Below are 71779 nucleotides of genomic sequence, written 5' to 3'. Positions count from 1 at the left end.
TTCGGCTCAATCAGGATCTCAGAGTCCTGAGACCAAGCTCTGCAGGGAGTCTGCTTGAGATTCTCTCTCTCCCTCTCCCTCTTCCTTTGCCCCTCCCCCCTCAAATAAATAAACGAATAAATCTTTTTTTTTTAAAAAGAGTACAGTATGGGAAGGGAGGAAATAGAGTGGCTTTATGGTAGATAATCCTAACAAACATTCTCTCGACCAGGTCAGCATCAACGGTGATGAGTCCTATTGATAGCCTGTACCTACCCTGGACATAATGTGATAAAAGGGGCATTTATCTGTGATCTTCCTCCCAAAACCCTGTTAAAAATAAAATCCAACTGGGTAAATTTGCAGACCTGATTGGCTTTATTAAGCAGTTCATGAATTGAGCCGCATCCTATCTATCAAATTAAAGATACTCAAATGAGTTGTACAAAAAAATGGGAGGTTTTTTTATAGGAAGGAAGGTGGGGCAAGGCAGTTATTAGCAAAAGAGAAGAAAGGATTGTTTCAGGCAAGATCACCTTCCCCTTAGGGGGAAGCCCAAGGAGTCTTATCATGCAGATTACCTCATTTTCTTCTGGGAGGTGGATAGCGAGGGCCCCTGTGACAGATGACACATTGGTGCTGACTGGGAAAATCCTGACTGACCAGTTAGGACTACATTTCTGGGGGAGGTTGAAACTACAGTTAGGTTAGATACTAAGCCCTGGTTTGGTGACTTGGCCTAGCATCAGTGACTTCATCGTGGGACTATGGTTTTCTTCTTAACAACCCATAACCTCAGTCTCATCACGAGAAATACACCAGACAAGTCACAACTGAGGTACAGTCTACAAAATACCTGACTGGTACTCCTCCCAACTGTCAAGATCATAAGTAACAAGGGAAGTCTCAGAAACTGTCATACCCCAGAGGAGCCCCAGGAGACATAACAACTAAATGTAATGTAGTATGTGTCCTGAATGGGATCCTGGAACGGAAAAAGGACATTAGGTAAACACTAAGAAAATCTGAATGAAGTGTAGTCCTTCATAAGAGTAAGGCATCAATATTGGTTTATTAATTATGACAAAAGTACCATACTAACATAAAATTTTAGTAATATGGGAAGCTAGGCGTGGGATATATGAGAACTCTGTAGTATCTTTGCAATGCTTCTTTAAAACACAAAGTATTCTCAAAGTTTTGTTTTGTTTTGTTTTGTTTGAAGAAACCTGACGCCCAATCCCACTCCCCAGAGATTCTGATTTAACTGGTCAGCTTTGTAGCCCGGGCATTGGTAGTTTTAAAAGCTCTCCAGGTGATTCTAAGGTACAGCCAGGTTTGAGAACCACTGGATGAAGGCCAGGAGCTACATGATTATCAACAATGTCTCTTCCCCTGAATTTAATCTATAAATCATATTTCTTCAACAGATAGTGTTTCCCTGCTTATAGGATAAACAGGTGGGACCAGACAAAATATCTTTCCATTTTCTCCTAGATTAAACAGTGCAGTTCAAAAGAGCTCTCTGTGATAACGAAAATGTTGTATACCTACTCCCTCCAGTGCGGTAGCTCCGAGCTACCCAGCACTTGAACTGCGGCTAGTATAGCTAAAGAAGTGAAATTTTAATTCAATTAAATTTAATCAATTCAAATTTAAGGGGCAACACGTGACTAGTGACTACTGTGTTGGACAGCACTGCTCTATAAAAACACAATCAAGTTCCTAAGCAAAGATTTCTGAATGTTCTTTTCTGGCTTTGGACTCCTTTGTTCTCTCTCCAGCTCCTTTCTTCCTACAAGTCAGAGTCTCTTCTTTGCTAGGAGGCGTTTTTACTTTAAAACAGCAGTGCAGGTGCTCCCGCCCCGCCCCCCCCCCACATTGGCAGCAGAAGGGCTTGGCGTGCTCCCTGGCCTCCCCCACCTGCCATGCCTGCTGCCTACTGCCGGAAGCAGAGCATTTCCTCCAAGCCCTGACCCCCCTTTCTGGAGTATGTTGGTTCAGTCCAACTCTAATTTTTCAACAGCCCTCTCTGGAGTTCATTCCAAACTCCTAAAGAAGAAAGGAAAACAGGGTCGCCTGGCAGAGGGCTGCAGATGTTCTGCTATTTGTCTGCGTTTAAAAAATAGCTTCTCCCCAACCCTCGACCATATCCACGAATTTCTGCTATCAGCACAGCTAATGACTACATTAAGCATTTGGAAGGTCTGCATTATTGTATTGCTGACAGCTCGGTTGCAGAATACAATGACGCTATAGATTGCCGAGGCTGGCTGAGTAGTCGGAAGAAATAAGCATTCTGGGGGGGCTGATCATAGACAACTCCCCGACTGCCAGCTCCCTACGCCGACTCCTGAAAGCAAAGACCAAAACCAAGGTTTTTGACATACGGCTGCCGAGCTGGGGCCGTGCCCCTTTGTCACACATGATGCCGCAAGTTCAGCTGTCTTTGCTTTTTAATAGGCGTAGGGTTTGTGTGGCTTTAATGATGTAAAGAGGTGGGGAGAGGACGAAGTTTCTTAAAAGTAACAGCTTCAGCAGTCAGACGCTGTCCCAAGCTTATTTCCCAGATCAGGAAGAAATCTAGGTTATCATAAGCAATTAGCAGAGGACAAAGAATTGAAATGAGCATGAGAAGTAGCGATTCTAACTTGTGACGGGCTTGTCCGCAAGACCTCTGGTAGTCAATTTTGCCACATCCACAGGACTTCGTTCGGAGGCTGTGGTTTCAGGATTTGTCTTGTTAACAGCTTCACTGACATATAATTTAAATACCATACAATTCATCCATTTTCAATGTACGAGTCAATGATGTCGGGGAAATGTATATTGGTGCACCCATCAGCACTCGAGGTTTAGAACATTTCTCCCACCACGAGGGGATCTCTTGTGCCCATTCAGTCACTACATGTTATCTCCAACCTTCCCCAGACCTTAGGCAACCACTGATTTGCTCTCTGTCTCTATGGGTTTGCTTGTTCTGGACATTCCATGTAAATGGAATCAGCAATATATAGTATTGGGGGCTTGGATTCTTTTACTCGGCGTAATGTTTTCAAGGTTCATTCATGGCATAGCCTGTATCTGCCCTTCATTCCTTTTTATGGAGGAATAATATCCAATTGTATGGCTAGACCACATTTTGTTTATCCATTCATCAGCTGATGGACAGTTAGGTTGTTTCATCTACTGTGATTAATGCTGCTATAAATGCTTGTGTACGGGTTTTCATTTGGACAAATATTTTCAATTCTTCTGGGTATATCCTTGGAGTGGACTTGCTGGATCATATGGTAACTCTACATTTAACTTTTTGAGGAACTGCCAAACCATTTTCCAAAGAGACTGTGCCATTTTATGTCTCCGCCAGCAATGTGTGAGAGGTCCAGTTTCTCCACATCCTCACCAGCATGTTATTTCCTATTCCTTTTTTTTTTTTTTAGGATTTTTATATATTTGAGAGAGAGAGAGAGAGAGAAAGGGAGCACAAGCAGGGGGAGAGGCAGAGGGAGAGGGAGAAGCAGGCTCCCCACTGAGCAGGGAGTCCTATGTGGGGCTCGATCCCAGGACCCTGAGATCAGGACCTTAGCTGAGGGCAGACGCTTAACTGACGGAGCCACCCACGTGCCCCTATTACCCATTTCTAAAACTTAGAGCCATTCTAATAGGTGTGAAGTGGCCTCTCATTATGTTTGGATTTACATTTCTTTAATGGCAAGTGAGGTCGAAGAGCTTTTCATGAGCTTACTAGCCATTCATAAACGTTCTGTGTTGAAATTTTTAATGGAATCAGTTGGGTTATCTTTTTATTATTGAAACGTAAGACTTTTATTTATATTGTGGATCCAACTTCCTTATCAGGCCTATTTGCAAATGCTGTCTCCAATTCTGTAGGTTATCTTTTCACTTTCTTTTTTTTTTTTTAAAGATTTTATTTATTTGACAGAGAGAGAGAACAAACAGGGGGAGCAGGCAGGGAATTTCAGCTTCCCAGGTATCTACTGTGTGGTCTAGAAGGGGGCCAACGGCCCTGGGCAGGCACATATCTCTGATTCAACTGTCTCCTCCTCAAAGTGAGGCCCTCTAAAGCACAGGAATCAGAGTGGGGCTCTTCTCGCATGGGTCTAAGTGTGGTACTAAGCCTGCTAAATCCTTAGGGGGAGAAAGAGGAGAACAAATGGCCAGTGGCCCCAAGGACTTGCCCACAGGAAGCCTTGCTCCTCCGTGGACTCCTCCCCAACACTGAAGACAGAAACGGGCACCAGGGCAGGATGACCAAAGTAATTCATTTCCATCAAGGCGGGGCGGCGGGGGGGGGGGGCAACCTCAGAGGGAATGACTCGGTGTTGGGCCTTGCAAACCTGGGCTACTATTTACCTCCACTTTCCTGTCTTCTCTTCCCAGATCAGATTTCAACCTACGTTCCCACAATCTCATCTGTACACCTAAGGTTTAACAGGGCTGTCTATGGGTCTCCAAGTCCCAGTGGCTGGGACAGGGGGAAGCCTATTTTGGGGTAAGGACCTCCTGGCTCCAGGCTCTCCTCACGGGTTGCATCCAAAAGCAATGTTCCTTTATTTTAGAACTGTAAGTTTGTACCTTTTGACTCTCTTCACCCATTTCAAAACATACAAACTTCCAGTTATAAAATAAGTAAGTCCTAGGGATGTAATGTACAGTATGGTGACTATAGTTAATAAAACTGTATTGCATATTTGAAAGTTGCTAGGTGAGTAAAACTTAAAAGTCTTCATCACAACAACAAAAAAAAGAAAAGAATTTTTTGGTAATTTTGTGTGGTGATGGATGGTAACTAGACTTACTGTGGAGATCATTTTGCAATATATACAAATATTGATCATTATGCTGTATGCCTGAAAGTAATAGAATGTTATATGTCAATTATACCTCCATTAAAAAAATGTCTCTGTAACATTGTCAAATATCCCCTGGGCGACAACATTGCCCCTGGTTGAAAACCACTATGCTAGATGGAATATTATACAACCTTGACGATAGGTTTACAAATTATATGTAATAGAAAATGCCTATGTAACAATATTAAAAAAGCAGAATAAAAATATATATTCACAGCAAGGCCACAATTACGTAATAAAACAGTATGTGGGTAAAAGTTGTAAATGTAATAAAACAGTGAATGAAAAAAAGGCAATGTGCCTTTAAATGGTTATAAACACCAAGACCATTGCTCAGTAGTCATTCCTCTAGTTGTGTGGATGGCCTGAAGTCCCTCCCAGAATAGACAGACAGCCCCAGCACATTCCCACCTTCACAATGAGCTGCCTGGTTTGAGCGGAGCCAGCAACTCTGTTTATTCATGCATGAGCAAGCTGCTGATAGCAAAGCAGTGCAATGCAGGGAGACATTCAGCTCTGGACTGGCCATGAATTGGTGCGCTTCTGTGTCGCAATTCCCTTGGTGCAGGTGGGACATATGATACTCATTCACTCAGCACCAAGGGCTAGCCAGGGACTCAGGACCAACTCAGCAGCAGCAATCTGTCATCTGTCACACACCTTCTTGTATTGCCTTTCTCAGCTTGGCTGGAGTCTCTGAGACATGCACAAGTAACCATTTCAAAGACTGCCCTAGACACTCGGACTCTGTTGCGGTAGAAGCTTACAGAAGACAGATGCCTCCAAGAGAGGGATGGCAAACAAGTTTGGGGGCATGCTGATACCCGGCAACACGAACTGGAAAGATTTTGAAGAGGGAGAGGAATTAGAGTTGACCCAGGCAGAGTGATGTGGATGGGTGCTTTCAGGAACAAAGAAACATATAGCTGCCAGGACCTTAATGAGACAGAGACAGAGGATGATACCTGACAGCGTGAAAATAAAGAGGGAGAGAAGGTGGTGGGCTACAGCATCCCAGAGAATGGCTGTCTAGGTCCCATTCAGAGCACCGATTTCTCTTCTTTATGGATTTCGGGAAATTCTGGTACTATCACTCCATACAACAATTATGATCAAGCTCTGAACGTCTTAATTCTTCCTCTCCTTGGGGTTCTGTTCACCACCCATCTTCCCTTCCATTGCCCATGTCCAAAAAAGGTGATAGCGTATGGTGTAGAAAGTTCATTTCAGTAACTTTGGGGTTTTTAAATTACTTGTGCATTTAACAAACACTTCCTGAGACTGTACCATGTGCTAAACCCCATGCTGGATGTTGGGACTATCATGACGGATGGAACAAACATGGTCGCTGATCTCATGAGATTTTACATTCTATCAAGGGAGAAAGGTAGGCAGAAGTAAACACAGAAGCATCATAGAAATGTCATCAAATAATGACAAATGACTATGAAGACAAAGTAGCAACTGGAGGGAGGGTGGTCAGAGAAAGCATCTCTTGAGATAACCTTTGAGCTGAGAACTTAATGATGAGAAGGAGGAAGCCCTGCAAAGACCTGGAGGAAAAGCAGTGCAGGCAGAGGAAACAACTGCTAAAAATGCCCCGAAGCAGGAACAAGCTTAGGCTGTCTGAGGAACAGCAAGGAGGAGACGGAGGAAAAGAAAGAGTGACATTGGGGAGGCAGGTGGTAACGGGTCATCTAGGGCCTGGCAGTCCATGGTAATATGTTAGGATTTTACTGCAAGTAAAATTATAATTCTTGGGAGGGGTTTAAGCATCCATCCCTCCATCTCTTGGTAATAGCACCCCAATTTCCTTGTTGGAAACGCCTTCTTTCCCCATTGGAAACAGTCCAGTGGGACTGTCGGTCTAGATGTACCAGAACCTTGGCACAAGACTCTAAATCAATAGAGTATACTCTTGCCAAAGATTTTTTCCTACTGATTTTTTATTTTATTTTATATTTAAATTCAATTAACATATAGTGTATTATTAGTTTCAGAGGTAGAGTTTAGTGATCCATCAGTTGCATATAACACCCAGTGCTCACTCCATCACGTGCCCTCCTTAATGCCCATCACCCAGTTACCCCATCCCCCCCCACCTCCCCTCCAGCAACCATATAGGAAACAAACTGAGGGTTCCTGTTGATTTTTTAACAGCTTTCTTGAGATGTAATTCACAGACCATAAAATTCACCTTTTTAAAGTGGACAATTCAATGGTTTTTAACATATTCAGATCCAGGCGACCATCACCCCAGTTGGTTTTAAAACATTTTCATCGCCTCAAAAAGAAACCCTGTACCCTTTAGCTGTCACCGCCTCCACCCTCTTTCATCCCTCCCCGACTCCAGTTCTAAGCAACACTAATCTACTTTCTGCCTGTGAAGGATTCCCTTTTCTGGACATATAATATGAATGAATTCATATAGTATGTGGTCCTTTTGTCCGGCTTCCTTCACTTAGCATCGTGTCTTCAAGGGTCATCCATGTTGTCACATGGAGGAGTACATCACTGCTTTTAATGGCTGAATAATATTCCATTGTATGGACGGATCACATTTTGTTTATTTGTTCTTCAATTGATGGATGTTTGGGTTGTTTTTACTTTTTGACTATTATGACTAATGCCGCTATGGACACTTGTGTACAAGTCTTTGGGTGGCCATATGTTTTCCATTCTCTCAGATACAGAGGACTGGATTTGCTGGGTCATATAGCCACCGTATATGTAACATTTTGAGGAAAAGCCAAACTAGTTTTCACCTTGGCTGCACCAGCTTACATTACATAGAGCAATGCTTGAGGGTTCCAACTTCTCTATATCCTTACCAGCAGTTGTTATTTTCCATTTAAAAAAAAAAAAAAGTTACAGCCATCCTAGTGGGTGTCTAATTGTGTTTAGAAATGTCTAGAAATGGTACCTAACTGCGGTTTTGATTTTCATTTCCCTGATGCTTAGTGATCTTGAGCATCTTTTCATGAGTTCACTGTCCTTTTTGTATGTTTTTGGAGAAATAGCTATTCAAATCCTTTACCCATTTCTTTTTTTAAAGATTTTATTTATTTATTTGACAGAGAGAGAGAACAACACAGGGGGAGCAGGAGAGGGAGAGGGAGAAGCAGGCTCTCCGCCGAGCAGGGAGCCCAAGGCAGGGCTCGATCCCAGGACCCTGGGATCACGACCTGAGCCGAAGGCAGATGCTTAACCGACTGAGCCACCCAGGCGTCCCTGTTTAGCCATTTCTTAATTGACGTATCTTTTCTTTTTGAGTTTAAAAAGTCATTTGTATATTCTGAATACTAGATCCTTATCAGACATATGACTTGCAAATATTTTCTCCAAAGATTTTAATTACAATTAACCAGAGATTTTAATCATGATGACATCTAATTTATCTATTTTTTTTTCCTTTGGTTGCTTGTGCTTTTGGTGTCATATAAAAGAAACCATTGCCTAGTCCAAGGTCATGAAAATCTACCTCTATGTTTTCTTCTAAGAGTTAAATAGTTTTAGCTCTTATATTTAGGTCTTTGGTTTATTTTTTACATATAGTATGAGGGAGGGGTTGAATTTCCTTCATTGAATGTGGATATCCACTTATTGGGATATGTTGTTGTTTGGTGGTTTGGTGACTTTGCTGAACGAACTCCGTAAAGTTTTTATTCTTTGTTGTGTGTAGCCACTAAAGTATCTCTTCTTTTAGCTTAAGGGTCAGCTAATGATTGGACAAAGGTTTCCTTAACCTGACAGGACACTGCTCCATCCCAAATTTTCTTAGCAAGAAAGGGACCTCATTTGTATTGGGTTTGTGGCATCTAAACACCATTTTAGTCCTTGGGAGTGCTGTCAATAACTTTTATTAGGATGCATTTAGGGTTCTTCTGAGGGCATTTATTGTTTCCTGCATACTGTGGGGGAAATCAAACACTGCTATGAAGTAGGTGGCCTAAAGGTAGTTTTGTCTACCTTTTATTAGGGGGTGACCCTTTTACCCAACACCCCTCACACCTCTCCCCATTCAGGTTCTGGCAATCTAAACATGGATGTTGTCTCTCTCTCTCTCTCTCACACACACACACACACACACACACACACACACACACACACACACACCCCAAGCTCTTTTTCCTTCTCGTCTATGGGTTAAATGTTAAGAATGGAAGCTTGTCTTCAATGTTCAGTCCTCAACCACACTTTATCAATAATGTCTGGCCAACGGTGGACCTGTCACTGTAGCCCCCAACTGTCCAGAACCTCTCCTTCTCCCTTCTCACAACCTGTCTCTTCCCTTCTTTCCCTAGTTCTTCATGATCAGAGAACCTGCGTGTGTGCGTGTGCGCACACACACACACACACACACACACACACACACACACACCCCTCCTGGAATAAGGGGCTTCTCAAAAGTTGTTGATTTCATTTTAATCAATACCATCTCTGTTCCAGGATGGTGTCATATCTTGTAGGATGGTGACATGCCATTGTAGGGTCTTTCCAGCCCTGGCCTTAGTGCCTTGGACTTAGGCTACTATTCACTCTTTGCTAAAGGCCGAAATTTCTTGGCCTTTTTCACTCTCTTCACCTTTCTTGGACTTGCTGTACTAGAATGAGAGGATTTTTTTCTCGAACTTGTATGAAGCAGTCTTTTCATTCCCCTCTGCATCTTCTTCACCTGGAAGGGCAAACAGGGTGATTCCAGAAGGGCAACAGGTTGGAAGAAGATGGGGGACTGAATGGAAAGGAAGGATTCATGAGGAGGGGCAAAGGCTAATGAGGGGTTTTATGCCAGGGAAGGAAAGGGTGGGAGTCTTGGGGGAGGGGAATCAATGGGAAAGAAGAGAAGGAACCTGAGTGAGGTGGTCTCACCTTGCCACTATCTACGGATCTGGGTCGACACTGGCTCGTCCTCTTCTTTCTTTTTGTGCTTGGGGTGGTTTTGTGCTTAGGGTTGGTTGTTCCATAACTGCGCCAGCTTTCTCTGGCTTCCTGGTAACTTTAGCCATGTTGAAGCCTCCGGGTGGTCTTCTCCAGAGCTCCTGACCAGACTGTAAAATACCCCTTACCAGTACAATGAGGAGCCACACCCTTTGGCTTTGTTTGTTCAGCTAGGGGATATGGGCAGGTGGGTGGTAGCTTAGACATCACAAAGCACCACTCTTGGCTCCTCCCTGGGGGGTGGGGGTGCTGGGTAAACCAACATGCTCTGATTGGAGAGAGTGGGCATTTTCTCAACAACCCCTTCAAGAGTTTCCTGAACTGACCCGCCAACGTTTCTCATCATCTGCACACTTGGCAGGCAGAAGGTGTTTCCTCCAAGTGCTGCCCTACAGCCACTCTCATTCCTTGTTTCATTCTCTTCTCTCCCATCTTTCCGCATTGCCTAATATTTTGGATGTCTTACCTAAAATGCTTCCAAGATAATGTGACTGTATTTTTCTATGGAGGTGCTCATCACCCCACTTCTTTTCAACAGTTTTCTCTTATGCACCTTGAAGGCCATTCACTTCTTGGCTACCACCAGGAAACTGTCCTACCCCACCCATCTTTTTTTCCCACTGTCTTTGTAGATCTCCTCAGTCTTCTAGTCTACAGTATGAAATTACTGCCTTTATCAGCAGTCAAAACAGTGTGGTCCTGGCATTAGGATAGACCCACAGATCAATGCAACAGAAGTGAGAACCCAGAAATAAGCCCGTATAGCTAAAGACACCTTTGTTTTTGAGAAAAGTGCCAAGAACATTCAATGGGAAATAATAGTTATTTCAACAAATGGTGCTTTGACAACTGGATGTCCACCGGCGTCTGCTTGAGGTTCTCTCTCTCTCCCTCTCTCTCTGCCCCTCTCCCTTATGTGTTTTCTCTCTCTCTCTCTCTCTCTCTCTCTCTCTCTGTCTCTCTCAAAAAAAAAAAGAAAGTGAAGAGACAGAAGTGGATGCATAGAACAGGAGAAAAATTTTGTACATCATAAATCCATAAGGGAAATTTATCCAGAATATATAAAAGAACTCTTTCAACTCAACAATAAAAAGACAACCCAATTTAAAGTGGTCAAAAGACCTGAAAGACACTTGTCCAAAGAAGATATACAAAGGGTCAATAAGCATATAAAAAGATATTCAACCTTATTAGCCATCAGAGAAATGCAAATCAAAACCAAAATGAGAGATCACTTCACACCCACTAGGATAGAAATAATTAAAAAGTAAGATAATAACATGTATTGGTGAGGTTGTAGAAAACTGGAACCCTCATGCCCTGCCTGTGGGAACGTAAAATGGTGCAGCGGTTGGAAAAACAGTCTGGCAGTCCCCAAAAAGCTAAACATAGAGTTACCACCTGACCCTGGAATTCTGCTCCTAGGCATATGTCCATGAGAAATGAGAACTACAATGTCCACACAAAAACTTGTACACAAATGTTCTTTAAATCTAAACAGAACATTTTATATTTACCATAGAGAACTCACTGACCTTAACCCCCTTGAGAATATCTCCATGGCAACTGTAACTCTCATATTCTGCTGGAGGGAGTGTAAACTGTTAGAACTACTTTGGACAACTGGTTGACCGTCAGAATACCTAACAACAGAATATTACTCAGCCTCACAAAGGAAGGAAATTCTGAACCATTCTACAACATGGAACCCTGAGGACATTACACTAAGTGAAATAAGCCAGGCACAAAAAGATAAATACTGTGGGATTCCACGTCTGGGAGGTACTTAGAGTTGTCAAAATCGTAGCGACAGAAAGTAGAATGGTGGTTACCGGGGGATGTGGGGAGGGTAGAAGGGGGACTTGCTATTCGATAGGCGTAGGATTTCAATTGTGCAAGATGAAAACATTCTAGAAATCTGCTATACAACAATATGATATTGTTAATACAACTGAACTATACACTTAAAAATGATTGATGGCCAATTTAATGTTCTGTGTTTTTTAACCACAATTTTAAAAAATTAAAAAAAAAATAAAACACTAGCGAAATTTAAAAAAGAAAGAAAGAAAGAAAAGAAAAAGGGTGTTTGTTTACTGTTGGGCCACCGCAGCCAAAACTGCTGGCTGCTGGGAAAGTGTGTGGTACTAACCCAGAGCTGAAGCCCACCATCTCCTCTGTTTATTTGCTCTGGCATCAGGGTCCAGCTTCTCACCTCAAGTCTAACACAGTGGTCCTCCACCTTGGCTGCATTTGGAATCACCTAAGATTAAAAGTTTCTGATGTCTGAGCCCCACCCTAGAGATTCTGACCAACTCTGTCTGGGGCAGGGCCTAATAATTTAAAGAACAAAGCCAAGTGATTCTAAAATATAGCCAGGACCACTTACATCGAGATGTGAGTTGGTGTGCAGGTCTCCTTGGGGACTTCAGATAGAGTTTCCAGGCCCAGTGCACTTTAAGGGGCTGAAATGGAGTAGCTGGTGGGGATGGAGAGGAGATGGAATCAGCTGAGCTTGGGGATGGCTGGAGTGGTTGCAGGGCGCCACGGGTAACTTCCAGGTTCCTGGCTGGAACAACAGGAAGGGTGGCAGTGTGACTGCATCAGGTGGGGAGCCTGGAGGGCAGGGGCTTTGCAGGGAAAGACCCCGGGGTCAGTTTAGGAGACCCGTGGAGCCTGAGATGCCGGTCAGGGCTCCGTGGAGAGTTGGTGAGTAGGGAATCCGATCTTGCAGACTGGAGCTTGGGGACAGGTCCTTGGCAGAGGTCAATTTGCGTATCACTGAAAGCCATAGGGACTGATGCAATCACCCTGGAGAGGAAGTGTAGCGGGAACGGGGAGTTTCAGAACCAGACTTGTGAGGACCCCAGTACTGGCTTGGGAAACTGAAAAGGGAAGTGATTTCAAAACGGTAAAAAGTAATAATGGGTAATGTTTATTAGCAACTCATCTGTGCTGAGCACTGTTCCCCGAGCCCTGTTCTAAAGGCTTTACTCTTTTAACTTGACACACAACAACCTTATGGTCAGTGGAAATGAAGCCTCTAACTACATTTTGATTTGGGGGCAGCTGAGAGCTTTCAAGCCCCATCCCTCCTCTTTTCCTTTCTGCCCCATGTCTGCACCAGTCAGGTGCTCTGTCCTTGGGCACCACTGGGAATTTCCAACCATGAACGGCCCCATGTCCATGCACGAACCCCCACCCCATCTCCACCCCTCACGACAACAAGCACCCAATGCTGTTGTTCCCCACAAAAGGGAACATAAGCTCTTCTCCTTGGGGAATCCTTGTGCAGGTTATCGTGTGACTAATCAACTGTACTACTTTCCCGCGGCTGCTCTAACAAAGTACCAGAAACTCAGTGGTGTAAACAACAGAAATGTCTGTTCTCACAGTTCTGGAGTCTGGAGTCCGGAGTCAGTTTCACTTGTCTGAAATTGTCTGAAATTAAGGTGTCAGCAGGACCACACTGCCTCCGAAGCCTCCAGAGAGCACTCTGTTCTTAGCCCCTTTCCGTCTCTGGCAGTTGCTGGCATTCCTTGGCTCGTGGCCACATCTCTCCAATCCTCAAAAACAGCGCCTTCAAATCTCTCTCTGGTCCATCTTCATATCACCTTCTCTCTGTGTCCCTCTTATGAGGATACACGTGACTGCAATGAGAGCCCACCCAGATAATCCAGGAAAGTGTCTTCATCTCAAGATCTTTCACTTCCTCCCATCGCTAAAGACCTTTTCTTCCAATAAGGCAACACAGGTTCCAGGGATCATGGAGGACCCAATGTCTCAAGGAGCTGTTTTTTCACCCTACCACAACACATGTGAGTGCCTATGTGTCTTTTGTCCCAATGTCCAAAAATTCTTGCGTGAGTGAGGACTCCCCAGTATCCAGCAAGGGGTAGCTGGCACCCGAAAAACCAGAAATATTATTCCCAACTCACAGATGAGGGGACTGAGAGAACGCTACAGGCTGGGAAAGTGGGGCAAGATATGTTTGGTTATGTTTTCTTTCCATGGAAGCCCTCCCTCATTTACCTGAAAAATCTCACAGGTCCTTAACAGAAAACAGGCAATTAGTGAAAAGGCCATCCGCAGGGCAATGAACTGGCCAGGACGTGCTGGAGGAGAAGGAAAAAAAAGTTGAGACCCAAAGGAGCCCACGGATTCCTAGGTATAGAATGAGCTGATTGTACTGTTGAAAAGAGCGAATACCCTGAATGCACACCCTTTGGAGCTAGCCAGTGGCTCCAAAAGCTGTAGTGGATTTTCAGCTCTATTTATATGGAATGAAAGCTACAGTTGTGTTACACTATCCAACGTTTGGTAAGCAGCAGATATTCAATTTACATTAGTAGTGGCCTTGACTGTAGTTACTCTGACCTACTCTTTTCCATAATGATCAGGCTTACTTTGACGTTTTGTTCTCCCCAGTTCTTTATCGGGTCCTCCTCCGGTTTCCCCTGACGGTTTATCTAGCACATATGATTAGCTGCATCTTTCAACGTTCCTCAGTGAGGTCGGATTCCGTTCAGTTTTCCCACCAAAGTGAGGAGATCCGGGTTCAAGTTCCAGTTCTACCACTAACCGGCGGTGTGCCGGACACAGGGCAAATCCCTTCTATGTGGGTTTCGGATTTCACATCTGAAAAGCAAGGGAGGTGTATGGCCCTGTTCAAAAGCACACAGTTCTTTATGGTGGCTGGAGCACCCTGGACCATCCCCAGACAGAACTGAGCTAAAAGGAAACTCTTAAACCACAGCATCGCTGCCCCCCACCGGAAGCTGGGGACTCTGCAACGGCTCAAGCTGGCCCTGAATCTACTACGTGGCGTTAGGCAAAGAAAGGCAATCATTCTTCTCTGGAATGACTGTAACAGATTTCATTCTTGGCAATTACTGTAGGTGGGAATGAGAAAATTCTTTCATGATGAACAAAAGCTTTTGTGTCTTTTCCAAGCAGTGGAAAACTGCCTAGACGGATACACCAAACCACCCTGATGGAAGACTTTGGAATGTCTAATTTGAAAACCAGGCACGTGGCAATACAGTGAAGGCCTCTGCCTGCTTTCTCCTCCATCTCTTTTCCTCTCCCTCGCTGGCGCCGCTGCGCCAAATGTAAACAATCTCTCCTCTGGAAACTCTAAAATTTCACCACAATCATTCTGCATTGGTTTTAAGCAAGTACCAAATTAATTAGCAAAATAGCACAGCCAAATAAGCAGCTTAATGTGCTCCCGGGGTAGACAGCCTTTAAAGAGTCTCTTTATTCCATACTGGCTAAGCCATCTCCCTCTAGCATAGGACGCTGGGGAAAGCATGGGCTTTGAGCCTGATAAAGTCAGGCTGGAATCCCAGTGCTCGGATTTCCGAACTGTATGACTTGGGGCAAGTTGTTTGTTAACCTTTCTGGGCCTCCACTTCCTCACCTATAAAATTAGCCTCGTAATAGCTGCTCACTACAGTAAGTGGTTTACACGGATTATATCCCTGGAGCCTCACAGTGGCTTCTGAGGTTGGTGTCATCTGCTTTTGTTGTGAGGATCATGCGAGATCACTCAGGTAGGCACCCGGTGGGTTGCTAAGGAAAATGGTGGCCAGTGACTACCATGTGCAGCTTTGGGCTAGGTACTGTGGAGGTACTCGCCAAACCTACATTGAGCACGTGCCACGTATTTCTTTTAAAAAGTGGAGCAGGAATGCTCAAAGAAGGTACATGACTCAGTTTCTCCTTCTTGACTGGTTCTCTTCTGTTTGGAAGGATTTAAGGTAGGTGGAATTAAATTCCCATTCCAGCCAGATGAGCCTCCAGGAGTCATAGGTTTCTCTCCTGTATTTCCTGTTGTCTCCTATAGTCTCCTGAGCTCAAGGCTATAAACTGGGACATAATCTTCTGGGGTGAGGGAGAAGTGTCACCAGCCCTGCTAACAAGGCTGGATGTAGACCACACCAAAGGCAGAAAAGATTTAGAACATTCAATCGGTCTCTGCAAGAGAGGGCAGGGGCTTATACTCCCCTCCTGCAAATCCTTCACAGAATGGCCACCCCCCAAGTTGGCCTTGATCCACTGACTACCCCTCCCATTTCCTCTTCTGTCACACATGCTCCTTGCAGAGCTTGCCAAACTCCCACTCTTTGATCTTCTTGGCATTCATCAGGTTATTCCCTAGGTCTGGCAGAAGACTTATATGCCCATTGAAATTCAACACATCTTACAAGTTCGAACGGCCCCTCTGGGGACGGTATCAGGACTGAAAGTTGAGGTGCCTTTCTATGGCATGTAGTGAAAATAGCAGCTCTTTAAAATGATGAGAGCTGATTAGAGCAGTTTAATCCCTATTAAAGCCATCACAAATGTAAGGTTAATTTTTTAAACAAAAATGAGAGTGATATTTATGTAGTATGCACAAGCCAATTATGAACATAAATCAATTAATAAAAAGTTAGTACTACACACCAGATGTCAGCTTATTACCAGATGCCAATATTTATAACCATATCTATCTATATCACAAACATACCCTGCTGCACATTTTAACATGTAAACACTTTTGAATTATACGATTACATGTGATTTATAGATTTATATATGACAAAACACAATTAGCCAAGGGAAAAACCATAAAGATGGTCGAGGCACTCAATAGCCTAAACAATAAAGGAATACCAAAAACTAGAATATGGTACCTAAGCAGCAATGATTTAAAGTCAGAAATGTAGTATGTAAAGACCTCACACTCAGGTTTGAGGTTACCATGACTGAAAGGAAACTGGTTCTAAACTGTAAACAATAAAATAAAATAAAATAAAATAAAATAAAAGTTTTATCCACTTAATTTGACTGAGCCACTCTAGTGGGTTAAATAATGCCCCACCCCCCGCATTCATGTCCACCTGGAACCTGTCTGTGATCTTATTTGGAAGTAGCGTTTTTGCAGTTGTAATCAGTTAAGGATCTCAAGATGGAATCATTCTGGATTTAGGATAAGTCCCCAAACCAATGGCTGGTGTCCTTATGAGAAGAGGAGAGGACACGGACAGATACACAGGAGAAGCCCATGTGAAGACGGGGGCAGAGCTTGGAGGGATGCAGCTGCAAGTCAAGAAATACCAAGGACTGATGACAAGCACGAGAAGCCAGGAGAGAGGCAGGGAACAGATTCTCCCTCAGAGCCGCCAGAAGGAACCAACCGTACCTATGCCTTCATTTCAGACTTCTAGTCTTCTGAACTGCAAAAGGATACATCTCTGTTGTTTCAAGCCCCCAGGTTGGGATTACTTGATACAGCAGCCTCAGGAAACTAATACAGCCACCTTCACTCTGATATCCAAACCTGAAAAAGCACCAAAACTGAGAGCTAAAAGCCCTATCGAATTTGTGAATATAGAAGCATAAATTCAAAATAAAATATTAGCAAAGCAATTCCTGAAGAATAATACATACTAGTTTACTATGACTGGGCAGGGTTTTTTTGTAGGCATACATAGGTGTTTGATTATTGGAAAAACCTACGAATAGTATTCACATCAGAATAAAAGCTATACGACCATCTTGATAGGTGTCGGGAAGGCAACTTCTAAAATCCACATACATGAGTGCCTAATAACTTTTCTTTTTTTCTTTTAAAGATTTCATTTTTTTAAGTAATCTCCTCACTCAACGTTGGGCTCAAACTCATGACCCCGACATCAAGAGTCGGCACTCCCCACCAACTGAGCCAGCCAGGTACCCCCTAGTAAGTGTTCTTAATAAAGTATGATTATAAAGATATTTCCTTAGCAAGCAATACAATATACATCTGAATGCATATCTGTGTGTATCTGTATATACACACATATACTTCCTAGCTCTAGCCATTGGAAGGACCTCGAAGCAATGGCCCCAGTAGCAGTGAGCACACCTAGTGCCCAGATCTTGATTTCTAAGTACTCTTATCTTTGGAGGAATGGACTGGGGCAGCAAATGTACAAGATGAGCCTAGAGTACCTTGTAGTAGCAGAAAGTAGGAAATGCTCAAAGGATAAAAGGATGGAGACATGCCAATGGGACTCAGGAGGCAACCTGAGAGAGCACTTAATGGCCAAAGTGCAACAAAATTAAGTCGTACCAGAGTATAACCCAAAGTATAAAATAAATATCCATGAGCCCGCACTGAGATAAATACACGATTGAATAAATAAATGAGAGGGAAAGGAAAGCTCTTTCAATTCATAACTAGGAGGGATGATGGACATAGAAAATTACCATTTGGCAAACACCACAGTAATAATTACTTCAAGAAGAATCATCAGCAGATGCTAAAATTAGTGGGTAAAAAGTATGATGAGAAACAGGATATTTACATAGTCTCAAAATATATTACCATAAGATATTTATAATTACTGAGGGAAAAATAGTAACTCCACAATGAAGAAACCTGGCAAACAATGATGGTCAACATTACCATCATTGGTATTGGGATATAACATCAGGCTCCTCTTGACATGGTGGCCTAAGAAGGGCGCAGCACCACTTCTGTGGTGCTCTTGCCAAAAATGCAAAATCTGAATTTCACCAAGGAAACCTCAGGCAACAAAACTGAGTAATGTTCTACAAAATAATTGGTCAGTTCTCTTCACAATTTTCAGAATCAGTAAAAGTAAAACCTAAGAACTGTCCCAATTCATAAAAGACGAAGGAGACACGACAACTACATGCCATGTGTGCTCCAGATTGGATGCTGGAGCAAAATAAAATAAAATAAAATATGTTAGTGGAACAATTAATAAAATTGTTTTTATCAATTTGGTTTTTATCAATCTGTAGACCTTGGTTTAATAATATTGCATCATTTTAATTTTCTGGTTTTGATACTTGTACTATGATTATATAAGATGTTAACATTTAAGGATGCTGGGTGAAGGCTATATGAGAATTCTGTGGACTATTTTGCAAATGTGTGCAAATCTGGAATCATTTCAAAATCGAGTTAAATTAAGAAATAAATTTAAAGAAACAAAAACTTTTTTAATCATAGTGTATCTCATGCAGTGGAATTTTATGCAAATATTAAACTTAGGTTTCTCTTAAAGTAACAGGGTATCAATGAGGAAACACTCACACTATTTTAAATGGAGATATATATGAAAATGTTCTGTTTTGTATGATCCCAATTTTGTATAATTATCCATAGCTATATGCATAGCAGAGCAAGAAAAATAAAGGAAATATGTCATCACATTCTCCTCCTACTTAGGAATGCAAGAGATGAACTCTAAGAACTACTAGGGTAAATCAGTTAGGTGGTTGTACATTAAATGTACAGGAGTTATGGTATTCTGTATGCCAGCAATAACAAGTTAGAAAATACAATGTTAAAAGAAAATCCCATTCACAATAAAACCTTTAGAATACTGGGAAGAAGCTTCCACTTTAGTAAAAAGCTTGTGAAATCCAAGTAAGTAAGGAGAGCTGGTAGAATTGGTTAAATATGAGGGGGAAAAAGAGTGAATCAGTATCTTGCACTATATGTTATTGAGGGTAGCAGAATATACCACCCCCAAATATGCCGCTTTGGCATAAGGATTATTTTGAGCTAATTATTTTAAGACACTGCAGGCACAGAAGGGGCTCTGAAAACAGAGTAGAAGTGACCCTTTTGTAAAGGAAATTTACATTAGAAAGATGGCCTGTACCAAGAAGAGAGCTATTACCAGAGATCCCTTTTTCATCTTAGAGACTTATCTGCAGGAGACAGGGCAAATTTGGTTTACTAAACATCTTCTCTTCTCACCTTCCTGTGAGTTGCCTCTGCCCCACCCCTTTGAAGCCGCAGGCCCCTACCCCCTTCCATAGCTCAGGCTGGTTTATTAATCTCAATAGTCTGGCCACCTCTTGGGTCTCATATCTTTGCGGGGCTCCCATATGCACACACATGTAATTAAAATTGTTTATTTTCTTCTGTGAATCTGTCTTTTTTAATATAAGGGGTTCTCAGCCAAGAAACTAGAAGGGTAAAGGGAAAATTGTTTTTCTTCCTCTACATCATTATAAATACCCTGTAACTATGAATTAAACAGTTAAATGTGAAATGTTTAACCACCGGGGTAAAATAAGTTGGGCATCATTAAGGTGAATACTTAATCTTAGGGGAAGGAATAATTCTTTAAGCATGAGTAGGTAGAAGCTGTAAAGAAAAAGACTCCTAGTTTTGACTACACAATCATTTTAAATTTATGTATTTCAACATGGCCATAAACAAGAATAAAATAGAAATGACAAATTTGAGGGGGGAATGTAATATGTGACAGACAAGGGTCAATAACCTTAATATGTAAAGAGCTCTTACAAACAAGCAGGAAAAAAAGGACCCCAACAGAAGGAAAAAAATTGGCAAGAGACATGGGCAGAAAAACTACAAATGGCAAAAGAAAGAGTGGGAGAGAGAGACAGCAGGAGAAAGAGAAGGAGAGGGAGAGGGAGGGGGGAGGAAAGAACAGAGGGAAGGAAAGGAGAGAAAGAACGTATGACTCCACTAGTAAACAAAGAAACGTAAGCAAAATATATTTTCTTCTATGAAATTGGCAAAAAGTAAAAAGACTTACGTGAGCTTGGTGAGGATGCAGAGATAAGTACACTCCCATAATGTAGGGTGAATGATGATATAAATGAGTGCAACTTTTCTGAAGTGCACTTTGGCCATATAACAAGAGCCTTAAAAGAAATTCATTCACCTTGATCTAGAACATCCAAGTATTCAGTGGATATATCAGAACTGTTCCCAGGAAAGTATGCATAATACACAGCGGTATTTATAGGAGCAAAATGTTGAAAACAGTATAAATAGGCAACACTAAGCACATGGTAAAGAAATCTTTGTCCACTTATCTTTAAGAAAAAATACCACACAGCCATCAAAAATTATCTGACAAAAACATGAGAATTATAAGAAAAATACTTATGAAATACCATATATTGTTAAGTAAGATACAATACAGGGTGAAGTGAGAAAAAGCATGCTACAAAATAGTACTAAAATATAATCTCATTTTAAATATATATGTATGTTTAAAATATATAAACACCTCCACCATTTGGCTTATTTCAAATGTAACAAGAAAGTCTGTTTTGAATATATTGGGAAATTCTAAAAGCAAAAAATTGTAAAACATAGTTGAAATTGAAATGCTGTGATATTTTAATAGAAGAAAGTTCAATTATATGATTTGAAATCATATATGCGTATATATATAATTCATTTCTTCAATAAATATTTATCAGTCACCGATTATGTGGCAAGCACTCTAGTAAGCTCTGGGGACACAACTGTGAACAAGAACACAAACCTGTGCTCCTGGCATTTACATTCTGGTGCAGCAGTTGTATTCAACATAAATACATATACAAATAAATATATACCTATGGATTTCAATAAGCGTCTTGAAGAAACATTACAAGTTTCTGCCACCGCACATAAAGGGGCCTGATTTGTTAGGAGGGTGAGCGTGGTGTGCAGAGCATACCAAAAGAACTACGAGTTGTTTTCGGTGATGCTGCAGTGATTCTTATTTTAACGGGATCGTTAGCAATTATTAGTGATTTTTCCTTTTTATCACTTTTGCTATATTTTCCTAAATTTCAGCAATGAATATGTATTGCTTTTATAATAAAAAATAGTAAAATACTTAGCAATACACTTAACCAAGGAGGTAAAAGACTTGTACACTAAAAAACCGTAAGACACTGACGACAAAAATTAAAACAGACACAAAGAAATGGAAAGATATCTCCTGTTCATTGAGTAGAAGAATTAATCTTGTTATAATGGCCATACTACCCAAAGCAATGTACAAATTCAGTGTAATCCCTCTCAAGATCCCAATGACATCTTTTACAGAAACAGAAAAAACAACCCTAAAATATATTTGGAACTACAGAAGACTCCACATAGCCGAAACAATTTTAAGCAAGAACAAAGCTGGAGGCATCACACTTCCTGATTTCATAATATATTACAAGCCACAGTAATCAAAACAGTATGATACTGGCATAAAAACAGACACATAAACCAATGGAACAGAATAGAGAGCCCAGAAATAAATCCACACACATACAGTCAACTGACGTTCCACAGGGTGCCAAGAATGCGCAATGGGGAACGCATAGTGTCTTTGATAAATGGTGTTGGGAAAACTGGATATCCACGTGCAAAAGAGTAAAAGTAGCTCCTTATCTTACACCACATGCAGAAGTAAACTCAAAATGGTTTAAAGACATAAAACGTAAGACCTGAAACTGTGAAACTCATAGAAGAAAACTGAGGGCAAGAGCTTCTTGACATTGGTTTCAGCACTGATTTCTTGGATATGATAACCAAACGCACAGGCAACAAAAGCAAAACTAAACAAGTGGGAGCACATCAAACTAAAAAGCTTCAGCACACAAAGGAAACAATCAACAAAGTTAAAAGACATTTTCGACCTACAGAATGGGAGAAAATATTTGTAATCCATATATTTGATAAAGAGGTAATACCCAAAATATGTAAGGAACCCTTAAAACTCAAAGCAAGAAAGCAAATAATTAAAAACTGGGCAAAGGGCTTAAGTAGGCATTTCTCCAAAGAAGACATACAAATGGTCAACAGGTATATGAAAAGGTGCTCAATGTCACTGATCATAGAGAAACACAAATCAAAAATCACAGTGAGATATGTCACTTCAGACCCATTAGCATGGCTACTATTAAAAACAAAACAGAACAGAACAAAAGATAGCAAGTCTTTTCGAGGATGTGGAGAAAAGGGAACCATTGCACACTGTTGGTGGGAATGTAAGTTGGCGCGGCCACTCTGGAAAACAGTATGGAGGGTCCTCAGTAAGTTAAATAGAACTACCCTATGATCCAGCTATCCCATTTCCAGGTATATATCCAAAGGGATTGAAATCAGGATCTCAAAGAGATACCTGTGTTCCCATGTTCACTGCAGCGTTACTCTCAATAGCCAAGGTATGGAAACGACCTAAATGTCCATCATTGGATGAATGGATAAAGAAAATATGGTTGTCTTCGTTAACTGGGGACGCTCTGACAAAGTACCACAGACTGGGGGGCTTAAACAATTTATTTCCCACAGTTCCAGGGGCTGGAAGTCTGCGATCAGGGTGCCAGTGTAGTTGAATTCTGGTGCGGGCCCTCTTCCAGGTCACAGTCAACTCCTATCCTCACATGTCAAAAAGAGAGCAAGAGAACTCTCTGGGGTCCCTTTTATAAGGGCACAGACCCCATTCATGAGGGCTCTGCCCTCATGACCTGATTAGCTCCCCAAGGCCTCACCTTCTAACACCATCACATTAGGAGTTAAGGTTTCAAAGTATGAATTTTGGGGGAGACACAAACTTTCAGTTCATAACAGGGATATATACATAGGGTGGAATATTATTCAGCCCCTAAAAAGAAAAAAAAATCCTGCCATTTGTAACAACATGGATGAACCTGGAGGACATTATGCTAAGTGAAAGAAGCCAGGCACAAAATGACAAATACTATATGATATCGCTTGTAATGAGGAATCTAAAATAGTCAAACTCATAGGAGCAAAGGGTAGATGGTGATCGCCAGGGGCTGAGGGGAGGGGAAACAGGGAGTTATTAGTCAAAGGGTATAAAGCTTTAGTTCTGCAAGATGAGTAGGTCCTAGAGATCTGCTGTACAGCATAGGGCCTGTAGTTAACAATACTGGATTACATACGTAAAAATTTGTGAAGAGGGGCGATCTTGTATTAAGTGTTCGTATCATAAAAAGTAATAAATAGATAGTGGAAAACTTCTGGAGGTGATGGATATGTCCCTGGTATAGATTGTGGTGATGGTTTCACTGGTGTATACTTGTCTCCAAACTCATCAAGCTTTTTACATTAAATGCGTACGGCTTTTTTGTATGTCAATTAGAACTCAATAAAGTGTGTTTTTTTAAGAAGTAAACAGTAAGTGTAAAAGAAAAACATACCAAAAATAGAATAAAATAGTTTAAATATTATTCCTTAGTTTGCCAATCCTCCAAAAGTCATATTGTCTAACAAAGGCAAGCTGACTTGTCTAAGAAGGGCCCCTGTATATGCCTCATTCCTGCATCCTGATGAACACATAGCCCGTCCAAAGTGCCTCTCAAGTCATCTTTTAAACTTTGCCATGATGTAAATCCCCCTACCATCAGCTTACCACAAATACAAAAAGAAAGTCTACTTTGAATATACTGGAAACATACTAAGAGCAAAAATTTTAACATACTTGAAATTGAAAGTTGCATTGAGTGGGCTACAACGGGATACTAACAAAAGAAAAAGAAAATTCAATTACAGTTGACCCTTGCAAAACACGGGTTTGAACTTGAACTACACCATTCACTCATTTGTGGATTTTTTTTATGAGTACAGTACTATAAATGTATTTTCTCTTCCCTATGATTTTCTTTTTTTTTTAAAGATTTTATTTATTTATTTGAGAGAGCGAGAATGAGAGAGAGAGAGAGAGAGAGAGAGAGAGCACATGAGCGGGGGGAAGGTCAGAGGGAGAAGCAGACTCCCCGCTGAGCAGGGAGCCCGATGCGGGACTCGATCCCGGGACTCCAGGATCATGACCTGAGCCGAAGGCAGTCGCTTAACCAACTGAGCCACCCAGGCGCCCTTCCCTATGATTTTCTTAATAACATTTTCTTTTCTCCAGCTTACTTTATTGTAAGAATATAATATATAATACATGTAACATACAAAATATATGTTAATCGACCATTTATGTTATTGGCAAGGCTTCCAGTCAACAGTAGGCTATTAGTAGTTAAGTTTTGCAGGAGTCAAAAGTTACACGGATTTTTGGCCGCTCAGGGGCAGGGGATGCTGTCGGCACCCCAATCCCTTGCATTGTTCAAGGGTCAACTGTATATGATTCAAAATCATCTTTGGAGGAAATCCAAATTATACAAAAAAGATACTGGGATGATATGTGTATAGCAGTATCCCCTGACATCTATAGAATGTAGATGCAGAAGAGAAATCCGATAGTGAATAGAAAAGAGGCTGGTTCAGACAAGGTGTGATCCTAAAGAACAATTAATGACATCAGAACAACAACAACAACAAGGCAATGGGAATGTATTGTAGCCCACTCAATGCAAAGGTATGTTTTAGGACCATTTATTGTAATCTCAAACAGAATGGGAGAAAATATTTGTAATCCATATATTTGATAAAGAGTTAATACCCAAAATATGTAAGGAACCCTTAAAACTCAATAGCAAAAAAGCAAATAATTAAAAACTGGGCAAAGGACTTAAATAGACATTTCTCCAGCAATTCTCACTGAGCGAAGGGCCAGAAATCAGTAGGCCTTCAATCAACTACTGTAAGTTGCTTCAGTGGGTAACTAGAGCTAGTTCCAAATACTTCGGCGTTCCTCCTTCTGGTCACACTCGTGGTAGGATTGAAATTCCTCAACCCATTTGGAGAATTTAACTTGTATCTTCCCATTTGGGCTGGCCAAGCTCTTGCCTGAGCCAATGAAATGTGCAAGGAAGTAAGGAGGGGCTGGTGCCATTGTGGTCACTGAAGTTTGTATCGGAATGGAAGCTCCAGCAGTGTGAGTGATCATAATGAGCAGAATTCCTGTGAGCTGTCAGGCATGTAGCATGGACAATAAATATGTTTCTCTACTAAGCCACTGAGATTTGAGGGTTATTTGTAACTATATCAAAACCTAACCCATGCTGACCCATACTGTCATTAATCCAGATCATCAGCTGTCCTGGATCAAATTTATCTAAACCTTTACTTCTAGTAATAGAAAGTTTAGTTGCTGGTATCCAGCTGGTAAAAAAAAAAAAAAAAAAAAAGGATATTGGTCTAACTTGCACAGGACAGTGAGAGAGAATAGCTCATAAATAGCTATTGCACAGGCTTTGGGGTCTAAAAAAATTAAGAACAGTCTGTTCAAGTTCTGGCTACTACAAGCTCTGTGCCGTGGGCCAGTCATTGACCTCTCTGAGCACCAATTCTTTTTTTTTTTTAAGACTTATTTATCAAAAAAAAAAAAAAAAAAGACTTATTTATCTGGGTGGGGGGAGAGAGAGAAAGCGTGCATGCACACTCAAGTGGGGGGAGGGGCAGAGTGGGAGAATCTCAAGCCAGACTCCTGCCTGAGCACAGAGCCCAGTGTGGGGCTCCATCTCACGACCCCGAGATCATGACCTGAGCCAATACCAAGAGTCGGATGGATGCTCAACCGACTGAGCCACCCAGGCGCCCCAGAGTACCAATTCTTTTTAATCTGTAAATCACACAGTAACTATTTCTCAGGGTTATTGTGAGGAGAAAATAAGACAATGGATGTAAAGCACTTGGCACAGTGGCCAGAAGACAGCAAGTGTTCATTCAGTAAATGAGCATCGACATCGTCATCATTATTATTACTTCTCAGTATGACTTTACAATCTTCCTTTTGAAATACCGTAAGACCAATAACTTGTTACCTTTCTGGCTCCCCACATATCAGAGATAAGCATTGTTTTTGCATGCAAATAGGCCATATTTATTGATTCCTCTGTCTCTGCTCAAAGGAAGAAAGTACTGTTGGTAGAAATAAAATATCAGCCTCAACTTATACATATAACCAAGATCTTGTAAGTCATTACAATGTGTTTTTGAGAGTTGCCACTTCACTGCTCTATAAAAAGCTTCCTGGAAAAAGTATTAACAGATGGCCTCTTACTCTCTGAGACTGTTAGTAGCACACCAGATGGCAACCCAAATGAGAAGATTCAACTTAAATTCTCCAAACTGAAGGAAATGTGACACTAGCTTTTTAATAGGTGTGCAGCCTTAGAGGTAGCAAAGAAATGATCAGTTAAGATAAAAACTCATTTTCTCTCCTTATTTCAATGTGGAATACAGTCCCCATTGTTTCGCCAGCTTGCCAGATAGTTCATATAAAAATGCTGGAAATGGTTTGCCCAACACAAACAGAAATTTTATTTGAAATGACTGACAGATTTATGAGGTATAAGGCCAGTCCAAAGAATGAAAATACAAGGCAGTGCCCCAGGGACGAGTGCTCTGCGCCATGGACACTCCTTTCTCTCCAGGATCAGTCATTGGTTTGCAACATTTTGCTCTTATTGTTAGAAATATTAGGCTTTTGACAGGGAGGTAATAACTATTCCAAGAAACTTATCATCTTTCCAGGTGCCCAGGCATCACTACTATCCAAATTCTCCCAGGTGCCTTTGCATTCCAAAACAACCCTGTCCCATGAAGGTCCAGGAAAAGCCAACAGAGTCTTCATATTGGCTTAGGAAGGTGTCCTTCTACTATCTTAGGTTGCGTGAATCAATGAGGATGTCTTTTGATATCAGAGAATCCCCAAATATCAATGTTTAAAGAGGCCAGGGACCCCAGCCCTAAAGTTGGTACTCAACTATACCATTCTGCAGGCCACTGTGGATCTTCAAATATGGAAGTCAGTTGGGCACATTGCACAGATGGATTTTCAGCAGAGTACCTGAAAATATGGTCTGCAGTGTGAACACACAACATTAAAACATGCCTATATAGGGGAGCCTGGGTGGCCCAGTCGGTTAAGCTTCTGCCTTCGGCTCAGGTCATGATCCCAGGGTCCTGGGATCGAGCCCCGCGTCGGGCTCCCTGCTCAGCGGGGAGCCTGCTTCTCCCTCTCCCTCTGCCTGCCTGCCTGTCTGCCTACTTGTGATCTCTCTCTCTCTCTCTCTCTCTCTCTCTCTCTCTCTGTCAAATAAATAAATAAAAATCTTAAAAAAAAAAAAAAACATGCCTATATACTCTCTGAATCAGTCATTGGGGGGAATTGGTAAATCACAGCCTCCCTGACTACACAAGGTCCTCAAGGGGTTAAACCTGGGGATGGTTTAGCCTTGACCACTGCAGCTGTAGTGCAGGGCTAGGGTAGACACAAAGGAAACATGACTTCCACAAACCGCATCAAATTTCCAGGCGTTCCTTCCAGTTTTCTTGGGAACTCTTAGGCCTTCCGGAGACAGTGAAACCCAAGGATTGGATCCACCCCCTGTTCTCATGGACCCTACATACCTGTGAGCTACAAGCTAAGGCTATGGGCACCGTACAATTGGCAGAGACCACATGGCTCCTGGGCTCTAGGGAACAGGAACAATCTAAAGAAAGAGTGTGTGCAGCAAGGGGACTGACCAGCATAGGAAACCAAGTTCAAAGAAGTACAAATTGTCACGTATACTCGGCACCATCTAAGAGAGAGAAATTCTGAATCGGGGGTCATTAAAGAGGCGATCTTTGCTGGGAGACAGGGACAGATCACTGGGAGACAGGGACAGATCACTGAGCTCCCTCAGTGCTGGAGTAAAGAACGTACCCCCTGGCCACCTACCTCTCCGAGCGATATTTGGATCCATGATTCCACTTCCCAGGTCTGTGGATACAGAGAAGGAGACACGAAAGCACTGTGGCTCCTGGAAAGAAGGAAGGCCAGTTATAAACGCTGTCACTTTTTGCTTTCTACATCATTGTCTGGTGTTTCAGTTACCTGAGCATATGCTCATTTCTGATACCCTGACGCAGTTCAAGACCGAGAACCAGACTGTAGAACTGGAATTCTTAACCTGGGGGCCATGATCTTTTAGAATAGGTCTGTAGGAGTTCAATGAACTCCGTGGAACCGTATGTATAAATGTGCATATATGTGCACATAAGCATGCAAGGATATGAAGTAAACCATAGGTTCCTGAGGTTCCCAAAGTGGTCCATGACTCAAAAAAGGTTAAAAGCCACTTTGCTAACTCCCTCATTGGTGAACTGGGAGGGTGGCACGCCTGGAGCAGGCCTAGGAGCTCCGTGCTGCCCCCCACTCCTGTCAAACTTGCCCTGTGCCTCTCTTCCGTCTGCCTGCTCCTGAGTTGTATCCTTTATAATAAACCAGTAATGAGTGTTTTTAAAAACACTTCTCTAGAATATGGCGACCCAACCAAGAAGCTGCTCTTCAGGAGCCCTGCCCGCCACTATCCATCCCGCTTAAATGGCACCCAGGTACCTAGAGGGCACCATCGTATCCCCCTAAATTACAACAACACAATGCCTAAACCACAGCAGGTGTGCCATTTCTACTATTCCTACCGATTGTCAGGAAAGCTTTTGCCACCTCTCTCAGTTATAATCCACACAACTGTCCTCAAAGTAAAATAACTCTTCTGTTGTTTGCTGACCAGTTCCTTGCCCCACAGATCAGTTTGTCTTTTCTGTCCTGCTAAGCCAGTATAATTGGCTCATCTTCCAGGAATTAGAAGAGAGAGCCCAGAGAAGGCTAGTTTTTCTCGATCCTGAAAAGTCTGGATTTTCTTGACCATGTGATGTGTTAGGGCTCAAAACGAGGCTACATTAATCTCATGATAATTAGATGAAAACATGATTGCCAATTAATGGCAGAAGACAATGCATGAACCTGCAAACCACACAGCTCTCCTCTCAGACAAAGAAAGCACTGATATAAAGGCAAATATACTGATAATAACCTTGCATATTTATCATGGTGGTGGATATAGGCAAATCCCACAGAGAAAGCCTTCCTTTTGGCTTTGGCGTTGGCCGCCATCCAAAATTCACAGACTATAAACAGTGAAAGCCTTTCCGTGAGGAAAGTTCGGAGTGGAACTCACTTGGGGTCCCCAACTTTCTGAGGAAGTGCTCAAGCCATAAGTCAAAGGACCATTTTCATCAGCCCGAGGTGGCAGGCAGGATAAATGGCCCGGCCGTGAACGTGCGCCTTGAGAAGGAACTGAGAGGCGCTGAGGAAACGCCGGCGGGACGCGGCCGCCCGTCTCAGCGGGCCTGCGCCGCGGAGGAAGGCCCCGGCAAGGTGTTAGGCCGCAGGGGGAAGCCCGGCTCCTCCAGGCCCGGCTCACTCCGCTGACACACAACGGCTTCATTGTTGGCTCTCTGTGGAAACGGGTCTGCGGTTTTACTAGCAGCCTCGTTCAGGGGAAAGCGCCGGCGGGGCTTTTCTGGTCTGGAAAGCTCCAAAGGTGGAAGATGGCCCTGGGTCAGGTCATGGGCGCTGAAGCCCGCTGACGGCCTCGTCCGGGACGTTCTAAGTTGGGTGCGGTCGCTGCTGCCGCTGCAGCTGAGCAGGTGCCCGCGTTAGCTTACACTGTATTTTCCTGAGGTGTTGACGGGTTGCCGCTTTTGAAGATGTAAATTTGTGGTGTGTGAAATGAAAAGTACAGTACCGGGTCCTTTGAAAACCAAAAAGAAAAAGATCTTTCCGTTGGAGGTCACTGGGCTGATTTCAGCTCGGGCAGGCCGTTGCCAAACCTCATCACGAAGACTTTCTTTCTAAATGTCGAAGTTTCTGCATACTGAGAGAAGAGGGGGAAAGTGGTAGCGAGTAGAGGCCGGGAGAAAGACGGGACGGTCAGAAAGAATCTCTCAGCAGCAGGGCCGACTGAGGTCCAGACCCCAAAGGAGGAGTCCACTGTTGCTGGAAGGCCTAGAGCAATGGTCTCAAATCCACAAGGAGCTTGTGGGAATGAACGCTCCTCATGCTTTTGTCAAGTGGTGAAATAGCTACGGGGTGTTCTGGGGATACTGAGGGGAAAGAAGCCACCTCCTCCTGCCCACTGAATCACAGTTGAGCCCCGCACCTCCCCTGGGCCGGGGTCTCTTGCTTGGGGAGGTTGGAAAGTTGGAGAAAATGATGGACGCCTATGCCTTCCAGAATACTTGCAACCAGACGTAGGGTTCAGAGAGGACTCTTACACGTGGATCCCCCACAAAAAGAAGTATCGTTGAGGAACTTCATGGGTGCTTGGGGATCCTCAATTAGAGCTTTTCTGTGGGCAGACAGCGGGTGCTGGGCTAGACTCCTTCCCACACACCAACTTTCTAGGGCCTCCATCAGAGTTACAAATGGCTCCGTGTTGTGGAATAGTCTACATAGAATAAACACACCTGCAAAGGCCAAATACATACTTTATGTGTACTGAATATGTAAAGTGTCTGGCACAGCTGAGAGGGGTCAACCCATCATAGATACTGATTGTGATTATCACATGATCGAAACTGTGACCAGGTTCTACCACTGGACTGAATTCCCTGAGGTCAGACACCTCTTGGGATCTCCTGCACAGTTCCTGGAAGAGAGCGTCAATGCGGTCAGGGTTCAGTAACTGTTTTTGCAATGAATGGATGAATAAAAGAAAGAAAGAATGAGTGAACGAATGAAAGGAAAAGCACGACATAGACATTGCAGGAAGAAAAAGAACTTTCTCTCATCCTCAGTGTCAAATCAATACTGCGGATCTCACCTCCTAACACCCTTAAAGCCATCCCCTCACTTCGCTCATCACTGCCCCCCCCCCGTCATTAAGTCCAGCTTGGCCTCTTCACAAGCCTCCTAGCTGGTCCCTCCCCCACGTATATCAATTCCCTTTCCAATTTATGCTCCACTCTGCAGTCACCGGAATCGATTTAAAACTCATAACTGATCATCATGTCACCCTCCTTCTTAAAACATTACAATGGATCCTTTGCACTCGGGATAAAGACCAAACTCCCTACCGTGGCGTGGCAGGTGCAGGCTGAGGCTGAGCCGTTGGAGAGTAGAAGATCTGCGTGCCCACAGTCACGGGACTCTTACAAGCAGGGCACAAGAGAGACGAATTCAAGTGCCAGGTAAGCATACCCACCCCTGGGGAGGGCAGCCCAGGCAGCAGCTGCCGAAGAAAGCCCCACTCCACCCAGATACCGAGGACAACGTGCGGTGGAGGCTGAGCGGAGTAAGAAATTTGAGAGAAGCAATTTTGAATTTTAATTTCTTTGGAGTTAAGAATTCTGAGCTGTGGACTTCACTTGCAAGGAGAAGGGATTTCAATTTGGGACCTTAACTTATAAAAACAAGAGAATTTAATTTATTTTTGTTTTCCACCATGTTAATATTATTATGCAAAAAGTAACCTAATGCAGCATCTATTCTACTCAGAGCTAAGCTTTCAAATATAGATATGCATATATTTTGCAACTCATCTTACATTTCCTATCCTTGGTTCCATTTCCATAATAAAAGGAGTATAATATTTTCTTTTTTTCAGTTTTAAAGTAAACATTTTCCCTGGGAAATCTTCTGATTTGTTTATTTTTCTGATGTTTTATTGTGCTAAAACACATATAACATAAAACTATCTTGACCATTGTTAAATCTTTTAATTCATTTTTATTTTAATTCCAGTATAGTTAACATAGAATATTATGTTTCAGGTGTAGAATATTGCATGCATCACCCGGTGCTCATCACAAGTGTGCTCCTTAATCCCCATCGCCTCTTTCACCCATTCCCCCCACCGCCTCTCTGGCAAGCATCGTGTTCTCTATAGTTTCAGAGTCTGATTCTTGGCTTGTCTCTCTGTTTTTTCCTTTGCTCGTTTGTTTTGTTTCTGAAATTCCACATATGAATGAAATCATGTGGTATTTGTCTTTCTCTGACTGACTTATTTCGCTTAAGCATAAGGCCCTCCAGCTCCATCCACGTGGTTGCAAATGGCAAGATTTCATTCTTTGTGATGGCTGAGTAATATTCCATTGTATATATGTACCACATCTTCTTTATCCATTCGTCTATTGATGGACTGCTTCCATAATCTGGCTACTGTAGATAATGCTGCTATAAACATCAGGGTGCATGTTTCCCTTTGAATTAGTGTTTTTGTATTTTGGGGGTAAATACCCAGTAGGGGGATTCCTGGATCATTGGGTAGTCCTATTTTTAACTTTTTGAGGACGCTCCATACTGTTTTCCACAGGGGCTGCACCAGTTTGCATTCCCACCAACAGTGCCAAAGGGTTCCTTTTCCTCCACATCCTCACCAACACTTGTGTCTTGTGTTTTTGATTCTAGCCATTCTGGCAGGTGTGAGGTGATAGCTCATTGTGGTTTTGATTTGCATCTCCCTGATGATGAGTGATGATGAGCATCTTTTCATGTGTCTGTTGGCCATCTGCATGTCTTCTTTGGAGAAATGTCTGCTCATGTCTTCTGCCCATTTAATTGGATTATTTGTTTTTTGGGTGTTGAGTTGTTACCTTGACCGTTTTTAAGGACACAGTTCAGTGATGTTCAGTACCTTCAGATAGTTGTGAAATCTTTACCACCATGTATCTCCAGAACTCTTTCTTCTTGTAAAGCCGAAAGGCTATACTCGTTAACTAACTAACTCCCCATCACCCCCTCCCTTCAGCTCCTGGAAAAGACCATTCTACTTTCTTTTTAATTTTTTTAATCTCCCCTTCTCCCCCTTGCCCCAACCGCTGGCAACAACCATCCTACTCTCTGTTACTCTGAGTTTGGCTTTTTTTTTAATTCCACATTTCAGTGATATCACACAATATTTGTCTTTCTGCATCTGGCCTATTTCACTCAGCATAATGCCCTACAGTTTCATCCATGCTGGTATAAATGGCAGGATTTCCTTCTTTTGTAAGGCTGAATAATATTCTGTGTGTGTGTGCGTGTGTGTGTGTTCTTTATTCATTCATTCATTTTCTTTATCCACTCATTCACTGACAAACATTTAGGTTGTTTCCATATCTTGGCCATTGTGAATAATACTGCAATGAACGTGGGGGTGCAGATACCTCTTTGAAACAGGGATTTCACTTCCTTGATATACACTCAGAAGCAGGATTGCTGAATCATATGATAGTTCTATTTCTAATTTCTTGAGGAATCTCCATGCTGCTTTCTATAATGGCTCTACCAGTTTACATGCCCACCAACAGTTTAAAAGGGTTCCCTTTGTTGCCACATCCTCGCTAACACTTGTTATCGCTCTCTTTTTTTTTTCATTTATTTATTTGACAGAGAGAGAGAGAGAGAGAGAGACAGCAAGAGAGGGAACACAAGCAGGGGGAGTGGGAGAGGGAGAAGCAGGCTTCCCGCTGAGCAGGGAGCCCAACGTGGGGCTCGATCCCAGGACCCCGGGATCATGATCTGAGCCGAAGGCAGACGCTAAACGACTGAGCCACCCAGGCGCCCCCAATACTTGTTATCTTTTGACTTTTTGGTAATGGCCATTCTAACAGGTGTGAGGTGGTAGTTCGTTGAGGTTTCGATGTGCATTCCCTGGTGATTAGCAGTGTTGAGCTCCTTTTCATATACCTATTGGCCACTTGTATGTCTTCAGTAAAATGTCTTTCACGTCCTTTGCCCCTTCTTAATTGGGTTATTTATCAATTTGCTGTGTAGTTGTATGAATTGTTTATGTCTTTTAGATACTAACGCCTTATCAGATATATAACCACGTCACTTTTTGGTGGACGCTGGAAGAGCCAGTACATAATGCTCAGTGTTCCTGGCTGCCACCATGGTGACGATGAAAGCAGGGGTGGACAAGGGAGCTTCCACCAGCCTGCATTCCAGCAACTATGAAGAGCAAAGCCCGCTGCCGATCTGCATTGGAAAATTCATGTGGACGAGAAACTGGACTTAGTTGTGTTACCCAGTGAGATGTGTGGGGTTGTTACCACAGCATAACCCAGCCCATATGGACTGACACAGACAATCTTTGATGAAAGAGTTTTCCAAGGAAATTAGTAGTGTAAACATAATTTCAGGGGTCAAACAATCTACGTAAGGATGTAACTTCCCTCCAGTACTTGAAGAGTGCCCATTTACTTAACATGCTGATAAAAGTGTTATTGCCTCCTCATTAAAGCAGGTTCCCAAAGATCCTTTCTGATCCCAGTTTGAGTTATATGAATTTATTGTTCAGCATTCATCAATTGGTAATGAATTCCAGTAAAAGTTTTCTGCCACATCTCCTTTATCTTTTTAGTCAAATGTTTACTGAGCACCTACTATGTTTCAGGTACTTGTTATAGGTATTGGGGTATCAAGAGTAAACAAGAAAGACAGGGTTCCTTCCTTCAGGGAGCTGGGAAATGTTCTAAAGGAAAAAAATAGGGTGCTTGGAGACCCACCTGGACAGAGGGGACAGAGAAGGCCTCCTGGAAAATATCACATTCTCACTGAGACTGGAAAGATGAACAGGAATTAGCCTGAGAGGGCATCCATCGGTACAATCTGGGTCAAATGGAATATTCAAGAAATAGGGTATTTAGGTTAAAGTTCTAACTTGTTAATTAAATAATTAATTATACCTCCTTTATAAAGATACAAGTTCCAGTACTCTCATAGCTATTTTCTCACCTTACTGTTACAAACTCTCAAAGAGGTGGGGGATTGAGAATGTAGTATTTATTCTCCCCGGTTTTATAGACATCTTCGGTGCCCCCCCGTGTCCCTCAGCCCTGACTGTTTCCATGCATACTGGCCCGACTTCCTGCTGCCAGCACCTGAGTCCCTTTGCCTGAGCACTGTGTCTGACCACTAGTGTCTGCCCCCTGCCCACGTGGCAGCCCGGAAGAGTGAGGAATTAGCCACAGCTCTGAGCATATGACTGATGGGGGTCCGTGTATGAGTGACCCAGTTCCTTCACCCCTTGGGCAGGACAACTCAGAGGCACGTGCTCTACTCTGGTACCTAGAGATCGCCAGGATTAAACCCCTCTTGCCCTCAGTGGTAGCTGGCTCGGTAACATGTCCTTTATTGGCTACTTTCCTGTATCATCTCTTCATTCCTCTGCAGGTGTTTCCTGAGAGCACCTCTGTGATGGTTAATTTTGTGTCTCAACCTGACCAGGGCCTGGTGCCCAGTTGTCTGGTCAAACACTAGTCTACGTGTTTTATGAAGGTATTTTTTTTAAATGTGATTAACATTCAAATCAGTAGACTTCGAGGAAAGCGCATTACAAAGCAGATGACCCTCCATATAGGGGAGGGCCTCATCTGCTCAGCTGAAGGCCCTAAGAGAAAAAGACTGAGGTCTCCCAGAGAGGAAGGACTTCCGCTCCAGACGGCCCTCAGACTTGAGTTGCAAGAGCAGCTCTTCGCGGCCCCCAGCCTGCTGGCCTGCCCTGCAAATTTCAGACTTGCCAGCCCTTGAGTCCTTAAAATGAATCATAAATCTCTCTCTTTTTCTGTGTCTCTCGCTCTCTTTCCCTCCCTCTCTTTCTATATATATATGAGTATATATTCATACAAATATATATACATACACCCAAATGTATAGCCAAGTGACTTGCTGAAGTTACAAAGCTACTGTGATATAGCGCTCAGCCCGAGGCCCTGTCTCCTCGACGGCACCATTTCCACCCATGAAGACAGGGCAAACGCTTGCCTCGAATGCCCTCCCGGTGTCCATGGCAGACATCATGAGTTGATCTTTCCTTTCCTCAGAAACTTTCTCAAGACGCGCCCTAGGCAGCCTTCCACTGACCTTCCAAGTCAGTAGGTCTTGGTGGGCCAGAAGGCACCTGTTGGCCGTCCCTTTCTGAAACGCATCACCGTGCTTTCGGGACCTGGTAGCAGCTCAGGGTGTCTGCCTCTTTTTCCCACCTCTGGTGTCTTACCAGCCCCTTGAAGCTGGAGCCAACTGTGCCTCCCAGCCCCACCGGCCCCTGCCCGCCCCCCCCCCCCACCACCACCACTCGGGTGCTGATTCAAGCCTGCTCCGTTTCCTGCCGGGCTGCAGAGACTGCCCCTCCCTGCAAAACCTCACACCCGGGGGACTGGAGCCGGAAATGAAGCGTCACTCCTAGAGCCCAGATCTGCAGGGCCACTCACAGCTGAGTCTAGTGCGGGCCCAGCCAGGAGTGGACCGGACCCTGTGTTGATGGGCTGAGAAAGGGGCCACGTGGGTGAGTGGACACCTCCGGGCGCAGTGAGTTAGTGCAACGTCTCTCACTCCAGGGGCCTTCAGAGGAGCTGGCTGAGAAAAGAACAGAGTCACAAAGCTAGTCCTGTTATTCTCGAAGCTCCACATGCGAGCCTAGAGCTCATTCGCCTGACCACCCCAAAGTGCTTCCAGAACCCACCAGCTCCAGAGACCACGCTCTGTTGACACTGGGCCGGGCAGCCCCTGGAAGATGGCGCCCCCATGAGCTCTGCTTGTGGTCATGGAAAGGCGGGCCCTCCCGAGGCCGACGGCGGGGCCGCAGCATGCACAGCCACAGCCCGGCAAGAGAAGGGACGGAATGGCAGGGCGGGAGGCTGCAGGCGAGTGGGACACAGGGACAGAGACGGACACAGCCAGAGCCTTCCACAGAGGCAAAACAGCAACACAGCTCCCGTGTAGAGAAGAGTTGGCCTTTCACAGGACTCTGGAGTATGACAGCGGGGAAGGATAGCCCCTGGTTGGGGAGACCCAGATCCAGGAAGGAGATTTGTACCAGGTCACCCCATGGGGCACTGTCAGGGTCAGGGTCAGGGCTCAAATTTCAGTACTGAGAGGGCAGAGATGGAAACACAATCCCTAACCTGCAGGTCCTCACGACCTCGGCAAACAAGGAAGAAATATTCCAAATAATTGCCCCGGACCTTGACACTTGCCAAGTAATAATTCGGTTAACTAGCTGTTTTGTTTGTTTGTTTGTTTGTTTGTTTGTTTGTTTTCAGAAGTACACCCTAACTAGAGACCCGCTTCCCTCTTAATTGTTTCCACTCCGGCTGTGGTGGCCTGGGATGTGCAGAGTCATCACTTTCAAGAGGGTCACACCTTCTCCTCCACCTCGTGGAGTTTGGGAAAAGAGGAGAAGAGGCCAGATGCAGCCCGGGCATGGTATGGTCTCAGCTCACCGAGGGCTCCCAACACCCAGCACGAGGAGCTCTGCCTCCCCCTTCCCCCCCCCCGGGGGGGGGGGGAAACAGGCCCAGAGAGGGTAAGTGGTTTGTGCAAGGTCATCCAGCTCTCATGTGGCAGAATGGGGTCAACCCAGGCTCGGGTTTTCCCCGAGCCACCTGATGTTCCAAGCAGACCCAAAAGAGGGGACCAGAGGACCAGAGATTGGGGGCTCCTCGGGAAATCTGGTTTATTTGCCAAACCAGAAAATAGAAATTTGGGGACTGCATGTCTCCACTGAGTCCTGGAGACCTCCAGTCAGATGGGAGGGCCTTGTGAGGAGTCAGAGGCAGGAAGCATTAATGCGTTGGGGCCTCAGGAGCCCCACATTCAAAAGGCCTGATGCACAATGAATCATGGAACACTGCACCAAAAACTAATGATGTAATATATGGTGATTAACATAACAATAAAAAAATTAAAAAAAAAAAACAAAAGGCCTGATGCGCCACCTATGCCTTTGCTGGCGTCACCTTCTCTGGCAGCTCAGAGTTAAATCTACTGCTGGTCTTACCTGCAGCCCTAGGCCCACCATGGGGCCTGGGGGGACCACACCAGGGGCAGGGCCCGTATCAGCGCAGCCCGTGTGCACAGGGCCTCCCAGAGCCAGGACATGGTGACCACTGGATGCACTCAGTGGGGCTTGGAATCAAGTCCCCCAAAGCCAGTGGGCCTGTGTAGGTGTTACAGCGAGGGCGGTAACCAAATAGAGAAAAGGAGAACCTTACCCCCAGTTGCTGCTCCTAAGTGAGCAAATCCCTTCCTCGGAGACCTCTAACCACGAGGCAGGTCTGAGAGCCTATTCGTTCTCTGTCTGAACATGTGGCATTTATTACCGCGCAACTTGGATTAGGGTTATTGTGCCCAGCTTTCAGCGCTGGCCACCCCAGTCTCCGAGTTCCCTCAGGGCAGCTCTTTGCTACCCAACCCGAGTCACCCTTCCCATGTCGGGTGCCCAGAGTTGGCCAATCAAAACCCAAGTCGCCCAGTTGAGTTGGCCAATCAAAACCCAAGACGCCCAGTTAAGTTGGGATTTCTGATAAACAACAAATCTTTAAGTATGACCCATGCGATATCTGGGACATACTTATAGAAAGCAATTATTCATTGTTCATCTGAAATTCATATCTAATTGCACGTCCTAGATTTTTACCTGCAGCCCCCTTGGTGGCTGGTACCTGCTGCCCATACCGGGTGATGGAGAAAACAGTGTAATATTCTGTTTCACCAAAGTATTTGGGGCTCGATACTACAGGCTGCCGCCGCGACATTTCTTCCTCTTGTGTCATTTTTGGAGGACGTTTTCGCCATACCGAAAGCCTGCCTCTCGTGGGATGCAAATGAAACCCACTCCCAGAGGGGGGAAAATGAGTTAGAAAGCAGTTAGAAAACAACCCCAGGGGATCCGAGACCCGCGCTTCATCTGCCGAGTCTTTTATTCTCGTTAATTCATAACAGTGTCTTTTAAATCCTGGACTAGAATTCGAGAACAGTCGGCGTGTGAGTGTGACAGTCATTACTCCTAGGACACGCCCCGTCCGCCAGCTGGGCGCCCTCCGCGCGTTCTTGGTGCCACAGCGGCCTCCAGTGGTCACCCGGGGAAGCGCACGCTGTCGGCACCACCCGGCGAGGGACCGGAGCCTGGCCCCTGGGCTGCGGAAGACTCGGCGTCGCTTGGCCGCCCAGGGGCCCGGGCTGGGTGGAAGGATCTCCGCCCAAAGACACAAATCCAAGTGCGCCACGTGGAGACAAAGCTCTGCTCTGCTGCTGTGAAGCTCCGACCACACCAGGGTTATATTTCATCTTGCTTGCCAGTGTACCATTGCTGACCCAATTTCACAGATGTTCTCTTCAAACCGGACTGGGCTTTGTGAATAGTTTTAACTATCAAGCTTTGGTGATGGAAACGTCAAAAAAAAAAAAAAATGCTTTAAATAGATGACAGGCGGTTGGGCTCAGAATTGATTCTTATTCTGCCAATTGGTTACACTCAAATGGAGAGCTAGGGGGATGTGGGCAAGGCAAAAGGAGTGGAATTAAGACCCCCCCACTCGTACCCGTTGCTTCTTACTTCCAACTAGCAGCGGTCTCGCTTCATTTCCGAGAAAGGGAGGCACTACTGATCGGTTATTGAAAACACACACGACTCCCATAACCTTGTTCATTTTCATATATGTAGCTCGGAGCAAGGGGTTCTCTGCCTTTGATTCGAAAGGAATACAAAGAATAAAGGGAAATGAAAAATATGACCACAGAGAGGCGGGCGCTTGATCCTTCCACACACTCATACACACACACCTTGGTGCCTTCCAGGTACACACAAAGGCAATTTTTCACAGCTTTCGGCTGGCTCATTTGCACATCATTTCAGCTGAAATCTCCCTCCTTGGTGGGGACACCCACGGAGAGGAATGTTGCCCGGGGAAGCAGCCCTTGCAAGGGGGGCCGTGGAAAACCGGACAGGGAGGTAGCCACAGAGTAGACTTGGTAAGTTGGGTCTGAGGTCTGCTCCACTAGGCTAGCTGCGAATTCTTGGCTGAGTGGCTTCCCTCCTCTGGGCTTCAGCTCCCCTCCTGGAATGAGGAGCTGCATGGTTGGCCTCCCGACTCTGAGTCTGTAATTCTAGCTATGAGGCCTCTGGTCAAACTCTTAAAAAGAATTATTTTCCTTCATTCATTGCTTCATTCATTCATCCATTCATTCATTCATCCATTCAGCAAACACATGAGTGCCTAAAATGTGCCACACACTGGGTTAGAGGCTCAGCATAGAGAAATTAATAAGGAACGCCCCCTTCTAGGATGAGGTCATTGCAAAGCGACAGAAGTATCAGAGGAGGGGTATAAACCCGGGTACCAGATGCCCACTGATGGCAGTGTAAATTTGTGCAACCTCTCTGGAGGCCAGTTTGGCCCCAGCTCCCAGATTGCCAAATGCACACACTACATGAATCGGGAGCCCCAGTCGCCTGACTGACTCTAGTTACCTAAAGCAGAAGATGGGTTTGTTTTGTTTTGTTTTTTGTTTTTAAGCTATTGAGTCCCAGGGAACCCAAGGGAAGTCTGAAGGCTGCAGTCTTAGGACCAGGTAGGGACACAGGTGACCAGGCAGCCGCCACGACCACAGTTGAAATCACACCGTAAAAACTGGCGACACCAGGGCCATTACCGCAGAGCTGGGGCGCTGTGCCACGCCACCATCCCACCACAAAGCTGGAGTCGCCACGGTTCCCGCTTTACACACTCCGGGAGGAAGGCATCTGCTTAGCTAGGTCAAGGTCACATGCCCACATTCGAACCACAAGGGCGCCACAGGGAAAGCGGGCACCCAGCATTTTGGACCTCAACAGTAGCAAGTGGACTCTGCCTCCCACCCAAAGTGATAGCACGGGCAATTTCCCATGCAGACGAAGACATTTATGATCCCGGTGGCTGAAATTGTGACAAGTGTCCTCTACACACACCTTTGACCCGGAATTTCCAGTTCTACAATTTCCACGTCCGGCAGAGAAACGTTAATGCTTACACAAGGGCACACAGATGATTGCACAGTGGTGTTCTCTGCGGAGAAACGAAACTTGTAATGGCTGAAGAGTGAGCAGTAGAGGCTTAGGGGGGTTCTGGACTGTACTCATTATAAAGAAGGTACTCATTCATTCCCCAAATATTTGTTGCGGATGTCTTCAGGAAGACAGGGTAGGAGTTGGGACAAGGAGTTGTGGCTAGTCGGCAGGGGCCAGACCCTGGAGGGACTACATACACCAAGGCCAGGTGAAAGTGTTTTTCTGCTTGTCCTCATTTCAGTGGGGAGCCATTGAAATATTTGAGGGTGGGGGAGATGCAAACAGTGGGTAGTAATGCCATCACGTTTGCGTTTTTCCAAGATCATCTTTTCAAAGAACCCTGCGAACTGGAAATGGTCGCATGTCCCAGTGAGAGAGGATGGGGACACAAAATGGTACCGGTAGAGACAGAGAGTTCAGGATGAGTTCTGGACGAGTTCAGGATGTACTCACAGGGGTAAAATCCACACGGTCTGCAGGTGGATGTCTACACCCCATGGCGTTGTGAAGGCCAAGGCTGGGCAAAGCAGGAGTCTCAGTCTTAAACTTGGTAGAAATATTCATGTTTACTAGCTGAGGGGGAAGAGGAAGGAAGCTGTGGTTTCTGCTTTTGTCTTCCAGGAAACTGTCACGTGCTCACAAGGAAAGGCTTCAGATTTGGGTGTCACAGAAAGTTGGAGTTGAGAAAGCCCTTAGAAATTATGCAGCATGAAAAACAGGTTGTAAAATAGAAAAACAAACGGGATGTAGACTAGGGTCCAGTGGTTTAATATATTCTGCTTAGGAAGGGCTACGCCAAGTAACGGTGCGGGTGGATTATTGCCTTTGCTTTTGTACATTTTTCTAATTTTTCTGTGATGAATATGTAAAACACTTTTGCAATAACGGAGAATCCAATATAATTTTTGAAAAGAAATTACCTAGTATATAGAACTCCTCTTCTCTAGGGGGAGCAAACTGAGACGGGAGAGTCTCTCTGGATGGGAGAAAGGAGAAATCCAACCATTACTAGACAAGTGTTTTGTTGTTGTTGTTGTTTTAAATTCTTCATCTTGATTTGAAAGCTCCTTGCCCTCTTTAAAGATTTTCAAGGGGCGCCTCAGTGAATGGCTCAGTCGGTTAAGTGTCAGACTCTTGGTTTCGGCTCAGGTCATGATCTCAGGGTCGTGGGATCGAGCCCCAGGTCAGGCTCTGTGCTCAATGCAGAGTCTGCTGGGGATTCTCTCCCTCCCTCTCCCTCGGGCCCTCCCCCTGCTCACTCACTATCGCGGGCACGCTGTCTCCCTCTGAAATGAATAAATAAAATCCTTAAAAAAAGATGTTCAAGTCTACATGCAAAGGGCCGCTCACCTTGTGTAGTCAGCAAGTTATTTTAATAATTGAGTGTGTACTCTCCAAATCATAAACATCTCAGAGACAGAAGGGGTCTTAGTTAGTTCTCTGGCAAACGATTGCCTGTGTCGGGATCAGGGTTTCTGGACCTTGGCACTACGGCCACATGGGGCCAGTCGGCTCTCTGTCGTGGGGGCTGCCCTGGGCATGCCTGCTGTCATTTCTGGCCTCTCCCCTACTTGACTCCAATAGCCACCCCCTCTCAGTTATGACAACCCAAGATGAGTCCGGAAATTGCCGAATGTGCCCTGAGGGCAGAACGGCCCCCCACCCCCACAGAGAACCCCCGGCCCAGGCGAAGCTTACGTGCCTTAGGTGACAGAGTTCTCCAGGCGTAGGAGCAGGCTCTCCCCACCACGAGCCGCTGTCCAAAAGCGCACCCCTGCAGCATTCAGTGCTGGTTCTCCCCTGGGGGCTGTGAGAGCTTGTCTGATCTCTCTGGCCTAGGGTGGTTCTGCAGAGATTTCAAGACCATGCCATGCTCTGCCCCTCATGCCTCATCAGCCCCCGCCCTACTCCCAAGTCTTCTTTCCTCCAAGTTGAACATTCCTCCTTCAACTGTTCCTCACCTGACACGCTGGGGCTCCCATGGGTCCGATTTCCACGACAGCTCCAGGTCCTCAGCTAAATGCAACTCTCTAGGTGCTGGCAGAGCAGCCTCCCTCCTCCCGGATTCCCGGATGGAGCCAGACATCGCCTTCACTCCTGGCACCTATGATGCACGAAGTCCCACACTGAGCCGCTGACCAAAATGTTGAAGGTTCGTTCGCACACGTGACACTGCTCCCTTGGGTCACCCCTCCTTAGCACCTTGGTCCTGGGGCCCAGTTGTTAGGCCTACATTTATCCTTCTCAAACTTCACCAGTTCACAAGAAATGGGCAACCCATGCTTGCCTCTGAGGACAGAGAGCTGGCCGGGCGTGGGATGAAATAGAAAATGCCTTGTTGTTGCCTACCTTGCGTGCCTGTTAAACTGCGGACCAGTAAACTTGGTGTATCGCCTCATCACAATGAATAGGCGAGCAAATAAATCCACTGGACATACTTCACCTGCTTAGGTCGACCCAATCCTCCCCGCCTGTCCTGGCCCATTCGGAAGTTTATGATGTCTTCCGGTGTTCTCACTTTCTTCCCCAAATATGATAAGCATGCCTTCCCCATCTTCACTCAAAGCCATCAATAAGGAAAGGTGGAAATGACAAGCCAGGGTTTGTTAAAGCACTTTTAAGTCAAAGGCACTAAGTGGGCGCTTTTCCAGTTGGCACCCCACGAACCCACCCTTTTCCCTCAAGAAGACAAGTCAGCCTTCCTTTAAACAGTTTCCCTAAATAGAGGCCCACCCGATTGGTGACCCCCCCCCTTCCTCCTTCTCTCTGGGGAGTCTCTAACTGCAGGGCAAGCTGAGAGAAATAAGCTGCCACCAAAAACTCGGCTCCTTCGGAACAAGACGCCCACCCCCGCCCCCCGTGCCTGGCCTGGCCTCCCACGGGCGGGAGCAGGTCGGCTACTGTAAGGGGGCGAAACTGCACGTCAGGAGGGAGGTCTGTTAACCGGCTTCACGTATTTTCAGGCAGCATCAAGCAGTCCCAAAACAGCAGCACGAACTGCACACACAATGATAATGGCAAATTTAATATGATTTATTCATACAATAACTCATGCTGCACTTAACACAAATACAAGGATACCTTTTTCAATAGTGTGGAAGAGATGAATTCATAAAACCTGTTAAGTAAATAATAGTTTTGAATATAAATCACCTACAAAGGTTCTTTCCAAAGCACACCCGAAACGACGATAAATTAGGGCAAGGGTTTTGTAAATGTCAGCCTCAGTCCGGCTCTAAACCGTCTTACCCGCATAAATCACAGTCCCTGACTTTTACAGACAGGAAAACACAAAAGCTGCTCCTCTCTCTGCCCAAGTCCTAAGTCTGGCTTCCTTGCAGGTGCCAAATACACTGGACAGCAAGCCTTTGTTCCCCACCGCCGGCGGGGCTCCGCTCCTTCCGCCTGGGCTGTGCCACACCGCCCCCTGCGTGCACCTGCAGGTGGTTTCCCAGACATCTCCCCCAGAGCCAACCCAAGCTACATTTGTTTTCTCCAGCCTGGAATCACCCCCATCAGAGGCCTAGGACCGTTGTCTGGAATCCAGAGATCCCCACCAGTGGCTGCCAGCGATCCTGGGTGGGACATGGAATAACAGCCCCCAAGCGAAGCCCTTGAGGATGGGCTCTCCACCACCTCAGACTGCCTGGACTTCAGCAAACACTCGAGAGGAAAGCAGCATCTGCCCTCCCGGGTAGGTAGGTGGACAGGATACCAGCAGGAGCTTCAGGAGCACATGGGAAGCAGGTGCCAAGAGCAGTGGGGACTCTCACCCATCACGGCAACATTGTAGGCGACCTGAGGGCACCGACTAGTGACAACCCTCTCGGCTTCAAGTTCTCATGTCTCAAGTCTCCCGGGAGAGACTGCCCGGGCAAGGTAAGGGGACACCGAGTGCACTGGGGCGGGAGGGGGCTGGGCTGACAGCAGGCTCAACCACGATGGACTATACCTCCGGCCAAAAGAGATACTGGGCGGAGCCAAAGGGGGCAGCTGGGTTCTAGGTCAACACGCCATCCCAGGCCAGAATTCAAGAGACTCCTCAAAGGAGCTGTAGTGTGCAGGCCGGACTTGGGCAAAGAGAAGGGGCTGAGCTTCATTTGAGAACTAACGCCCAAAGCCCCTCACACAGTGAGGCCTGACGCTGTCCCCATTCAACACTAACTCCCCATGTCCCCCTCTCCCCGGCCCCCGGTAACCACCACTCTACTTTATTCTGTTCCTATGAATTTGGCCACTCTAGGAACCTTACAGAGGTGGAGTCATACAGTATTCATCAGTTTGTGTCTGCTTTCTTTGACTTAAGAGTAGTATCTTCAAGGGCCATCCAAGTTGTAGCGTAAGTCAGAGTTTCCTTCCTTTTGAAGACTGAATAATGCTCCACTGTCCAGATAGACCACATGTTGTTGTCTCTCCATTCGCCCCCTGACGGCACCTGGGTTGTTTCTACCTTTTGGCTATCGTGAATAATGCTGCTGTGAACATGGCTGCACAGTTATCTGTTCCAATCTCTGCTTTTAATTATTTTTGAGTAGATACCCAGTCTTAATCAGTTAAAAATGTTGGGGTGTGTGCTGCGAGATGAGCAAGGTGGCTGGAGGAGCCTCACCCTGGCTACAGAGGGCAAGATTTCTCTGAATGATGGCAAGGGACCGGCCTCACTGATGCCTCCCGGGCAGGGTGGAGGAAGGAGGAGCAGAGGGAGAGGGAGAAGCAGACTGTGCTGGGTGCAGAGCTCGACCTGGGCTCCATCTCACGACCCCGGGATGATGACCTGAGCCAAAATCAAGAGTCGGACGCTCCACCGAGTGGGCCACCCAGGTGCGTCGCTAATGTTATTTTAGATCACAGAAGCAGGCTACAGGATTGGGTGTAATAGATTTCTTCCATGTAAAGACACAAATGTCCTTCTGTGTGCGTATGTATGTGGGCAGGAAAAGAGCAGGGAGAAATGCAAGAATGTCACAACGGCTGTATTCCGGAAGGGGCTCTTCCTCTCATCCTCACCATTTTCCACATCTTCCGCATTTTACAGAATGAGCATACGTGACTGAAAATGGGTGAAGAGACAGGGGTAGATGGAGTATAAAAGCAAACCACAAAAACAGCAAAGGAAAATGAGTATTTGTTCAATCTCCAGATCGGGAAGGGTCTCCATGTTTAACAGGGAAAAAAAGAATCAGACAGGAAAACAGCCATTTGTTTATTTTAAAAAGTGAAACCCATAACCAAAATTTAAAGGCAAATTCACATGACTGGAAATACAAACACCCAACAATTTTACAAAGAGAACAATGATCAAGGTCACTGAGAAGCAGAGAGTTACAAGGTCAAACAGGATACCACTTTCACCTCTTATCATTAGGGGTGGGGGCTTTTTGGTTTTATGGTTTTTATTATTTGTATGCTTGCCTTATTTTTAGTTTTACTACCCCAAGGTAGCAGAAGAGTGGGGAGAGTGGCCAAAGAGAGAAGCTTTTGACAATTTGGCACAGAGAGACAAGCCTAAGGGAGTAATTTGAAATACATAAAAATATTTTATTCGCAAAGTTGTTCATCACAGCGTTATTTACAATACCGAAAATTTGGAAATAAGCTGAATTTTCAATCATTGAGAGAAGGTTAATTATGAAAAGCTACACAATAAAATATATTACCATCAGTATAAAGCATCTTTGCAGAAATTTGTAGTAACCACATATAATATTTAGTGAGAAAAAGAAGAATATAAAACTATAAGATAAAACACATAAGACGACCACAGCAATGTAAAAAATTCATAGCCCAAAGAAGGCAAGATATTAAGTGACCATCTTGGGGCAAAATACTGATGCATTTTCTTGCCTTTAACTACATTTCTGTCTTCCAGTTTTTCTATAATTAACACTTTAACTTTGTGCTCAAAAAAAGATACCTTTTTTCCAAAGTGGCCACAGGACTCATGATAGCGATGTCCCTGTTCATTTCATGCCACGACACGGTCTAGAGTCACAAGAGTGCCAGCCTCGTGGAGATGGTGGGGACGGGGGAAGTGAGTGTGAAGAATGGTCATGAACGGAAGGGGAAGGGGACAAGCTAGGGCGGGCAGGGAGGCAGGGATCGGCAAAGGAGAGTCAGGGACCAGCGTGCACACTGGTCGGCCAAGGAAAGGGGCTTTGTGGAGCCAGGGAAGACTCTGACTGCTCAGCGAAGGTCTGTGTGGACCCCGTAGTAGGCACTGGCGGTGTTCGCAGAGGGTGGGGTCAAAAAGGGAGTTCAGGAAGACACGTGGATTCTTCAGGAGCAAGGGAGGAAAGAGGAGGGGAGGTAAGCTACGTGGGAAGGAGGTGAGAGGGCTGGTGATGGCGATGGCACTAGCACTGGGGGAGGAGAGCGCCGAGGGCCAGAGGGTGCTCCCCGTGCCGCGCTTCAACCAAACAGCCTTGGCGCGCCTCTGGACGAGCCTTTTTGCACGCAAACACAGGGTGGACAATCAGCCCCCAGGGGGAACTTGCCAGCCACTGGGTGGACCCGGCTTACGTTCAGAGTTAGTCTAGGGCAGTTCCGTTCCACTTTCTGCCACGATGGAAAGGTTCTAGATCTGTGCTCTCCAATAAGGCAGCCACTAACCGCGTCAGGCTGATGAGCACTTGAAATACGGCAAGCCTAACCGAGATTCTGCTTTGGAAACGTTTATTTCATTTTAATTCATTTAAACAGTCACGTGTGCCTAGTGGCCACTGGACAGCACACACTGAAGAGCGGTGATTCTCAAAGTCTGGTCTCGCGGGGAGCAGCGTAATTTGTAGGAAATGCACATTCTCAGGCCCCACCCTAGCCGCAATGACGCAGAAGCTCTGTGGGCGGGGCCCCGCACGCTGAATTGTAGCAAGCCTTCAGGTGGCTCTGACGCACCCCTCCTGTTTGTGAGCCACTGAAACAGGGCCACTCAAATTTTCTGGGCTCGCTAGTTCTGGTTTCATCTGAACTGTATGCAAGAAGCCCCGCTCGAGTGAAATGGGGCTTTCTACAAACCGTGAAGAAAACGTGCCCAGCTCAGGGGGAAGAGAAAGGCTGTGTGGAGCCACAGAGATGTGCTCACTCTGGGCCGAGTCAGGATAAGGAATGTGGTCAGCTCTGACGTGTGAAAACCAGAAAGTAGCTGTTCATCCCAACGTGTGCGGGAGACGTGCACAAAAGGAAAGAAAACTTGGATCTACGTTGGGTTCGGTGTCAAGAACAGTAACCACCCATAACCTGTGAGACGATATGGAAGAGCGTGCCACTGAACGGGAAACGCAGGCTTTGCTTCTAACAGGAGAGAGGTTGTAAAGGGAGGCCCAGAGAAACCAAAAGCAAAGGAGAGCTGAAGCACTCGGCCAGTGTCCTTGCATAGGAGAGAGGAGACAGAAGCACTTGCAGTAGAAACAGATCAACAGACAAAAGCGCCCCGTGTAGACCCAGCCCTGGCTGTGGCTTTGGTCACACGGGTGAATTACTGCCAGAAGGGCAGCCTCACCCCCGACCTAGCTGTCACTTCACTCTTCTCTGGCGCAGTTCAGCTTTCAACTTCAGCAAGGGCAGAACTGGGAGATTTTTGATACTACAACTGTGTTTCAAGAAATAAAGTGAGAAAAAATGATGGAGTGTACACACTGCAGCCAACAGGAGCAACAAACGGATGTGAAATAAAAGCCCGTGTTAAAACTTATCATTATAACTGGGGAGTAGGAGATAAAGCTAAATACACTGAAAATATGTCACGAGGAATTTACAGACTAGATTGTAAAAATCTTAGTGGAAGTGATGACAGCAATAAAGAGGATGAAGAAGGAGAAATAAAGGGCCCAGGGAACCCATCTACTAGTAAAGCTGAGGCTTCCAGAAGAAAGATGAGCCTCAGGATCGGGAGAGATGATTAGGGCCCTTCACTCTTCCAGCTAGAAACTGCTATTGCCAGGACACTAAGTCACTTAATCACTTCGAAGATTGCTGTGTTACCATATATACCTCTGCTGTAGGCTAACTAAAAAAAAAAAAAAAAAAAAAAAAACTGCCTGAAATTACTGATTTGAAGTCATCTTTTACTATAATATCTTGCCTTTTTTGTTACAATTTAATACACTTAAGTAACTTAACCTAATTTGCTGAAGAATTTTCTTTCACAAGCATTTACCTTTAAACACTGAAGCACTTGTAAAGAGAGAATTACTAGAAATTACTCACTTCGATACAGGACTACGTAAGATGTTTATTTAGAACGTGGTTGACTCCTCTGATGACTACTGATAACTGACCAGCTTCCCCGTGTTATAAATATGAGTTGTGACTACCCCATCCTTTCTAAGATGATGCAGGCTAAGCTTATTATAACCACCACCTGCCTTTCTGGTTACTTTCATATTTAGGGAATACAGAACTATGTTCTGGGGGATTAGAAATGACCTAATATTATATATACACCAAATGAAGTTTTCCCAATCCTCAAGATAATTCAGAATTTAATAAAATTGGTGTTGTCTTTAATCAGCAATTAGAAGTAGAGTATTTCCTGCCTCCTGGATAAATGGATACCTGCAACCAACCATTCCTGAAGAAGCAGAACACTAGCAGTTTTGAGTGACTCAATTCATGGATACAGTTATGCCTTTAAATGTTTTCCACTGTGAAAAACGGTGCCTTTCAGTAGGTGATCGTTGAGATCAAAGGTCATATTACTTGCTAACAAACTATTATTTGGGCCAGAAGTTCCTGAACATTTCTAACTGAACTTCCCAAATATCTCATGCCTCTAGTTTACTGAGCATTATTTATTATTTGATGCAGAAATTCCACATAATCACTTCATGCACATTTTATCTTCGGATTTTGAAAATTTGCAATCTTATTAACAAAAGTTGAAGACAAGACTTTAAGGCCTTAGCATCTAGCATTACTATTTAACTTCACATTTTACAAAACTGAAACCTGAAATATTGACATAATATTTTGAATATATTGGGCTAAATAATTATAAACAAAAGAACCAGGGACTTCATGTGAAACCTAATGTGACCAATGGCTACTTTTTGAAATGCACTAAATTCCAGAGATAATTACAGTATTTCTTGAGTACAGTGTTATGTGTGGTTATTATGGTCTCGATGGCTAAAAGCATGACAATTTTCAGTTGCTCCCTTTACGCTTATCCACTCAAAAAGCAAGCTGTGATTGTCCAAAAAAGGAAAAAATGGTTCGGCCTAGCCCCAGTCCGATTACCAAGTAGAAATTAATAAAGACTCTAATTAATAAAGAATCAAAAAGGTTAGGCTATTCCATAGTCTTAGGTGAAACTGTTGACGCACGCTTTGATTGCCTACCCCCCAGGCTGCTTCCAATATTACGGGTGATCACCGAGTGGCCAGCCGCAACTCGCCCTCTCCCCAGATGGAAGGGAGCAAGTGATACTCATCCCCCTCGCTAGTCGGCAGGAGTCAAGGCATCAGTGATCGGGGCAGGTCTCTGCCCTGGGAGTCATTGTACATGTTGTGATCCTGCAAAGGGTCAGAACCAACAAAATACAGTTCCCCTGCATGGACGTCAGAAAAGTTAGCCAGAAAGTCATGGGGATTGAAGCCAACCCACACAGTGTACCGATAGTCTATCGTGCGTATGGAATAGCCCATGACCTTTATATCTTTCAAGCTTGGCTTGTCAGAATTCCACTGGGGGGAATCTGCAGGCCGGGGGTACTGGCTATAGGCAATGGACTCACGGGGATTACCACGAAAGTACGGGTCCTCTTCCAGGTCCTGGAATCGGAAATGCTTCACAAGGCTCTGGCCTTCTCGGCACCGCTCGACATGAAATGAGGGAATGGGACAGCGAGGTGGCACCTGCAGTCCCGCAAGTCCCGAGAGCGTGGGGAAGAGAGAGAGAAGTTCCACGAGGTCCGTGACTTGCCGGCCTGAAACGGGAAGCAACCCAGCTGAAGAGACTACTTTACAGAAGCCTGCAGAGCTCACAGGATGAAGAAGGGAGCATGTCTGGGCTCCCTACGCTGTCTTTTGTTCTCTTGCATTTATTTTGGGCCCACGAGTTTAGGAACAACGCCAACTCGGCACCTCACCCCACAGGAGGATGCAAAACGAAGGTGCCCACAGCTGGTTGGCACTTGTAAAACTCTGTGACTTTTGGAACCACCTGTGTAATCACTGATTCAGGCAAGGATCACCAACAGAAGCCCTAACCATGGGTAAAAATCTGTTGGGGGACGGGATATTCGGAGCCTCAGGAGTACCACCCTGCAGATCACTCCCTCCTGGACGTCAGCACATGGCCCTTAGACTGTGGCAGACTACAAACAACATCGCGTTTACCATCTTAACTGTTCTGTAGTGTCCCGTTCAGGGGCATTGAAAACATCCACCCTGTTGTGCGGTCGTCCCCAAACTTCCGTATCCAGGACGCTTCTCACCTTGCGGAACTGTCATCTGTCCTCACCGAACACTCCCTTCCCATCTCCCCCTCCTCCCAGCCCGTGGCACCCACTACCCTACTTTCTTGTCTCTCTGAACTGGACTCGTCGCGGGACCTCGCCTAAGTGGAATCGCATGGTATTTGTCCCTTTAGGGCTGCTTCCTTCAATGACCACAATGTCCTCGAGGTTGCCCCATGTTGTAGCAGGTGTCAGAATGCCCCGCCTTTTTTTAAGGCTGAGCAACATGCCACTACACGGAGAGACCACACGTGGCTTCTCCATTCATCCGGCGATGGGCACGGGTTGCTTCCACCTTCTGGCTATTGTGAGGGATGCTCTGAACATTCTTCGCGTACAAGTTTTTGCTTGAATACCTATGTTTAATTCTGTGGGAGATCTACCTAGGGGTGGAATTGTGGAGTCACATGGTAACTCTACGTGTAACTCTGTGAGGAACCACCAAGCCGATTTCCACGGTGGCCGCACCATTTTACCTCCCTACCAGCAATGTGAGCGTTCCACTTTCTCCACGCCATGCCGGCGCTGTCGGTTTCTCTTTATTTTGAGAATGGGTATGAAACGACGTCTCACTGTGGTTGATCCATCTTTAAAAAAAGTCTGAATCCTGTACTTCATACCGATTCCTGTTACAACCGATCTGGGCTTTGAGCCATCATTCTGGCCTTTCTGGATCTTTAAGAGTTTGCTTTATACGGCCCAGTTTTATTTCCTACACATTTGGTAAGTAAAAGAGAAAGAAAGAAAAGTAAAGCAGCTTAAAAAAGACACTTTCTACACCGGCAAGACCTGGTTGACATGACCACCTTCATCAGGTGATCCAATCTGGCCCCACCAGCAATGGCGAAGGCCACCAGGAAGTGCCCCCGCCGTGACACAATGGGAGCACACAGCCTCACGTGTAGTGCACGTGTCAAAAAATGTTTACCCTGAATCTAGTCATGAGGAAGCAGTGAGACAAATCCAGACTGTGGGCTGTTGCAAAGACAGCTACGTGGAATGCTTGTAAGAGGATGAGGGCAGGGAGAAATGGGGGCCCAGATCACGTCAGGTCTTGTTGGCCATTAGAATGGGCTTTCCCTCAGTGAGGCGGGAGCACGGAGGGCTCCAGAACAGGGCTGCGACACCCCGACTCGGGGTTTGACAGGATCACTTTGGCTATCGTGAGGAGGAGGAAGAGCTCCAACGGGCCAAGGGCACAAGCAGGCGGACTTCAGGAGGCTGTTGCAGGAATCCAGCAGCGCACGTGGCAGGGTGATCCAAGGTGGCAGCAGGAGGCTGTGAGCAGCAGTACGGCCAGACTGAATGGAGAGCCACAGGCTTGCGGGCAGACTCCGTATCACGTGTGGAGGGAGGATGGGAGAGAGGCAGGGGTGAGGAGGAATCCACAATTTTTTGGCCTGAGTAAGCACGGCCATTCCCTCAGAGGGGAAAGAGGGTCAAAAGAAAGGCTTACAGTGAAAGGCCAGAAGCCCAGCTCGGGCTTGGACCAGGCTGTTTGAAATCCCAGCCCCAAGTTCAGAGAGGAGCTAGAGCCTCGAGATAAAATTGCGGAATAGACTGGGAACAGTGCAGGTACATGAATTTACCACTTGCTGAGCAGCTCCCCCAAGAAGTTTCAAAAAAACATTCTCAACCTGTCAGATTTCTCCAAGCAAACAGCGGGCTATACTCATGCCCTGATGGTTTCAGCTTGTTATCAGTGACTTCAAAGAAGACAGAGTACGCAGCACACAAAAATCAAATGTACAGAAGATAAAACTGGGCCATATGAAGCAAACTTGGAAACATCCAGAAAGGCCGGGATGATGGGCCAGAACAACAACAGGAAAAAAAAATAAAAAAATCAACGAAAATCAATATAAAGGACAAGATTTAGATGTTAAGTGGATTTAGATGGATTAAATGCAGAAGTCCAGAAAGGGGGCCACCTGGTTTTGCAGAGTTCATGGAAAAAGCACTCTAACTCATACACAACTCCTCTCTGGTGCCGAGCAGATCCACTCAGGAAAGAAGTGGCAAAGAACCTACACAGGTCGCCCCATGCGGCAGCAAGGGGTATCTTGTTCCAGGGACACTTCTGGAAACGTTTTCTTTGAACTGGAGCTTTGGGGAAAGGCAGAGACCAGGGTAACCGCGGGTCTATCGCTCCTGTGAAGGAATTGCAGGCCTGGGGGTTCCCACCTAGAGATGAGAGGTTATCAGTGTCGTTTGCAAGGCTGCGACGGACTGGCACGCGGAGGTCAAAGTAAAGGTGCCCGGCACTGCTGGGGAGGGCAGGGCAGACGCAGAGTCACCTGGCCGACTTCATAGGTCTAGTGGCTCGCTAGACTGCTGAGCTGCCAGTGTGGCAAACGCCCCCCTCATGAGGGGCTGCGTCCCGGCCCGAAGGGTGCGCGGGTAACGGAGTTCTGCTCGTCTGTCGGGGGGCAGGCTCCTGCCCTGGAGGAGCCTGCCGCCCCCTTCCTCTGAGCCTCGGAGCACACACGGTCATCTCAACCACGACAGTCCTCCTCACCCCGGGGATGCTGCCTACTCCTTCGTCCCGCCCCCTTCTCCAGGCTCCTCGGGGACCGGGGCCGTACGTGTTGGCTCTGGCCCTGCCACTCCTCCCGGACCCAGAGGTACCCAGGAATGCCAACCCTGGACAAGGAAGACGGGGCCGGGTAAGCCCCGGGCTATGAATCGGTGAGATGGTTTGCATATAAAGTAGAGGGAGTTTACTATCAGGCAATTATCACTTCGGCGTATTTTATACCTGGCTCCGCCAATTCCAAGACGGAATCGAAAGGGTCGATGTAAGGGAAAAGCTTCTCGCCTGCCTCTGGAAGCGGAGCTGTCCTCCCGGGAACGTAGAACATCAAGGGCACCCGAGTAGTGACGTCAAAATTGCTGTATTTGGCCCACTCTCCATGTTCACCTAGGGCCCACCCTGGTTCACCGAAAGCACAGAATAACAGAAAACAAATCATGACATCACAGCTCAGCTTGTTCATTCAAGATACCATTTCATTCCCTGGTGTAGAAACCAGAGGAAGCAAAAACTCATCACATCGAAGAAACTCCTCTGTAATTACCACAAACAAGGTGATCTTCCCCAAGTACTGCTTTATGACTTAGCCACCCAGGCGCCCCAATCACTCGCCTTTTAAAAAGGCCTCAGAGATACCTTGTTCAATGTTTAAGATATAGCACAGACCAGAGAAAACAGAACTTGATTCCAGACCCTTAACCTCCATGAAAAACACAACCCTCTTAACCCTGATTGAAAACCTTCCTTGCCAAAGACAGCTTGGCCACTCGAGCTGGAGATTTCTAACGCTGCTTCTAAGCACCCTTTTTGATATAAAAAATATAAAAGACAGAGATTGCACCTTGAGTATTTCATGTTACAAGACAACCAAAGCCACATAAAGCTGCCATATGCGGATTCGAGAGGCTTTTGTGGTTCGGAGGCAGGGAGTCTCAGGAGGGCCATTTGAGAAGAGCCATTTGTAATCAGTGCGGCGGCCTTAGAGCAAAGAGAGCTTCCGAGTGGGCCTTGCCTTCCTCCCGGGCACAGGGGATTGTGTTAGCGCCGGGACAGGAAACTGAGCACTGACAAGAGGGGTCAGGAGCGGATGGCAAACCATTAGGGAGAGAGCGAAACATTATGACACGTCCATATGTGACAAAAAAAACGTGGGCCTCTGCAAGGCTTAAGGTAGGGCCGTGAGAAATCACATGGAGAACCGTCCGTGACGTTGAGTGGAAAAAAGCAAACCAGGGAAGAAAAGAGTTGATAAGCACAATCGATCCTACCTATTACATACATTCACCCGCCCGCAACACACCACAACCACGTGTACGTGCACAACCGGAGGCTGGCCAACGGACCCCAGGTCTGTCAGCGCCAGGCCGGCCCCGGCAGGCGGGATAAAAGGGCAAGGGTGCTCCGGGCCCACATTATATGCTCTCTATGCTTATTTTTTTTTTATTTTTACAGCGACTACACGTTGGTACCGTCCCATTGCGTAGTTGACGATACTCAAGAACTGTTTTCCTGACTCTAAGTATGATAACGGTAGCATGGTCACATTTTCAAAGAGCTAAATTTTTTAGAGATACTGTTCAGAACCCTAAACAGCCCGGGATTTGCTTCAGAATAATTCGGGGGGCGGGGGAGGGGGGAGGACGAGCCAAGCAAGACCCCCGGGAGTGGGTAACTGGGGAGCAGAGTGACAGGGCCTGGGGGTTGCGGTTTATCCTCTATTCTTGGACACGTTAACATTTTTCAAGTTAAGAAGAACCTTTTTTAAAGAAATTGTTTCCATTTTCGGAAAACGTGGGGAACTGCCTGAAAAGACAGAAAGCATTTGCAAGCCCCAGGCTCTCGGCAGAAAGAGTATGGGGACTGGGGGTGGAGGCGTGAAGTCAGGCCCGAGGGCCTTGCTGGGCCGTGCCAAGATTGTTCTGGATCCTCCCAGGAAAAACTAAATAGTCCTCCAACCCTCTAGATTGGAAGCACGGGTTTCAAAGGGCTCCCCATACAAATGGGGGAGTTCCTGCTGAACTCACCCGGGAGAAAAGGGTCTACGAGGTCCCCACCCAAGCATCCGAGATGCTCCGTGGACCCAAAAGAGGCCCCACCTCGACGGAGAGGGGTCCCAGGACTAACGGGCCGTCGTTAAAGCACCTCAAGAGCCCAGACTTGGGGCACTGCCGACTGCCAAGGGAGAACATGCCTGTGTTTAAGGCGATCTAGAAAAGCACGTTCCCCGGAGAAGTCCAGGTGCTCTGAGTGACTCCCCCAGGGGACCGGGACATGCTTACCGTGATCGGAGACAAATGCAACGATGGTGCTGTTGGCCAGCTGGAAATCATCCAAAGCACTCAGAAGGTGGCCAACCTGCGTGTCCAAGTACGAAACGGAGGCAAAGTAGCTCTGGCGGATTTTCCGCTGCACATTAGAGGAGGAGAGTGAGTGTCACTTGAACCGCGCGCACAGAGCCGTGTCAACCTCTGCCGGTGCCCTTGACTCGCTCAGCCAAAACATAAAAGCCCACTTCCCCACCACCTGTGTCCCTGGGCCCACGTGCCCCTGGCAAAATCCAGGGTCCGCAGCAGATCCAAAAGGAAGGTTCTTTTCGAGGCAAATCAGGTTTCACCCTAGGGCACAGGTCACAGCAGACGGATGTGCCACTTACTGTCCCTTTCTGTCTCCTTCACCTATTCTCACGGGTCCCAGGAGGTGACCATGTAAACTAAAACGCACCCCTCCCCTCCCCCCCAGCCCCATTACGCCAAGCTCTGCTGAGGGTGGCACCAGAGACCCAACGAAGCTCTATTCCTTCCCCCGACAACCGGAAACCGGGGGGCTTAGAGCGAGAGACGGCTCCTGAGATGCAGGGGTCGGCAGAGCCACGCTCTCCCCCAGGGCTCTGATGGAGGGGCTCGTCTGGTGCGGCTGCTGCTGGTGGCTGGCAGCCTTGGTGTTCCTGGGCTTGTGGCCGCATCACCCCAGTCTCCCTCCATCCCCCCATGGCCCTTCTTCCCGGGTGTGTCTCTCTCCTCTTCTTACGGGGACCCCCGTCCTACTAACTCGAGTACGGCCTCATCTTACATGATGACACCCGCGACGACCCCGGTTCCAAGCGAGGCCCCATTCTGAGGGGGTCAGGACTTTTAAGTTTTCGAGGAACACAACTGAGCCTACAACAATGGCCATGGGGGGGCCTTTCCTCTGACTACCTTCTAACCCGGCAGGCCGGCAACTGCTTGTCCTCACGGACTGTGGCTGGCACGTTGAGGCTCCCGTCTAACAACCTCCCGGCAGGCAGGCAGAAGAGCGGTGGAGGGACGCAGGCTGGAGGCCAGGGGAGGCACTGAGGCGACTCCAGGCGAGCTGACGCAATCTGGGCTTCACGGGAGTGAGTCTGACAACAGCCCAGAGCCCCCCCGCCAGGGGATGAGTGGCACTAGATCAGCGATGGGCACGTAGGAGGGGCCTGACGGACACTTGCCGCATGAACAAATCGAACCCAGGCCGACTGCAGGGGTCACGGAAGACACGACAGAGCCAGAGGGCGGTACGGATGTGAAGGGAATGCAGGGAGATCCGGTAGGAGTGCGGGGAGCCGGCGGGGAGCCGGCGGGGAGCCGGCGGGGAGCCGCGGGGAGGGCGATGAGGTCTCCCAGGCCGACTCCAGGTTTCTTGCTCAGCCGGTGGCACCATTCAATGGCACGGGGCGCACAAGAAGCGGACGAGGGGGAGGAAGGAGGCGAGGAAGAGCAGGAGCGGTGGCGTGGCCCCACGGGTCCTCGGAAGCCCAGGTCCCCACGGGCAACTGCGTGGCAATGACCCTCACGGGCAAGTGGACAGACATGTCTGGAATCAGGAGCAAGACCGGGATAGGAGGAGAGAGGGGGCAGGAAGGTTCCGGTGGGGGCCCTGGGGCTGACCCAGCAGAGCAGCAGACACAGACAGGGGAGGGGGGGGCAGCGGGGGCCCAGGAGGACCAGCGAGGGGGCCAAGGAGGAGTGGCACCAGCCAACGGTGAGAAAGCAGCAGGGGCTTCGGGAAGGTTAGGCCCCACAAGGATGAGTTTCGTTCGCCGAGGCCGGTACCGACCTCGGTAAGAGCGCTGAGTGGGCTGGGGAGGCAGGAGGCCGGGCGGAAGCGAATGAAGAATGAACGGACACTAAGGCCACCTTCCCCTCCTTCTCCCTCGAAGGGCACGTTGAGGGCATGGTGGCATCTGCTGAGAGATGGTGAGGAGAGGTGTAAAGGACAGGAGGTGAGCAGCCACACGGGGCAAGAGAGTCCCGAGCAGAGAGCCCTCGTGGGTGGGCTGCTGGGGCTGGAGGCTGGGCCCGTGTGTCTCCACCTCAGGACTGCACGGGTGCAGCCCAGCAGCCTCAGGACTTGGGCTTGAGAGCAGGGCGGCGGCTGGACTGTCCTGGGATCGGGGCACAAGTGTACCGAGGGGCTGGCGAGAACAGTAAGCCACCTGCCCAGGAGCACAGCCCAGGGGGAGAGGAGAACCCTCTCTCCTGTTTGGGAGCCCCACTCCCAATCCCCAGGAGGCGTGTGGGGAACAAGCACGTGGAGTGAAGGAGCTGTGAGAAGAAGAGACTGTGGTCAGGGGCGGTGACCAAGGAGGGGCCCGCCTGGGAGGTGGCACACCCCCGAGGGTGGGCCCTCAGGTCCCTCCGTCCCGTGGAGCAGAGCCAGGGAGCTGGAGGCGGAAGAGGGCAGAACTGAGAGGCTCAAGGCTGCAGGGAGATGCGGCCTGGGCGCAGGCACCCCAAGCTGCCGGAGGGCAGTGAGCGGGGCCAAAGTTCAAGGTGAATGCGGGGCGGGGAGCAGCATGCAAGCACACCAGGGAGGTCCTCTGGGCGGCGACAGCCCCCGTGGGCAGGGGTGGGGGCGGGGAGGAGGGCACCTGAAGGAGCCCTCAGTCGCGGCCGGCACCATCCTAGATGCTTTCGCAGGTGCGCTATGCTCCCAGCCGGAAACCTTCCTCCGCCTGGTTTGCGTTTTACAGATAAGGAAACAGGCTCAGAGAGACAAAGGGACTTGCCAGGGGCCATGCAGCTGGTATGGGGGAGAACGGGAGGGAGTTCGAGCCCAGGCTGCTAAGAACCCCGACAAGACCAAGCACGAGGCTCTAGCATTCCGCGTCTCCAGTGGGGAATTCGGACCCCCGCCCCCCATGGCACCAACTCCGTGAGCTGGGGCAAGTCACCACACCTCCCTGCCTGTGGTTTCCCCACCTGGACGACAGGGACGGCATGTACCTCACCGGGTTTCCGCGGGGACCAGAGGAGATGACACACAGAAGACACTAAGCACCCTCCCTGGGACACAGTCCATTTTAAAGGGACATTTTAAGTGACCAGCACTCACAAGGCAAGGCATCTGGGTGCAGGCTCGGAGATGCCATCCGAGCAACCTCCTCTCAGAAAACCCCCATGACGGGAAGTCAGGGACAGAGCCACGTGATGAAGCCGCTCCTCTCCCAACTCTCACCGCTGCCAGGTGAACCTTGGGAGTCCCGCGGACACGAGGGGTGCACACCCCTCACCTCCCAAACCCTCAATGTCCAAACAGCTCTGAATAGCAAGAGACGTCTGGATGTTCTGTTTTGTTCTGAACCGCACCCTATGGCAGTATCTGCAGGCTTCGGCGTGCATCCGAATTGCCAGGGGTGCTTTTGCCAATGCCAGTTCTCAGGCCCCTCCTCCAGTTCCCAATCCCCCAAGTCTGAGTTGGGCCAGGATGCTGTACTTCCAACAAGCCCTCATAGGGATTCCGATGCAGGCGGTCCAGGAAGCACCCTCTAAAGCCACTGCCCTCTACCTTCCACTGCAGGCTGCCTATGGAATATTCCAGAAAGAGCACCGGTCGGCATGTTTTCTGCACTCCAGGGAGAGGGTGACTGCTGAGTCAGCTGAGGAGTCTAGCTCTGTGGCTACTCCGCCTCCACACAATGGCACAGGGACATCAGCTGTTGCAGCTGGATGGCACTGGCCACGTCGGCGCCCTGGCTCCCCTCCGTGTCAAGGCCCTACCCAGCACACCACCACCTGAGAGTGACAGGTGCCTACGTAGGCCTTCCCACAGAGGGGCCGTGCAAGTGCCAGCAAACTGAACATTCTGGGCTGCACAGTAGCCACCCGCCACTCTACAGCTGATGAACTGTCACGTGGATTCCACAGCACCCTCCGTGAGTCAGTGAGTGGGTCATCCGGACCTCCTCCCTACCCCAGTGCCCATATTCAGTCAGTCACCCAATCTCCAGATGTACTCTCCCCCCCGCCGCCCCCCGCCCCCCGCCGCCTCTCTACAAGCGGAGACCAGGCTTGGCAGACGATATCCACCTCGTACTTCCCATATCCTAAATTCCTCTAGACCACGCCCAGCCCCAGCGCCTCAGAAGACACCTAGCACAGAGAAGATTCTGAGTAAGACACGATGGCTGCGGCGGGGGGTCACCGAAGACATCAGGCCATCCCCGAGAGCCCAGCAATTCCCCCAAGTATGTCCCTGGTACCTGAAAATCCACAGGAATTGGGCCATAGGGCACACTGAGGTTCAAGGCCTGGACGTCCTCCCGCTGCCTGATGTCCATCCAGGGGTTGTAGGCCACGGAAGGGAGGCCAGCAGGGACCTGGGGGTCAGGAGCCAGGGTCATGTTCTCCAAGGGATACAGCTTCTGAAACTCCTTGGGGGAAAAGCACACAAAGACACCGGGTTGTCGTTCTTTCAGCAAAGGCACAAGGCTGGGACTCGCTGGGTCTCTCTATTGCCTTCTCTCTAAGCCCGGGACGTGTTTGCACGGTGACTCACTGACACTCCCCAGGTACTTTGCCCTCCCTGAAGGTCAGGCCTGAGGTCACTGTCACACGATGCCCACGGTAATGAAACCATGCCGCTCGTTTCCTATGAACCCAGCAGCAACAGCTCTTTCTGCATCCAAACCAACGTCCTCCTATTCCTGGCCCCACTTCCTACTTCCCCTCCAGCTGTAAAAGGGCTAGGGGGGGTTTCCAGTTCCCAAAACCTCCCTCAGGCTTGGAAACTCCTCAGGAGTGCTCACAGAACTTGGCACAGTCCTACCTGCGGCTACCAAACGCAATCAGCACAGGGCAAAGCCACATGAGCAAAGCCCGGGGAAAACCAGGCACAAGCTTCCAGAATCCTCTCCCAGTGAAGTCATACAGGATGGGCTTAATTCCCCCAGCAATGAGCTGTGTGACGTGCGTGAGATGCTGTCGCCATGGAGGCCCATGATAGCCTCAGCACGCGGGCTGTTTACTGGGGCTGCCCGCCCAGGCCCCCCTCTCCCTGCACCTGTCGACGCCACAGACTTTAGGTGGGAGAGCAGGGGTGTGCGTAAACAGTGTGGGCACAGGGAGCCACTCCTCGCTTGGGGAGCGGTGCGGACTCTCCCAGGGTCCAGGTGCCCAGGGGCCGGCCAAAGGCCAACCTCGCAAGCAGGCCTTGCTAAGGGGACCAGCTAGGCCGGCTAGGTGAGCTCCTGTCTGCCCAGGAGGCAGAAGTGAGTCTCCCTCTGTCAAAGCGGGGACAGATCCGGCCAGGAAGGTGAGATCCCCTGGGCCAAGCGCCGCATCAGAGAGCACGCCTTTGGCTTTCCACTCCCATCACAAAGGAGAGGCATTCTTTACAAAGTCAAAAGAACGCGCCGCTCAGGCCCAGGGAAGACGCAACAGGGAAGAACTGAAAAAGACCTTGAGAAAAGAAGAGACTATACACTCCAAAGGATGGGCAGGCAAGCACAGCTCAGGCTGCAACAAGCAACGCAGCACCATATGTGGAAGGGGTCTCCCGTGCCAGGCTCAGGGGGATGCCAATTACCGAAGAGGGCTTCGCGGCCCCTGGAATCGTGCCCCATGGACTGTGCCTCACCACGGGCATCGGCGGCCAGCTCCGACCTCTCCATGTCGATGTTACCGTCCAACCCAACACATGCTCCCCGAGTTCAAGGAAAAGAAATAAAACCCTCCGGTGGGGAGGGAGGAAGCCGAGCATTTCCAACAAGATGCCTACATGCCCTAAGCCTACTTCTTAGCCTTGACCTCTGAATCCCGTCCTCAAGCCCCTAAGCACAACAGCGCCATCGGGCACCCCCGGTGACCAGGGACGGCAGGAAGCGGCCCCGCTACACCAACCCCTCCTTCGGCAAATGACACAGCTGTCACAGAGGTGTGGGGTCAGCCGTCAGGCAGCTCTTCACCTTGGGGTATCTGAAAGGGATGTGCGGCTTATGATACCCAACAGCCAGGAAGAAAGGGCGGGCCGACGTTTTCGTCTTCTCCAACAAGCGGACGGCTTGCTCGGTGCTCTGTTGGTCAGGCAAGGTGCCCTCTGGCACATCCGCCACATCCACAGGGCAAAGCAGGTTGGCATGGAGTTCTCCGTCCGGCCCCCTACATGTCTTTCAAGGCAAAACAGATCAAGTCAGCTCTTGTAGGGGCAAGAAAGAGAAGTCACGAAGGTTGGTGTGCACGCACAGTGGATTCAGCGTTCACAGCAGCTGCCCTCTAAGTCCGCCTCATGCACCCTGGCCGGGCGCACACGAAGGAGAACTGAAACAGAGAAGCCTCTCTTGCCCAGGCGGGGGCCAGAAATCCACCAGCCCTCGGCTTCTTGCTGTTAATCTTCTGTCTCCAGGTCATAATTAATTAAAGGAAACCCATGGAAACTCATGATCAAAACAAATCTGCCTCCAGCTCAGTAATTGAAAAAGAAAGCCAATTAAAAAATGGGCAAAGGACTTGAATAGATGTCTCTCCAGACAAGACAGATAAGTGGCCAACGAGCACATGTCAAGATGCTTCGTGTCATTACTCATCATAGAAATGCCAGTCAAAACCACAGTGAGGTACCGCCCCACACGTGCTAGGAGGGCTAGAAATTTTAGAACTGGACAAGTGTTGGCGAGGACAGGAAGAGACGGGAACCCTCATCCCTAGCCACTGGGGGTGTGCAACAGGGCAGCTGCTGTGGAAAACACGCCGGCGGTTCCTCAAACAGTTAAGAGTGTCTTTACACAACCCAGCAATTGCACACCTAGGGAGACACCAGGAAAAATGAAAACCCAAGTCCACACAAACACTTGACCTAGCAATTCTACCCAAGAGAACAGAAACCTTAAGCCACACAGAAACGTGTCTGTGAACGTTTGTAACAGTAGCGTGGGGAGTAGCCACAGAGTGGAACCAACCCAAACGTCCATCAACTGGTGAACGGATAAATAAAATGTGTTCCACCCACACAACAGAATACTATTTGGCCATAAAGAGTAACAAAGTTTTGGGGCACCTGGCTGGCTTGGTCAGTAGAGCATGCAACTCTTGATCTCAAGGTTGGGTTTTTCTTTGCAAGATTTTATTTATTTATTTGACAGAGAGAGAGACACCGCCAGAGAGGGAACACAAGCGGGGGGAGCAGGAGAAGGAGAGGGAGAAGCAGGCTTCCCGCCGAGCAGGGAGCCCGATGCGGGGCTCGATCCCAGGACTCCGGGACCGTGACCTGAGCCGCAGGCAGACGCTTAACGACTGAGCCACCCAGGTGCCCACGTCTGGGCGTTTGAGCCTCCCTGTGGCTGTAGAGGTTACTGAATAAAAATCTTTGAAAATAAAGGAATGAAGTTCTGGGGCGCCTGGGTGGCTCAGTCGGTGAAGCGTCTGCCTTGGGCTCAGGTCATGACCCCGGGGTCCTGGGATGGAGCCCCACATCAGGCCCCCCTGCCTCTCCCTCTCCCTGCCGCTTCCCCCTACTTGTGCTGTCTGCCAAACACAGAAATGAAACCTTATTTAAAAAAGATTGTAACACCTGTCTCTGTCAAGTCATGATCACAGACAAAACCCACAAACTTCGCTGTACAACCAGCTTGAAAGAGCGTGAGGTATACGCGACAGTGAAGCGTAATCCTGCTACACAGGAAAAAAGCAGTTCCTCTTCAGAACAGTACCCTTTTCACATCCTTACCTTGGCGTTTTCGTACTTTTCAGAGGAGGGATGGTAAGGTGGAAGAGACCAGCTATACGGAGAGTCATCACTATAATTGGAAGATATTCCTTAAGGGGGGGGGGGGAAGAAAGTCATTAAATACAACCTGAAGCGTCCCTCAATGCCCTCCCCACTCCAAATCAGAACTTGGTGAGCAGCTACGGAAGCACCATCTCCCTCCTTTGGGACTTCTTCCTCATCTACGAAATCAAGAGCTTAGGCAGATGATGAGAAGTCCCCATTAAAGCCCACTCTCTAGGTTTCTATTTGAGTACTAGGCATCTGACCCCCCGGTCCCTTAAGCCCCGGCGATTCATGCGAGGCTCTGAGGAAGAAACCCACCACGGTAGGATCGGCCGGCCTGCTACAGCAACGCGGCCCTACAGAGCCCCTGCTGGAGCCTCTCCCCGACCCTACAAAGAGGCAGCAGCACCACCGTGGGCCAGGGGCGGAAGGGGAGGCTCAGGGAAGGTCAGTGCCTAGACTGATACCAAACCGCGTGTCAGATAAGCGAGCTGGCACTCAAACCCAGGCCTTAGGACCCCAGGTTCAGGGCTCATCCAGGAAGCAGAAACCCGGCCCTAAGTGCAGCAGTTTGTAGTCGATTTGGGAAGAGAAAAGAACGGTGAAACTACAGAAGGCTGGCCAGCCATCTAGAGAGCAGAGGTGCCGCGTGAGTGGGGGAGCCACAGAGGCGATGGGTCAGCGGGGGCCAAGTGAGGAGTCGGTGAGGCTTGTGTGGGATCTGAGGGGAAGCGCCGCCTAGGGGGATGAGACGGGGGGACCAGAGAGGGTGGTGCAGGTAGAAAGAACCACAGGAGAAAGAGCGTCCCCGGCATCGGGACCGTCAGGCTCCAACAGGCAGCACCAGGCGAGGCGGGACCGGAGGGCCCGGGGGCAGTGGGTGGAGGGCTTAGCAACACAGCAAGCCCAGTGGCAAGAGCAGAGCGGGCCAACAGAGCCGGGGTCAAATCTCAGCACCGCTCCGTGTCCCCCGCGCAACCTCGGGCAAGCTCCTTGACTTCCGTAAGCCTCAAGTTCCTCCCCAGGCAACGACGCTGATGCTAAACCCCCCCCCCCCAGCCGGCTGCTGAGGAGAGGCCTGTGGGAGCGGCCAGCGCCGGAACTGGCACGTCCCCGGCCGTCTACGGACGGCAGCTGCTGTCCTCCTGGAACAGGTCCCTGCCTCGCAGGCAAGGTCGTGAGAACAGAGACCCAGCCGAAAAGCAGGTTGCCACAAGGACTGCAGGCTAAGCTCTCGTTCTCTGGGTAAGACATGCCGCTTACAGCCCGACCCCACAATCTAATGATCAGCCCCACTCGGGCCTTCCTCAGCCTCCCTTCCTGAAGCACGGCCTTCCCTCTGCCCTACCTCCGCTTCTCCCCAAACTTGTCTCTCCCCTCCTGCCGTGCTCAGTCAGGCAAGGCCTTGTCAGGCTGTAAGTGCCAACTGCAGAAAGTGCTGATGGTGGGCTTTTGGGGACACATGATTCCTCATAGGAACACTTTCCGAAACCGGGCCCCACTTCGCCCAGCCAAATGCCATCCTCAGCCCGGACTGGCCAGCTGGGTTCCCGAAGGCTGCTGAGCCTGCCGATGTCACCGGTGAGCAAAGGCAAAGCTGCCGAAAACGCTCAAGTCATCGTCCTTAGCAACAAGCGCTACTGTCGTATAAAGTGGGCTTTCAACCCACTTTCACACCCTCGAACTGCTGGAACTGGGGCGCTACCTGGGAGGTAATCCAAGCAGCTATGACTCGTCTGCCAGGGAAGGAATCTAAGGCTGAGAGAGGAAGAACGATTTGCCCAAGGTCAAGCGCACAGCTAAGAAGTGGCAGAGCTGGGACTGGAACCCGAGAGCCTGGATCCCTGGTGCCACTGTCCATCAGTGCCCTCTACAGAGACGTTCATCCCAGCAGTACGTGTGACAATGGAGACCTGAAATCAACTTGAGACTGAGGTACAGTGGATTTGTCCATGAGACGACTGTGCTGTTGTTAAAAAATGACATGCATGAAGGGCAGCCATACGGGGAGAAGTCTGTGTAAGACGTTCACAACATAAAACTCTATACACGGGAAAATCTCAAATCAGAAAAAGAATACGCCTGGAATGAGGGAACATCAAACTTCAGCCCTCCTCAGTGTGGTGCAATTACACGTAATTCATACCCTTTAGTTTATACTCTCCTCCCCAACTTCCCCCCAACTTTTTGTCAAATAACCCTGCATTACTTCAACAGGTTTTTAAAAAAGTTTTAAAGTTTGTGTTTCGTCATTCTCATGTTGGCCTTAAAAAGAGCCAGTTTCTCAGGCCGTGTTGGAAGTCGGCCCTGGTGGCGCCTGGCTCCCCCTTCGGGCCCTGGGCGCCCGCTGACACTCCTCTTGCTGACCTAACTCAGAGAGGATGGGCGGCCACGCCCAAGTGCGGGCCTCTTCACTGGCAAATCCTCGTAGCCGCCCTGCTCTCCCTGTACTGACAGGGATCCGGGGCCACAGAGGGTCAGTCAGGTCAGAGCCGGGGATGCCACTCTGCCACCTCCCCAGCCGGTGCCCCTCCTTCCGGCCGAGAAGCCAAAGGAACCAAACAGCACCACGACTAGTTGCCGAGAGGAAAAAGTTCCTACTACCCTTTTTCGCTTTCGGTGAGAGCATGAAGCTAAGGTGAGAAGTAGTAGTTGGTACAGAGACAGCAGGGACTAAGGAGGTGTCCACCCAGCCCAAACAGGCCTCTGCAAAGACAGCCCCAGCCCCCAGACGGGGATTCCAGCCCTTGGGCACAAAACACAAAAGAACCCAGACCCTGGACGGCCCACAGTACCGGGGTGAAAGACCTTTCCAACCGACATGGTCACGTAGCCATTCTCCTTGAAGTACTGGGGGATGGTAGAGAAGTTTCCGGCGTGTACTCTCCAGTAGGAATGGAAGTCATACAGGCGGGTGGTGTCTGGTCTCCTCCCCGTGAGGAAGGACACACGGCTCGGGGCGCACACTGCTTGCTGTTAGGGAGCAGAAGCAGAGGGAAACGTCCTCAGAGGCAAACAGAGGCTGGATGCTAAAAGGTAACCAGGCAACCTCAAGAGTCCTCGGCAAAACAGCTTGGCAGCTGAGTCATGCAGATCAAAGCCAACCACTGGGATAAGGGCCTCACTCAGGCACCAGGAACAAGTCTTCCCACAAAGAGGCAGGAGAGGACTCAGCCCCTCAGACAAGCAGATGTTTGTGTCCTGTGTGATGGTATCCCACAGGTGCACTGAAGCAAGGGTCTTAAAGGCTGCCCCGTGAGGGCCGCCATGGCAAGCCGCAGGGTGCTGGCCCAAGGTCGGTTCGCAGAGCTGAGAGTGCCATTCTGCAACACCCCTTCCTTCTCAGCACCAGGCAATCCCCTCTGGGGAAGAATGCTGGGCAGGACCATCCCGAGCGTGTTAGGGTCAAGGGACAACCTCCGCCCAAGCTTGAAGGCACAAGCTTCCTTGCCCGAACACAACCAGGTTCTCTCTACCACCATTTTCCAGAGATGCCTGGCCCAGTCGGTGCCATCTGACCATAGCTGAAAGGACCCCATCCCCCCAACCCACTGCACAAGGCACACACCCACACCTAGAGGTCCCCAGACATACCTGGGCAAAGGCATTCTGGAAGAGGAGGCTGTGGGATGCCAGCTGGTCGATGTTTGGGGACCTTACGAGCTTGTCCCCGTAACAGCCCAGGGAAGGGCGCAGGTCATCCACGATGATCAGAAGGACGTTCAGAGGAGCTGTATGGGAGGGAGGAGATTCAGGGAGACCACCTCCACTGACAATGAACCCCCAGCCCCGGCTGGTGCTCGGGTACTGAGTGGCCCTAGGCTGGCCCCTGCACCCTGGACAGCCCCGCCAACCAAGCCAGGGAGAGGGAGACGAGGGTTGTGCCTCAGGGAGGGTGGGAGTGGGAGCACGGAAGAAGCCCCAGTCCTGGGTGGCAGAATTAGGCTCTGAGCATGGCCTCAAGCCTGGATGGGGGGGGAGGGAGGGAAGGACAGAGGAAAGGAAAGAAGAATTTAGGGAGGCAGAGAAGGATGGGGGGGAAGAAAAGATCGTGGGAGGGAGGAAAGGAAGGATGGGTGTTATAGGGAATAGTAGATGGGACAGAGACCGGAAGTTAAGGATGGACGTAGGCAGAGAAGGAGGTAGGGAGCCCGCAATCTGAGCGAGGGCTAGGGCTGCACCTGTGGTCCAGCTGCCAGGCGCCGCAGACTCAAGGGAGGCGCCGACCGCGGCCAGGACTAAGCCAAGCCAAAGCAGGCACCAGCCGACCAGCAGCATTTCTGCCCCGGCGCGGCCACTCCGGGGCGACGGTGACAGGCTGCGGCGGACCGGCCGCCCGCAGGCCCTACGTCGCCGACGCCGACGCCGACGCCGCCTGCGCGAAGCGGCCGCGGCGGGGCCCACGGGCCCGGGCACGGGGCGGGGCGGGGGGGCCGGAATGCTACTGCGCCTGCGTGCCTCGGACCCGCCCCCTCGGGGGGCGGGGCCTGCTGGCTCGCGAGGACCCTGCGCGTGATCCCGGCCACAGAGGGCGGGGCCGGGGTGCGGGCGCAGAGCCTGGAGCGCAGAGCCGGCGCCCAGCTGAGCCGTCCCGCCTCGCAGACCCGCCAGCCCGCCGGCCTCTGCCGCCTTGGGGAGCTGCCCTGAGAATCTTTCCGGGTGTTTCCAAAGATTTGCGATGCACCCACTGTCCTTAACCAGCAGTTTTCTGCCTCTTTGCCTTTGCTTGGGTTGTGCTTTCCACCTGGAAGCCCTTCCCTTCACCGTAAATATTTGTCACACTTCCTCGCAGACCAGCCCAAACGCCATTCTCTCCTCCATCTAAAAGGACCCCCCCTTTTTTTTAAAGATTGTATTCATTTATTTGACAGAGAGAGAGAGAGAAAGGGAACACAAGCAGGGGGAGCGGGAGAGGGAGAAGCAGGCTCCCCGCCGAGCAGGGAGCCCGACGCGGGGCTCCATCCCAGGACCCTGGGACAATGACCTGAGCCGAAGGCAGACATTTAAACGACTGAGCCACCCGGGCACCCCTGAAAGGACCCCCTTTTGATGCATTTGCTCAACAAGTACTTATCAAGTACTGCAGATGTGTATAGCAAGCTCTGCCGGTGGCTCGGGAATTCTAAGTCCCTGCCCTGGTGGAACTTGCCGACAATAAATAACCAAATAAAAAACGGCAGTGGGCATGTCCAGTCTGGACAGAAAGAAGGCAAGGAGGAGTTGCTTGTTATTGTCTGTAGGGTGGCCAGGCAAAGCCTCACTAGTAAAGTGAGTGACCTTTGAACAAAAGCTTGAAGGAGGTAAGGGAGCCAGCCACACGGATGTCTGCAAGGAGGGTGCTCCAGGCAGAGCGAGCAGCCATTGTGGAGAGCCTGCATGATGGTGTTTGGGGACAGCACAGACGCTGGTGTGGAGGGCAGTGCACTGGAGATGGGGAAGGCATAGGAGATGGGGGCAGTGAGGGTCCTAACTCCTTCCATGGCCAGAAGCCTGAATTCACCGACCGCCTGGGAATGAAGGTTCAGAAGGACATCACAGTCCCTCTCTTCCCGTCTCGGACTCACCCCCCATCTCCCAGTGAAATTACCTAACACAATGCCAGGCAGATTGCAGACCTCTCTCTCTCTCTCTCTCTCTCCCTCTCTCTCTCTCGCTCTCTTTGCATACAGGAAGGCATAAATACTAGTGTTGTTATTGGGGGCTTCCTATAACCCAGGCAACATGCTCGTTCTCTCCTCACAGCAACACTGTGAGCTAGATGCTAGTGCTATCATTCCTATTTGGTAGATCCAGAAATGAAAACTCAAAGAGGCTACGTCACCTAGCCAAGCACACACAGGCAGGAGGTGGAGGAGCAAGGCGGTTCTCCATGAGAGGCCTGCTTCCTCAGGAGGGAGCCAGAGCCCGGTCATCCCGGGCAACCTGCTGCCAACGGCTGCCCCACCTGCTTTGCTCTTCCTTCGGGGACCCGCGTGGGCGGCTGTTCGCACCGGAGCCTGGAAGCCGCGCCGCAGCGTCTGCCTGCGCTCCCCACACCAGAGCATGCCGAGTCCCTCAGGGTAGGCCAGCTCCGGCCAAGGACCCAAGTCGTCAGGCCTCGGTTAGCACCTCAGCTGTCCCTCCTCATCCTGACACTTCCCTGGTATTGGTGGCTGCTCAGGGTCTGACCCTTTCCCTCTCAAACGTACGGCCTTAATGTTTCAGGAAACTCTGAGCCTGGCGTCAACAAAGACTCCGGTGGATGTTTAGAAAATTTCTCTTACCCTTATTTCCTTTCCTTGGCATCTGCAATACTTTCTCACAGCAACAGATGTCTCCCATGAGCTTGTGAACTGAGGAACCTCATGATACCATACTTGTCTTTATCAAAAAGCCATTAGTAAAAAAGTATTCACTAGGCCCCAGGGTTAACCAAAGAAGGGAATGAGGCAGGTCACACACAGTTCCTGCCTCCGACAAAAGGTCTGTTCTTTTGGGGACTCCTTTCGAGTTGGCAAACATTTCCCGAGCCACCCCACCCAGGCCTGTGGGCATGGGGCTGGGATATACGAGGAAGAAGGAGGCACACTGGTCCTTGCCCGCTCCCCACCCTCCACCCCCGGGAGTGCACAATCTGTGGGGAGGAGAACAGCAGCATCACCAGGTCGCCATCATACAGGTGGACTTCTGATTTGTCGGAAAGAAAGGTTTCTCCAGAGGAAGCAGTTGGATGTGAAGACAAGTTCATGCACTCCAACATTGATTCAAGCGCCCTCTGACATACTGCTGAGTTGTTGGAGTCCATCAAGCTGGAAAGTCTGTTCTGTGGAACAGCTGGGCTTCTAGTGGCAGGTATGAGGGCCCAGATATGGGGGTATATGATGCATTTGAGATGGAGGCTCATCCGGACCTTTCTGGGAGAGTTTACATTTGAGTAAGGGTGAACAGCTAGCATTCCCGGACAGCCGTGGTGGACATACCCGAAAGTAACCCCCAAGGAGTCCCACCCTTGTATAACCCCCTCCCTTTGGGTGTGGGTAGAACCTGAGCTTCTAACCAATAGAATAGGGCGAAGGTGAGACGGTATTTCACATCTGTGACTATATTTTGAGGTACGTATAAGTCCGTCTTGCTAGCACACACACAAGAGACGTCTCCTGCTGGTCTTGGAAAAGCCATATTGTAACTGCCCCTGGAGAGGCCCGCGTGGCAGGGAACTTGGGAGGGCCTTTAGGGCCGGAGGGTGGCCTCCAGCCAACAGCCCGTAGGAAGCTGAGAACTTGGTCCTAGAACCACAAAGAAATGGATTTGGCCAACAACCGCATGAGCTTGACAGAGGATTCTGGACTCCAGAAGGGAGTGCAGCCAGGTTATGTGATGGCTACCCAATTCTGGGCAGAAAGGATGGCCTCTCTGTCCTCAATCTAGCTATGGCCATAATCAAAGGAAAGACCGAGGGAAAAGGGGATGTCTTCCATGTTCCAACAAAGCCCAGGAGGCCACAGACACAGCTGAGATTGAACTTGCAGGGCAACTGGAGAGGCTTTGAGGAGGAAATGCCGAAGTAGAGGGAGATAACGATGCAGAAGACATGAAAGCGAAAGCTGAAGACTCACTCTGTTGGCCACGAAGTCCCATGTAAGGAATAAAAAAGCAGATTATTTTTGTTTCCCCCCGAGTAGTTACTTATCCCAA

General features: G+C 48.1%; 1 protein-coding gene across 1 annotated transcript; it reads right to left on the bottom strand.

Annotated features, from left to right (window-relative positions):
• Positions 1-46296: 46296 nt before the first annotated feature.
• IDS (iduronate 2-sulfatase) lies at positions 46297-68498 on the bottom strand. Its single transcript, XM_088028618.1, has 9 exons — positions 68287-68498; positions 67700-67836; positions 66901-67078; positions 64061-64149; positions 62304-62504; positions 60600-60770; positions 56377-56503; positions 54323-54496; positions 46297-51033 (listed from the first exon to the last, which is right to left on the bottom strand). The coding sequence occupies exons 1-9, from the start codon at positions 68381-68383 to the stop codon at positions 50561-50563; spliced, it is 1647 nt and encodes a 548-aa protein (XP_087884744.1). The 5' UTR covers positions 68384-68498; the 3' UTR covers positions 46297-50560.
• Positions 68499-71779: the final 3281 nt, after the last annotated feature.

Source organism: Eumetopias jubatus, unplaced genomic scaffold (assembly GCF_037043125.1).
Source record: "Eumetopias jubatus isolate StellerSeaLion01/CBP00866 unplaced genomic scaffold, mEumJub1_p1.0 scaffold_11, whole genome shotgun sequence".
NCBI lineage: Eukaryota > Metazoa > Chordata > Mammalia > Carnivora > Otariidae > Eumetopias > Eumetopias jubatus.
Note: the sequence above shows the minus strand (reverse complement) of the source record. Positions and strands in the feature narration are given on the sequence as shown.

What these genes read in the sequence shown, in the direction of transcription:
- IDS (XM_088028618.1), bottom strand. Translation starts at nt 68,383, where the DNA reads ATGCTGCTGGTCGGCTGGTGCCTGCTTTGGCTTGGCTTAGTCCTGGCC. An exon ending in TCCCTTTCAGATACCCCAAG is followed by an intron (nt 60,771 to 62,303) that starts GTGAAGAGCTGC and finishes TTTTCCCCCAAG; the next exon opens with GAGTTTCAGAAGCTGTATCC. An exon ending in CTTGGAATTGGCGGAGCCAG is followed by an intron (nt 51,034 to 54,322) that starts GTATAAAATACG and finishes TTCCCGTTTCAG; the next exon opens with GCCGGCAAGTCACGGACCTC.